The 71238-nt window shown below is 39.5% G+C and overlaps 1 non-coding gene and 1 pseudogene across 1 annotated transcript; one reads left to right on the forward strand and one right to left on the reverse strand.

Annotated features, from left to right (window-relative positions):
- Nucleotides 1-31989: 31989 nt before the first annotated feature.
- On the forward strand, nucleotides 31990-41644 carry LOC120882115 (annotated as a pseudogene).
- Nucleotides 41645-57576: 15932 nt separating this feature from the next.
- On the reverse strand, nucleotides 57577-57648 carry TRNAS-GGA. The gene has a single exon. It is a non-coding gene; the product is annotated as a tRNA-Ser (tRNA).
- Between the last annotated feature and the right edge of the window lie 13590 nt (nucleotides 57649-71238).

Consider the following 71238-nt stretch of genomic DNA (forward strand, 5'->3'; position numbering starts at 1 on the left):
AAAATAGGTTCTATTTCTTCATGTTTACAATGTGCTGTCGTCATTTATTTCGACCCACTGTTTAAATATAGGAACATGTACTCTCACAGGTATTAGAGGAGAAACCGCTCCCAAAGAAAACTCAAATGCGACTCACCTGCTGCAAACTTAAAGTACAAGAATGAAATTGTATACCTGAGTTTGTGTGTGTGTGTGTGTGTGTGTGTGTGTGTGTACTCATCTGTGTGAGAGGAGGCAACTATATCCAGAGAATTTTGCAAAGTTACTTCCATTTAGAATATGATGCTCATTAAAGGGTAACTAAAAACACGCCAATTTGAAGCTCTCGTACAAGTTGTTAAAACACAAATATTACCACAGCAATTGCTTAGAATTTAGACCAAGGGATCCTTTTCTAGCAGGAGTATTTTAGCACTGACATTGTTTGGAGAGGCTAGTGCCTGGTGATAATAAAAAACAGACTGTCTTTAGTTGGTTTTATTATTGTTTCTTTTCAATCTCCCCATGCAAGGCACTTCTTCATCCCCATTCTGTACTTGTTTTTCCACTGCCTGAAACCTATTATCCTTAACTGAGATAATGAACATGAATGTACTGAGCACCAGGCCTCAACACGTAATATTACAGTGGTGATTTCAGTGATGAGTGTTAATCATTGGCAGAGTTTATCCATTAAAAACTACACAAGGGCTTCTTTTTAAACCACTTTCAAGTTTAGTATGTCAAATTGGGATTTTTGTTTGGGGTGTTACTGTACATAAATTTGATGTTTTTCCTAATGATACTATGGATTTCTTTTCTTTTCATGCTCAAATGCATACAAGGTTTCAGTTGTCCAACTTAACTAAATAAAAGGACCCTCTCCTCACTTTTCACTCACCATGATAGCAACATGCCAAGAAGACATTAGGAATGCAGGTCTAGAACAGAGTTTATAACTAGCTCTTCAGCCAAAGCTATTGCTTCTTTCCCCCAAGTTCATGAACGATGAGCAGCTTGAATTTGGGCAAATTTCTTAACATCAACAAGCCTATAAAACGTTTATAGGAATAGTACTTGCTTTCATCAAGTTGGTGTCATGATTAAATTAGATATGTAATTCATATACAGTAATTCACACAGTATCTGGGAAACTTAGTAACAAAGCATTCAAAACGCTTAGCTAGTAGTATTATTAACATCACAATAATTAGGCCATTATTAAACCAAAGCAGTCTCTTGTCTTTCCTTCCTTCTATCTCTCTCTACATTTTACATTGCTGACACAACAAAAGGAATTACAAGTTAAACACATTACACTATCTCAAGATATAGATACCGCTGTTACTGTATGCAACTGACTCAATAACATGATATGTATAAAACATGCTAGCTTAATGTGTGTTTGTGTGTGTGTGTGTGTGTGTGTGTGTGTGTGTGTGTGTGTGTGTTGGTCTCTAAGTAGTGTCCAACTGGAGAAGGAAATAGCAACCCACTCCAGTACTCTTGCCTGGAAAATCCCATGGATGGAGGAGCCTGGTAGGCTGCAGTCCATGGGGTCGTGAAGAGTCGTACACAACTGAGCGACTTCACTTTCACTTTTCACTTTCATGCATTAGAGAAGGAAATGGCAACCCACTCCAGGGTTCTTGTCTGGAGAATCCCAAGGACAGGGGAGCTTGGTGGGCTGCCGTCTATGGGATCACCCAGAGTCAGACACGACTGAAGTGACTTAGCAGCAGCAGTAGTGTCCAACTCTTTGTGACCCCATGGACTGTAGCTGGCCAGGCTCCTCTATCCATGAAATTATCTAGGCCAAAATTCTAGAGTGGGTTGCCATTTCTTTCTCCTGGGGATCTTTCCCAACCCAGGGATCAAACTCAGGTCTCCTGCACTGCAGGCAGATTCTTTACCATCTGAGCCACCAGGAAAGCCCCAGATTAAAGTATGAAGTGAAGTGAAGTGTTAGTCACTCAGCTGTGTCCGGCTCCTTGCGATCCCATGGACTGTAGCCTGCCAGGCTCTTCTGTCCATGGGATTCTCCAGGCAAGAATACTGGAGTGGGTTGCCATTCCTTTCTCCAGGGGATCTTCTTGACTCAGGAATCAAACCCAGTTTTCCTGCATTTCCTACATCTTACCATCTGAGCTACAGGGGAACCGGATTAAAGTATAATGATCCGCATTTTTTTTTCCCATATTAACCTTTTTTCCTTGCTTTTTAAATTCTGTTCTATCATTTTCAGTACACTTCAGACACAGTTTTCCAGACAAATTTAAATGTGTCCTAAACATTTACTTATCTCTACACAAGAAGTCAAGGCTATGGTTTTTCCAGTAGTCATGTATGGATGTAAGAGTTGGACTGTGAAGGAGGCTGAGCGCTTACGAATTGATGTTTTTGAACTGTGGTGCTGGAGGAGACTCTTGAGAGTCCCTTGGACTGCAAGGAGATCCAACCAGTCCATTCTGAAGGAGATCAGCCCTGGGATTTCTTTGGAAGGAATGATGCTACAGCTGAAACTCCAGTACTTTGGCCACCTCATGCCAAGAGTTGACTCACTGGAAAAGACTCTGATGCTGGGAGGGATTGGGGGCAGGAGGAGAAGGGGACGACAGAGGATGAGATGGCTGGATGGCATCACGAACTTGATGGACGTGAGTCTGAGTGAACTCTGGGAGTTGGCGATGGACAGGGAGGCCTGGTGTGCTGGGATTCATGGGGTCGCAGAGAGTCGGACACGACTGAGCGACGGAACTGAACTGAACTGACACAAGAAGTCAATCAAATATCTGGTTTTCTTTTTACTTTGTAAATGAAAATATGCTCTAATATATTAATGCTGAAGGAAACAAAGGATTCCACGGAATGTTTTTGATGTCACCTTGAAGAAATTGTCACACACCATCTGCTGGTTTATTGAGTATACAGAATGGCAACGTTGATGCATTCTTCTTTAATAAATGATACAAATTGACATAGCCACCAGACACACCCTAATGCCCAGAAGCACAGCACAGTACTTTGAAATACATTCAGCTTAGTTTATCTATAGGTCTTTTTTATTTGTGAAGAAATGGATATTCTAAATAATCTATTTCACTTTGTGCTGGTAAGTATGTCTTTCAGTCCAGCTCACAAATGACAAGGCTAATAGTCTTCCCTGTCTTCATTGTCCTTGTGGATTGTCATCTGAGAATTCTCTGCCTCTTAAGAATGTACAGGCTGAGAAAAGATCATTCTGATTGGATGTCAAAAATTATTTCAGAAACCATCCTCTCTGTTTTATACCTTGGATGTAATAACACGAATGGGGGATGGTTTCAACTTCAGCCTAGAAATGAGAATTATTTAATAAATCATTAAACCAATCAGTGACTCCCAAGCAAAACTGAAATTCAGTGAAACTTCTTAAGTGCCCCAAATTGGGAGTCCCAATGTGAGTGATAAGGAGGGAGACAGATGGCTGATATAGACAATAAATAACTAATTTTTTAAAATAAAGAAAGGAGACATTAATAATTATGTGGGAAAAAAAATCATGGACTATTTAAGGATCTCAATTCTATAGCTTAGTTTATGGATGTCTTTGTTTAGTTACTAAGTCGTGTCAGACTCTTTTGTAGCCCACCAGACTTCTTAGTCCATGGGATTTCCCAGGCAAGACTATTGGAGGAGGCTGTCATTTCCACCTCCAGGTGATCTACTTGACCCAGGGATTGAACCTGCATCTTCTGCACTGACCGGCGGGTTCTTTATTACTGAGCCACCAGGGAATCTCACAACTTAGTTCATGTTTACCCAGAGATAGATTCGAGAGAAAATAGATCCAGACCATCACTGGATCGCTAGCGTTTTGGTATTCCTTATAATTGATGATATTAGTCAGGATTCAATTTAGCAACTGGAATCACTCTGGATAATTTAAGCAGGAAAGCAATCAAATCAAGAGATTATATAAATTGGTCAGAAGAACTGAAAGTGGAGATTGAAGATCGGGTCTCCAGATCCAACTTGCCACAGTCAGGAAAGCAGGGAAGCAGAAATCACTGATGAAACCACTGAGTTATAAAAAATAATCATGGTTATTTTGCTCCAATGATTAAAAAAAAAAAAAAAAACCACTGCCAGAGTAACTCTTACAGCTCCGGGAAACTGGTGTTAAAACAGTGGCCCCCAGAGACCAGCTGCCTTCTCCAGTGCACTTTCCTCCTGACAACTTTAACTCTACTCCTCAAGTATGTCCAACAGTAGAACAAAATGTAAAGCAAGCAGGAGAGGTCTGCAGCTCACTCCCACTCCCTAGGATCTGGCATCTATGTTCTCTCTCATAGATGAGAGAACTATAGATACCAGGAGCTACCCCACATCCAAGGTAAGGAGCAGCAGCTGCACTTTGCTGGAGCAGCTGTGAAGAGATACCCCATGTCCAAGGTAAGAGAAACCCAAGTAAGATGGTAGGCACTGAGAGAGGGCATCAGAGGGCAGACAGACTGAGATCACAATCACAGACAACTAGCCACTCTGATCACATGGACGATAGCCTTGTCTAACTCAATAAAACTAAGCCATGCCATATGGTGCCGGGAGCCAGCACGAGGATTCTCGCCCATGGCAAAGGTCAGGAGGTTAAGGGGCCCGACAGGTAAAGGCGAGTCAGGCCTTAAGGGAGCCTTGCTGGATCTGCTTGTGCATCTGTCTCAAAACGAGTCTGCCTGATTTACTGCATTATGCTTTCACCTACTCTTCTGACATTAACAGGGGCTATCCTCGACCACCTTTCTCTGGAAAATTAACTTAGAGCTCCAGATAATAGCCTCCTGCATATAAAAGGAGTGTCTCAGGTCAAACCTCTCTGCTGGCAGACTAGCTTGTGTGACAGGATTATCCACACTCTTACTACTATGTACATGATTGTTTACAACCTCTCAATCATAAACAGCACAGAGAGTTTTGAAAGTCTTAGTTAGCATAGGGTTCTTCTAAAGATAAAAATCATGTTGGTGAAGGGGTTCATTGCTGAATTAATGATTGCCGCCAGGCCTCCATATCCTTAGGCACCTGGGAGTATGTTAACCAATGTAAATGAAATGTAGGAAAAGAAATATAGTAGTTTTGATGATAGCAATACTAGACTTTGAGTTAATGAATTTTCTCTTTGTTACAGGTCATTGTATTCCTCTTTATTTGTTATAAATCATTGTGTCCTTGCTATGTAAGAATGTAACTCCTTATTACCAAATTCAGACTCAAATTGAAGAAAGTAGGGAAAACCGCTAGACCATTCAGGTATGACCTAAATCAACTCCCTTATGATTATACGGTGGAAGTGAGAAATAGATTTAAGGGCCTAGATCTGATAGATAGAGTGCCTGATGAACTATGGAATGAGGTTCATGACATTGTACAGGAGACAGGGATCAAGACCATCCCCATGGAAAATAAATGCAAAAAAAAGCAAAATGGCTGTCTGGGGAGGCCTTACAAATAGCAGTGAAAAGAAGAGAGGCAAAAAGCAAAGGAGAAAAGGAATGATATAAGCATCTGAATGCAGAGTTCCAAAGAATAGCAAGAAGAGATAAGAAAGCCTTCTGCAGGGATCAATGCAAAGAAATGCAGGAAAAGAACAGAATGGGAAAGACTAGAGACCTCTTTAAGAAAATTAGAGATACCAATGGAACATTTCATGCAAAGATGGGCTCGATAAAGCACAATAATGGTATGGACCTAACAGAAGCAGAAGATATTAAGAAGAGGAGGCAAGAATACACAGAAGAACTGTACAAAAAAGATCTTCATGACCCAGATAATCATGAGGGTGTGATCACTAAGCTAGAGCCAGACATCCTGGAATGTGAAGTCAAGTGGGCCCTGGAAAGCATCGCTACGAACAAAGCTAGTGGAGGTGATGGAATTCCAGTGGAGCTGTTTCAAATCCTGAAAGATGATGTTGTGAAAGTGCTGCACTCAATATGCCACAAAATTTGGAAAACTCAGCAGTGGCCACAGGACCAGAAAAGGTCCGTTTTCATTCCAACTCCAAAGAAAGGCAACATGAAAGAATGCTCAAACTGCTGCACAATTGCACTCATCTCACACGCCACTAAAGTAATGCTCAAAATTCTCCAAGCCAGGCTTCAGCAATACATGAACCGTGAACTTCCAGATGTTCAAGCTGGTTTTAGAAAAGGCAGAGGAACCAGAGATCAAAATGCCAACATCCGCTGGATCATGGAAAAAGCAAGAGAGTTCCAGAAAAACATCTATTTCTGCTTTATTGACTATGCCAAAGCCTTTGACTGTGTGGATCACAACAAAATGTGGAAAATTCTGAAAGAGATGGGAATACCAGACCACCTGACCTGCCTCTTGAAAAAATCTGTATGCACGTCAGGAAGCAACAGTTAGAAATGGACATGGAACAACAGACTGGTTCCAAATAAGAAAAGGAGTACATCAAGGCTGTATATTGTCACCCTGCTTATTTAACTTAAATGCAGAGAACATCATGAGAAACGCTGGACTAGAAGAAACAATAGCTGGAATCAAGATTGCCGGGAGAAATATCAATAACCTCAGATATGCAGATGACACCACCCTTATGGCAGAAAGTGAAGAGGAACTAAAAAGCCTCTTGATGAAAGTGAAAGAGGAGAGTGAAAAAGTTGGCTTAAAGCTCAACATTCAGAAAATGAAGATCACGGCATCTGGTCCCATCACTTCATGGGAAATAGATGGGGAAACAGTGGAAACAGTGTCAGACTTAATTTTTTTGTCTCCAAAATCACTGCAGATGGTGATTGCAGCCATGAAATTAAAAGACACTTACTCCTTGGAAGAAAAGTTATGACCAACCTGGATAGCATATTCAAAAGCAGAGACATTACTTTTCCGACTAAGGTCCGTCTAGTCAAGGCTATGGTTTTTCCAGTAGTCATGTATGGATGTGAGAGTTGGACTGTGAAGATAGCTGAGCACCGAAGAATTGATGCTTTTGAAGTGTGGTGTTGGAGAAGACTCTTGAGGGTCCCTTGGACTGCAAGGAGATCCAACCCATCCATTCTGATGGAGATCAGCCCTGGGATTTCTTTGGAAGGAATGATGCTACAGCTGAAACTCCAGTACTTTGGCCCCCTCATGCGAAGAGTTGACTCATTGGAAAAGACTCTGATGCTGGGAGGGATTAGGGGCAGGAGGAGAAGGGGACGACAGAGGATGAGATGGCTGGATGGCATCATGGACTCGATGGACGTGAGTCTGAGTGAACTCCGGGAGTTGGTGATGGACAGGGAGGCCTGGCGTGCTGCGATTCATGGGGTCACAAAGAGTTGGACACGACTGAGTGACTGAACTGAACTGAACTGAACTGAACTGAACTTTATCACTATCTTAAGACTTAGTAGATCTTAAGGAGAAACAAGTTTTCTGATCTACTAACCTTTATCAATAGAAAGTAAGGTGGGGACATAAAATGTTAATCAGTCTCCAGACCAGAAGATATTGTGAACAAATGTAAGACCTTGTAAGAACAAAGATATGCTGAGGATACTGTCTTTAGATAAGGGTCAGAAGCAGCTGACCCTATGTGACTCCGTTTCTTACATTTATCTCCAGGTATAACTAAAAGTATAAAAGTGGACCTGGAAAATAAAGAAATGAGACCAGTTCCTGGAAAAACTGGTTTTCCCCGTGTGGTCTTTTCTCATTCTCTTTTCTGGCTGAATTCCCATCTGGAGCATGGAGTCTCGCCATGTCTACTTACTTGCCCTGGCTTCTAAGACCCACGTGAGAGGGAGCCCAAGGTGGGGCACCCTCCGCTATTCAAGAGGGCACCGTTGGCCTATGTAGGTGGTGCAAACTCCTTGTCTTAGAGTTTTATTAAACAAAGTTATTCAGCCTCTTTTTCTCCACTAATTTTCCTAGTACACTATTCTTTTCTAATCTCTCTTTATATCTGTAATTAAATAAGTTCTTTCCTAGGATGCCGACTCCGTCCCCTCTTCTAATTACTCTGGATCTACTGGGGCAGGACCCCACCAATATGGGGCCACCCAAGACGGACAACAGGTCATGGTGGAGAGGTCTGACAGAATGTGGTCCACGGGAGAAGGGACTGGCAAACCACTTCAGTATTCTTGCCTTGAGAACCCCAAGAACAGTATGAAAAGGCAAAAAAGATTAGAGACTGAAAGAGGAACTCCCCAGGTTGGTAAGTGCCCAATATGCTACTGGAGATCAGTGGAGAAATAACTCCAAAAAGAATGAAAGGATGGAGCCAAAGCAAAAACAACACTCACTTGTGGATGGGACTGGGGATAGAAGCAAGGTCTAATGCTGTAAAGAGCAATACTGCATAGGAACCTGGAATGTTAGGTCTGTGAATCAAGGCAAATTGGAAGTCATCAAACAGGAGATGGCAAGGGTGAACGTCGACATTCTAGGAATCAGCAAACTAATATAGACTGGAATGGGTGAATTTAACTCAGATGACCATTATATCTACTACTATGGGCAGGAATCTCTTAGAAGAAATAGAGTAGCCATCATAGTCAACAAGAGTCTGAAATGCAGTACTTGGATGCAATCTCAAAAACGACAGAATGATTTCTGTTCGTTTCCAAGGCAAACCATTCAATATCATGGTAATCCAAATCTATGCCCAACCAGTAACGCTGAAGAAGCTGAAGTTGAACAGTTTTATGAAGACCTACAAGACCTACAAGACTTCCTTGGTGGCTCAGACAGTAAAGCATCTGTCCACAATGCAGGAGACCTGGGTTTGATCCCTAGGTTGGGAAGATCCCCTGGAGAAGGAAATGGAAGTTCCCTCCACTACTATCGCCTGGAAAATCCCATGGACAGAGGAGCCTGGTAGGCTACAGTCCATGGGGGTCGCAAAGAGTCGGACACGACTGAGCGACTTCACTTTCACAAGACCTTTTAGAACTAACACCCCCAAAAGATGTCCTTTTCATTATAGGGGACTGGAATGAAAAGTAGAAAGTCAAGAAACACCTGGGGTAACAGGCAACTTTGGCCTTGGAGTACAGAATGAAGCAGGGCAAAAGCTAATAGAGTTTTGCCAAGAGAATGCACTGGTCGTAACAAACACCCTCTTCCAACAATACAAGAGAAGACTCTACACATGGACATCACCCAGATGGTCAACACTGAAATCAGACTAATTATATTCTTTGCAGCTAAAGATGGAAAAACTCTATACAGTCAGCAAAAACAAGACCAGGAGCTGACTGTGGCTCAGATCATGAACTCCTTATTGCCAAATTCAGATTGAACTGAAGAAAGTGGGGAAAACCACTAGACCATTCAGGTATGACCTAAATCAAATCCCTTATGACTATACAGTGGAATTGAAAAATAAATTTAAGGAACTAGATCTGATAGACAGAGTCCCTGATTAACTATGATGGAGGTTCATGACATTGTACAGGAGATACGAATCAAGATCATCCCAAGAAAAAGAAATGCAAAAAAGCAAAATGGCTGTCTGGGGAGGCCTTACAAATAGCTGTGAAAGGAAGAGAAGTGAAAAGCAAAGGAGAAAAGAAAAGATATACCCATTTGAATGCAGAGTTCCAAAGAATAGCAAGGAGAGATAAAGCAATCAGTGCAAAGAAATAGAGGAAAACAACAGGATGGGAAAGACTAGAGATCTCTTCAAGAAAATTAGAGATACTAAGGGAACATTTCATGCAAAGATGGGGTCAACAAAGGACAGAAATGGTATGGACCTAACAGAAGCAGAAGATATTAAGAAGAGGTAGCAAAAATACACAGAATTGTACAAAAAAGATATTCACAACCCAGATAATCATGATGGTGTGATCACTCATACTCACTTAGAGCCAGACATCCTGGAATTTGAAGTCAAGTGGGCCTTAGGAAGCATCACTACGAACAAAGCTAGTGGAGGTGATGGAATTCCAGTTGAGCTCTTTCAAATCCTAAAAGATGATGCTGTGAAAGTGCTACACTCAATATGTCAGCAAATTTGGAAAACTCGGCAGTGACCACAGGACTGGAAAAGTTCAGTTTTCATTCCAATACCAAAGAAAGGCAATGCCAAAGAATGCTCAAACTACTGCACAATTGTACTCATCTCACACACTAGTAAAGTAATGCTCAAAATTCTCCAAGCCAGGCTCAACAATACGTGATACGTGAACTTCCAGATGTTCAAGCTGGTTTTAGAAAAGGCAGAGGAGCCAGAGATCAAATTGCCAACATTCGCTGGATCATTGACAAAGCAAGAGAGTTCCAGAAAAACATCTATTTCTGCTTTACTGACTATGCCAAAGCCTTTGACTGTGTGGATCACAATAAACTGTGGAAAATTCTGAAAGAGATGGGAATACCAGACCACCTGACCTGCCTCTTGAGAAACCTGTATGCAGGTCAGGAAGCAACAGTTAGAACTGGACATGGAACAACAGACTGGCTCCAAATAGGACAAGGAGTACATCAAGGCTGTATATGTCACTCTGCTCATTTAACTTATATGCAGAGTACATCATGAGAAATGCTGGGCTAGAGGAAGCACCAGCTGGAATTAAGATTGCCGGGAGAAATATCAATAACCTCAGATATGCAGATGACACCATTCTTATGGCAGAAAGTGAAGAAGAACTAAAGAGCTTCTTGATGAAAGTGAAAGAGGAGAGTGAAAAAGTTATCTTAAAAGCTCAACATTCATAAAACGAAGATCATGGCATCTGGTCCCATCACTTCATGGGAAATAGATGGGGAAACAGTGGAAACAGTGGCTGACTTTATTTTTCTGGGCTCCAAAATCACTGCAGATGGTGATTGCAGCCATGAAATTAAAAGACGCTTACTCCTTGGAAGGAAAGTTAGGACCCACCTAGAAAACATATTAAAAAGCAGAGACATTGCTTTGTCAATAAAGGTCCGTCTAGTCAAAGCTATGGTTTTTCCAGTGGTCATGTATGGATGTGAGAGTTGGCCTATAAAGAAAGCTGTGCACCAAAGAATTGATGCATTTGAACCGTGGTGTTGGAGAAGACTCTTGAGAGTCCCCGGACTGCAAGGAGATCCAACAAGTCCATCCTAAAGGAGATCAGTCCTGGATGTTCATTGGAAGGACTGATGTTGAAGCTGAAACTCCAGTACTTTGGCCAGCTCTTGTGAAGAGCTGACTCATTTGAAAAGACCCCGATGTTGGGAAAGATTGAGGGCAGGAGGAGAAGGGGATGACAGAGGTGGGATGGTTGGATGGCATCACTAACTCAATGGACATGGGTTTTGGTAGACTCCGGGAGTTGGTGATGGACAGGGAGGCCTGGTGTTCATGGGTTCGCAGTGAGTCAGACACGACTGAGAGACTGAACTGAACTGAATTGGTAGATACCAAAGGGACTGGGTATGATGGGTTTGGATCTTTCAGGCTCTGCAGTGCAGAAAGGGCTACTAGAAGAAAATCAGATGGATAATTCATCCCAATAAAGCATATTCAATGTATTTACAAAGTGATTCCACTCTCATAGTGATATGAACTCCTCATAAAAACCTACTGAGATAAGTAATGCTATGCCCAGTTAACAGAAGAGGAAAACTGCAGTTTGAAGTTATTCCATGTCTAATATTACACATGAACTAATATACTAGGAGGAGTAAGTTGATATCACAGGTTAGCTTTTGAAATTCTCCCCATACTGCCTCTATAAGGGTTTCCTGCACAAAGACATTATTCGTATTTTGGTTATCAAACATCCATAAAAGATTTATCCAGTTAAAACTTACAAGATAAAGCCCATCTAGTGAAAAGTAACATATGCCTATAATAAAGGTGAGGAAGTTATGTCCTGAAATTGATCCTGTTAATCATTTATTGAATCAAAGAAATGGAATGTCTCAAACTGTTGACCTGGAGCAATAGTGATATACCAAGCATCCTGATATTTTTGGAAATGTTCACTTTTTAATAATTTTAAATGACTATTTTATCTAAATGATTATTTATTTTACTTAAAATGACTGTTTCATAACAAGAAGTTACAAAATACTATACAATATTATCTCAATTTGAAAAATATATAGTGAAGGAAAGGAAAGCCTGGCATTCTGCAGTCCTTGGAGTCCCAAATAGTCAGACAAAACTTAGCGACTGAACAACAACAATATATGAAAACTACGTCGGAAATCAAATGGCTGTCTCTGGATAAGGGTCATTTGAGTGTCTTTATTTCCTGGGGATTTTTTTCCTTTTCCAAATTCACATTTTAAGCTAACAGAGAAATAAATATTCCTCTTAAGATAAAACAAACACTTTCAAAAGAACTAAAGCATTAATAAATAATACACAAAGGGCAAGGGTAGATGGAAGGATGATAGACAGGCAAAACTGTTAAAATGAAAATAGTTAAAAGTAAGTTTTAAACCGTGTGCTTCCTATTAAGAAGGAAAAGAGAAAATCTTCTCAACTTGTTCTGTGTATTTTTTAAAACAAACTCATAGGAACATTACAAATTCTGATACTCAAGGCCAGATTATGTTCTAAATGGATTTATTTCCTTTTTAAATCATACAATATCACTCACATACATTATTTTTTAAATCTTTTTTTGTAAATGCAAATTTTTATAATAAAACTAAAGCTATAAATTAGCACCAGAGTTTGTTCTTAGTATCATCTCTGAATATCTTATGTGATATTCTTATTCCCTTAACTCATTTGATGTATATTCATTCAGACAGGGTTTAAATCTTATTCACTACTTTATATTACTCAACATAGCATTGATTCAAATGAATTTTATTTTTCTATAAATTGAAACTTTAAAGAATGAGTACTGTGCAAATCTCATAGCAACTGTGCGTATAAGGTTTTGACTACCTCAATCTCTAAAAAGAACAATAGAAAATAATCTTCAAGCTTATCAAGTCATCTAACTAAAAGAGAGTTTAATTAGATGATGGGGCTTAGCAGACCTGAAGTCTAGTGTTTACAGTGTCTTATTTATACTCAAAGAGATAATGTGAGGCTAAAATAATATATAAAGAAAAATGAGCTTTCAAATTATAGAAAGCAATGTATACATATATGTTATATGATGGACTGATTGAGTTCTTTATTTTAAAGATAAGTAAATAATTAGAAAAAATTATTCCTAACCCAACATTTTAACAGCAGACCATAATCTATACTTCTACACGTCAACCAATGGAATGAAAAAACAAGTGGAAAGGCTTTTTTCTAAATACTCTTCATAGCTGAGTAATTTTAAAAATATCTGCCAGGAGTGGGAGGACTATAATTCAGCTTCTCTTTGTCCCTAAGCTCACTGAAATTTAGTTTTTGAAATAAAAAGAAGACTTCAAAATAAATCTGAGCAAGTAATTGGTATTGTTTAACAGAAAAATGATTGATCAAAATTAGTTATTGAACAAGTCTTCTTTTTTGTCCTTTTTGTTTGTCTAGGGTTTCACTCCCTGGATGAGATTATTTGGTAAAGCACATATGATTTTGAAGTTTTTACAATGGTTGGTGATTCACTGCCTTTTTAGAATTACAAGTTCTCACTTAATTTGTGTTTGCTGTTAGAATGTGTTCAAAGATGACTCACTGACAATGACTTCTTCACTTGTGCTTTAATTTCTAAAAAATGATAATTATGTAACTTAGATGAATCTAAAAATAATTATTATTGAATTAATATGCCTCTACATTGCCAATGATTATGATTCATGTATAGTCTAGTTAAAAGTAAAGCTCCCTTTTTCTCATCTCATTTCAAATATTATTGTTGAAATAAAACCTTAAATGCTAAAGCTCATTAGTAAATGAAAGTAAAATCCTATAGATTTGAAACAGAAATTTATCTTAAATTCTTAGAAATTGATGACTTTATTTTTATGCCAATAAACTTCTGAGACCTTGAAGCACTGCACACACACATATACACATGCATATCTATAACTCTGATTCAGATAATGTGATTTTTAAAAGCATGTCAACTTAGTTGTGAATTATTACCCCAGTAAGATATAATTAGCCAATCATTTATTTCTCTCATGAGTGTTCTGAAAATTAATAATGCCATTCCTGAAGTGACCTTTCAGGCTTCACCACTGGACCATAGCATACCATGCTCTGCTTCACATTATGAATCCCCACTTACTAAATTAACTCTGGTTTATGGGATCAAGACATCCTGAGGAAATCAGCAAACACTGTACACACATACAAACCTGAATCTTCATGGATAATTTATAGCTTCCTACGTCAAATGTTGATGGAAAGCATTTGAGAGTAGGTTGTGGATTATACAGAGATGAAATTTCAAGGGGATTGAATGGGGATTAGCTGCTACTGTTCTGGAATCTGAGGCCTATGCAATGCTGGACCGCTAGGCCTCTAGACTCAGATATTCTGGCACAACACTAACATTTCATAGTTAGTGCCCTCCTGCCCCTAGTGGCCTGTGTCATCTCCTGGAGCATCGTGTCTGTTCTCTAATACTCACTTTTTCTTCCTGAAATATATTTTGATCCTTTTGGGGAAGAATTCTTGTTCCCTCCCAAGCCTGGCAGTGTCCTCTCTGACCTCTCTATTTCAAAATGGGTATCAGCCAAGACATTTTCAGGATATGATTGTTACTCCATTGCTACTCTACTGGCAGCATTGAAAACTCAGATGGGGTCAGAAGGGGCTCCAATGCAATGATCATACTCTAGTCAACATTGCATCCATATCCATGTGGTTCATTCATTTCGTTTAACTGTGAAGGCTCATTTTTTCTACCCACCCACTCCACTGGCTGTGTTATGAACTGGCTGTGTTTCAAGTAATCCTTGTGTGTTTAGATAATGCAAACAGATTGAACTATCAGTTCCCCAAAAATAATTATAATGTTAATCTATAGAGTCCTGTCATGACCTTACCAGAGAACTCAGGGATTTATCCATTCCATTAGTTGGGGGGAAACTTCTGCTTACTTGGAATCATGAAATTTTCAAATTGGGAAAATGTTTCTCCTTATGTCGTAATAAGTACAAGATAAGAGAATTTAGGGGCTGAACGCAGGAAGTGGAATCAGATGAGGAGAGTGGATGGATGTGTGCTGAAGAATCTTATTTCAATAAAACGTGAAGCCAGAGTTACATGCTTTCATAGATCTGCTAAGCACGTCTTCCTCACTTTTCCCTTGTTTTTTCTCCCATTCACTGAACTCCTGCTGTCTTAACAGTCTGGGTAGGGAATGGTGAGATGGAGGAAGATCAGGAGAGAGAGTGAAGTAGGACAGAATGGAGGATTTGAGGGGCAGTGGAAGGACTGGAGTTTTCGCTGTCACTGGCAATGTCAGACTGGAGGAGCAGCAGCAGCTCCTGCTGTGAGCTGAGTAGCTGGTGATTTCATTCCCAAAGCAGCCATAACAGAGCTCTTTCCAAAGAGGGAATCAGTAACTGTTTATGTAAAGAGCAGAATTGCCCAACTGCAATCCTGAGAGAGTTACTTTACCTGTTTGTGCGATGAGTGTTGGAATGTTTTGGGACGCCTGCCATTAATCTGCTTTATAGGGAACAGGTTAGCATTGTTGGGGAGGTTTAGGGAGAGGTGCTTGACCTCCATCTACCCACACCTTTCAGAGACGGACAAAATAATTTTTACACCAGTAATGTGGAAGAGCTGTCAAAGAACAAGAGATCAGCTAAGTCAAATATGTCTGAAGTAGGAATTGTATTTGTGTGAACTTTGCATTGAAAACAAACCAGGGTAGCCTATACCAAACCTACAAATGCTATTGGCACTTTCATTCAGGAATGGTGTAAAAATATTTAATAACTGGTACACCATAGGGGCTTTCTAGGTGGCGCAGTGGTAAAGAATCCGCCTGCCAATGCAGGAGATGGGTATGGGTTCTATCCCTGGGTCAGGACGATCCTCTGGAGGAGGGAATCGCAACCCGCTCCAGTATTCTTGCCTGAAAAATTCCATGGACAGGGGAGCCTGGCAGGCTACAGTCCATGGGGTTGCAAAGGGTTGGACAAGACCGAACTACTGAGCACACACACGTATGAAAAATAACCAGTTAAAATGGATAAAGGCCAAAGCATTGAAAAAGAGCACTAGAAGATATGGCAGACCAGGGGAAAGGCTGAGGTGACCAAGACATTACCGTGTATCTCATAACTTAGGTGAGGTGTACCAGCAAAACAATGTACCACCTGAATTTCAGCCCCACCTTGATGTAATCAAGTTGTTGATGACATACCATTGACAGATGTTCTTCTGCCAAACAACTAGAAGGAACTTGCTAGTTCACAGTAGCACATACTCTGCACCCTTTCTGATATATACATGTGTTCCTCTTTTAAGTGTCTTAACACTGGCTGGTTATGACTTTCTTACCAGAAATTTGAGTCACTTGAAAATAATGTCAAAACAAATTCTGTTGCTTTTCACAAAAAAATGAGTTTTGTTACTATATTAATCAAGGATAATAATGTGTGAAATAGTGTATTATTTCATCCAGTGTTCAGTCAGTATTTAGCTAATATAGGATAAATATAAATAATATTATATAAGTTTAGATTATAAAATAAATTTATATAATCTATATTATAAAATGTCACATCAGGAGTTGGAAGCAAAATTTACCAGTAAAGGACAAAAGTTCAAAATAATGCTTGAACTTTTAAAAACTACTGGTATCCATTTCTTAGATTATTTGATGTATGGCTTATTCTACAAAGGTAAAATGTTTAGATATGTTTTCTCAAGTTCAGTTAGGCATGATTTTATGTGATTACTTCAGCTAACTTCCTGTTAAACATAACGATCATGATTAAAAAATATATCTATTAGTTTATCAAACTGCTTTTTCAAGTTTCCAGAAATCCTTGGGACACCTGGGCTTGGAGCTGCACCACCTCCATCTCTGCCTTCGTCAGCCAGCACATGACTTTTCCTCTGTGCCTGTGTCCAGATTTCATTCTTTTTCTAAGGACACTGTTGGATTCAGGGCTCTCCCTGATCCAGTATGACTTCATCTTAACTACATCTGCATAGACTCTGTTTCCAAAATAAGGCCTCATTCTGGAGTCAATGGGATATGGATTTGGGGGTTCACAGCTGAACCCACAGCAGTAGGTAAAGTGTTGAAGAAGGAGGGAACAAGAAGTGCCCACCAAACAGGAGATACTTTCAGACAGAAAAGTGAGGCAGGCAGCTCTGTATAATTAATGGATGGTTTATCAAAAAAACAAGTGAGTAAATATTTATAAGAATTATGCTTACTTTCTAATGCTTACTGAATCTTTTTGCCATTAAGTCTGAAATTCCACACATTGCTGTATTAAACTTCTTCAATTCTTCTGAATTTAAGAAAGTGCATAAAGTAGTTGAGAGTTGAATGCCTTTGTAAGCATTTTATGTAATCTAAATTTTAAAAATAAAATAATTTAAAAAAAGAAATAATGATGAACTGTTTGGAGGGAACACTGAGATGAAATCTAAGTAAAATAGTAAAAGATAAATCAAATGGACTAAAGCTCAGGAGAAAATTCTTTCCCATCTAAGATGGAAATAGAACTCTGAAGGAAGCAGAGAGCATTTGAACATCACAACTCAGTTATCACAGAAGTAGAAATATAACAAATATAATAAAAAAGACACATTCCTACCAAGAGTACTAATATCAGTTAACATAGCTGGCTCACAAGTAATAGTTTCCCAGGTGGTGCAGCAGTAAAGAAGCCGCCTGCCAACGCAGGAGCCACAGGAGGTACGGGTTCGATCCCTGGGTCAGGAACATCCCCTGGAAAAAGAAATGGCAACCTACTCCAGTATTCTTGCCTGGGAAATCCCATGAACAGAGTAGCCTGATGGGCTACAGTCCACAGGGTCGCAAAGAGTCAGACACGATGACTGAGCCATAGTTTTTCTCAGTGAGGTGAAGAAGTCGCTCAGTCGTGTCCGACTCTTTGCGACCCCGTGGACTGTAACCTACCAGGCTTCTCCATCCATGGGATTCTCCAAGCAAGAATACTGGAGTGGATTGCCATTTCCTTCTCAGGGGATCTTCCCGACCCAGGGATTGAACCTGGGTCTCCCGCATTGGAGGCAAACGCTTTAACCTCTGAGCCACCAGGGAAGCCCTTTCTCAGTGAGATTAGGCTCCAAAAGGAAAAAAAAAAAAGGCAAGAAGAAAGGAAGGGAGGAAAAGAGAGAGAGGGAGAGGGAAGGAGAAAAAAGCCTGGCTTCTTTAAATTCTAAATCCTTGAAAATAAGTTTCCTTCAGAATTTATAAAAAGGCTTCATCCATTTTTGCTCACTTAAATGTAGTCCTCAAATAATAGAATATCAAAAAAAAAAGAAAAGAAAAATATTTTCCCATTCATGCTTTATAATAATCACAGAAATTATAAAAGTGTTTTCATCAGTATATTTATTACAAGCATAATATCTTGACATAACCTTATATTAAACAGGCTTTGTAGGCCAGTCTGGAAACTAGAATGTTTACAATAAAGCAATAATTTCTCTGTTCCAAATTATCAATTTGGAAGTCTGCTTTTGAAACACAGCTAATTGATATGCTAACTGCCTAAGTCAATATATAGTTGTAGAGGGATACATTTATTACTGCAGTTATAGTGCTTAGTAACATTGATCATTCTGTGACAAATTAAATTCAATTCAGACTTTGTTGACTAGTTGTAGATATTTTTAGGTGATCTAGTGTTACTTTGCTTTTTCTAGATTAAGTTAAATCAAAGGCACAACAAAATATTTTGAAAAATATGTTTTATTTATATTGCATAAAAATATTTTTCCCTTTAGCGTATCCATTGATGTCTCCCACTGCCATTTAGCCCATTCTTTTATCTCAAAAACATTGAAACATTCACAAAGGAGTGATTCTCTATCATTCATGTTACAGTTTCCCTTAGAGGTACCAGCTAAAGAAGTCAAATTTGAGTCCATTCCTAGTTTTAGTAAATTAAGCTGAGTCATGTTTTACTCATGATCCATTCCTGTTCAAAGACAACAACTCAGGCAACTAAAGGCATTTCTAACACTCATAAATACATTTTCTCAACTGTAGGAAGCATTTTTCCTTCTGTATTCATCTGTAGTTAGATTTAACCACAGGTATCAGGCTGTCTTGAACACATTGAATAAAATCCTTTCAGAAACCAAGTAATCCTTCAAAACTTATTTGTTCTTCACTTCAATTAAGAAGAGATAAAAGGGAGTAACAGAATCATACAGGATTGAAAGAAAGTTTGTGTCTCCAGACTTTAATTTGTATCCTAGTACTTACCAGACCATACCATCTATAGTTGGCAATTAGTTGGGTTTTTTTTAATAGATTCTGAAGTTAACTTGTAGATAGAAAAATTATATTTTCTTCCTGAAAGGGTTAATTTGTTTACTATAAATGAGAAAGCAAGACTATAATTTTATTAACTGTTTTAGATAGCTTTATTTCTCAGATGTGTGTGCGTGTTCAGTCACTTCAGTCATGTCCGACTCTTTGACCCTATGGACCGTAGCCCACCAGGCTCCTCTGTTCATGGGATTCTCCAGGCAAGAGTATTGGAGTGGGTTGCCATGCCCTCCTCCAGATTTCTCATGTGTAGGAAGGGTCAAACAACAAAAAGTAAAGGACTGTGCCTCTTCTCTTACTCATCTCTGTAACCCCTGTGATGAGTGGAGCAGGGGCTGAGGCTTCCCATGAGGCTACATCCTAGTCATCAGCTTAACTAGAGTCTCACTCATGAGGAACCTTGACCTAAAGAGGCACCCAGATGAGGGGACAAACAGCAAGGTATCTTCAACTTATCCTCATAAAGTTCAGAAAAGACTGATAGATAGAGAGATAGGTAGATATACAGAATGTAAATGGTGCTGATTGTAAGCAGTTGTTCAATCGAGGTCAAGAACATACAGGAGCTATTCATATGAGTCTTATAGTTTTCTACTTTTTGCAATTATATAAAAATATAATTTGCCAAAAAAAGCAATGTTTAGGATTCCGTTCCCATAATATCAGTAACTGATGTCCATTAAAACTGAACATTTTCCCCAAAGCACTTGGCTATAGTCCTCTCTCTCTCTTAGTTACTGAGTTCAACACAAACTCCACCTTTAATTCTCTAAGGAAATTGGGAGCTTTTTCCCAGAATTAAATTTGCATTTCCTACTATGATTACCACGAAACCTACCGCTTCTAGGTTTCAAATTGCTGGAAAACACAAAGCAACAAAAAGTCAGTTGAAAAGTGTTCAGAATCAGACTAGGCTAATAGTCTAGAGGCATGAGTTCTCTTTAGACTTTAAATGATGTATATTAGCCCTGTTTCACTCATAAGTACTGTGACTCTTACTGTTCATGGAATATTTTATATACTATTATTTTTAATTAAAATTATTACTGCATATGTTGAGTTTTAATAGAGAAAAGAGAACAAGACACCTCCGGAAGGTAATTATACACTCCTCTGGGAAGTATATATATGCTTAGGAATATTTTTAATTATAAGAACAACAGAAGAGAACTGCCCTTACTATTCCACCCACCTTCTAGCCTTCATTGAAAACTCTTTGCTTTTATAGGTAGTAAAGCTCAGAAAACAACTGGGGAGAAGTAATTCTTTTTTTTTTTTTTTTTTGAAAATATTAGTTTCACTTTTCACTCCTGGTTCAAATGTGGAAAGATTAAACCAGAAATATTTTTCATTCAATACTGTTAATAAAAACATTCTGTGTCTGTGAGTTACTTTCTCTGTGTTGCAGTTTCAGAGACCAAAAATAACAATGGATAAAGAGTATATATTTTCAGGAATGCAGAGTTTGTTATTTAAAAATGAAGAAGAGAAAGTTCAACATACTTTTGAAAATGGATAGATCATACTATTTGATACTGTATGGTTATGACTCTGAATATAAATATAATTTCTTACATATAGAAAATAGTTATTTCATGAGAATTGCACTTATTGGAAAACATTATTTGGAAATTACTACTCTTTAAACATCATTTACTTCTACTAAAGTTACTTGCAATTTTCTTTAATAGTCTTATAAACTCAGCCCCATCAAGCTACTACCAGCTCTGCCTTGGTCTAATGCCAAAACCAAATTGATCGCTCTCCTTCCTCTCTGGTAAAATTATACTTTATTTTCTATTAGCACCAAAATAACTTTTTAAACTTTTGTATTGTGTTAAAAGTCACATAGTATAAAACATACTATTTTAGCCATATTTAACTGTACAGTTAACACAAAGTACATTCACATTGTTGTGCAACTCTCCATCATCCATCTCCCCAAATTTTCACCTTCCCAAACTGAAACTGTGTCCTCATTAAACAGTAATTTCCCATTTTTCCTCTCCACCTCCCACCTCCCAGTCCCTGGCAAGAGCTTAATCTCCAAAAGATACAAACAGCTCATGCAGCTCAATACAAAAAAAAAAAAAACAGAAACAAAACAAAACAAACAAAAAAAACACTCAAAAAATGAGCAGATCTAAATAGACATTTCTGCAAAGAAGACATATGGATAGCAAAGAGGCATGGGAAAAGATTGGAACATCACTAATTATTAGAGAACTGTGAATAAAAGCTACAATGAGGTATCACCTCACACTGGTCAGAATGGCCTTCATCAAAATGTCTATAAACAATAAATGCTGAAGAGGGTGGGAGAAAAAGGAACCCTCCTACACTATTGGTGAGAATGTATACTGGAAGAGTCACTACAGAGAACAGTATAGAGGGTCCTTAAAAACTAAGCATAGAACTAGATATGACACAGCAATTCCACTCCTGGACATATACCCAGAGAAATATACCACATACCATACATATACCATAATTCAGAAAGACACATGTATCCCAGTGTTCACTGAAGCACTATTTACAATAATCAGAACACGGAAGCAACCTAAATGTCCATCAACAGACATTTGTCACTCAGCTGTGTCCGACTCTTTGTGACCCCAGAGACTGGCCCCCACCAGACTCCTCTGTCCTTGGGGATTCTCCAGGCAAGAATACTGAAGTGGGTTGCCATGCCCTCCTCCAGGGGTTCTTCCCAACCCAGGGATCAAACCCAGGTCTCCCGAATTGCAGGTGGATTCTTTACCATCTGAGCCACCCAGGGAAGCTTCCATAATAGAGGAATAGATAAAGAAGACATGGTACATATATACAATGGAATACTATGCAGAGTAATTTTTAAAACTTTACATCATTCCTACTTAATATTCTCCTATGATTTCCAGTTGTAATTAGAAATTGAACTTGCATAATCTGGGAATAATCTTCCTCTTCAACTGTGGGCCATCTGACTCTTTCTCAAAGGATGGCATCCTCTGAGATGCCATCATGTTTTCTGTTTTAAGTCATCTGCACCCTTGTCTCTCTGTCCTTCCTTCAGCACTTTGTAAGGCATTCTTCTTCCCAGGATTCAAGTCTTAGCTCAAATATTCCCTTTTTGGATCAATCTTCTCCTTAACTCTATCCTGATACTTTCTGCATTTCTTCATAATATTTATTACTATCTAGCATTATCTCAGGCTTCCCTCATGGCTCAGTTGGTAAAGAATCCACCGGCAATGCAGGAGACCTGGGTTTGATCCCTGGGTGGGGATGATCCCCTGGGGAAGGAAACGGCAACCCACTCCAGTATTTTAGTTTCCGCTATGAAAACATTAGTTCCATGAGTATAAGGACATTTGTCATATGAAGATGCCTGGAGTAAAATCAGAACTGAATAAATATTTGTTTTCTGAATGAATCTTCAAAATTAGTATCCTTTTTTTTTTTTTTTTCCTTTCTGGCTAGAAACTATTGCTTTGTGTGAAGCCTTTTCTGTGAAGTCTCATAGACTGCCTCTTAGCTCTACATAAACAAAAAATTTCTTTAAAACTAAGATGGAAATCATCAGTTTTTATGTCACTATTTTTATTTCTTTTAAAATTAAACAAATAAAATTCTATTTGGGAGTTTAGAGAAAACATCAAAATGTCTGCTTTGTGTTCAAGTCCAGCTACAATGGAAATGCTATTGCTCTAGCGTTATGAAGTGTGTAGTGTTATTTTTCTTTGAGTATTTACATAACACAGATTCTGATCATTGTTGAATTTGCAAACAACATTTAGTAGAGAAGAGGAGATGGCAAAAGGCTATGTCTTGCTTGACTGCAGTAGAATAATATTTAATCAGGGTATTGTTTAAAACACAGAGCAGGCAGTCCACACAGGTCTCCATCTGAGAAATGACAAGTCACATTCTAACCACTCCCTGACTGCATAGTCTCCATTGTAATCATAGGTTCAACAGAACTGAAAACTGTGCACAAGCCTCTCTCAGGTCACTGAAGCATTGCACAGTCAACAAGAAATATGTGCTAAGTTCAGCTGCCCAAGGAGAGGGGCCAGCTGGATACATGTTCCCAAATCATGCATAGTCCCTGGTGATGGATAAATAAATAGATCAGGTAGGTAAACACAGGCTTCCCTGAGTGGCTCAAAGAGTAAAGAATCCTCCTGCAATGCAGGAGACCCAGATTCCAGCCCAAGGTCAGGAAGATTCCTTGGAGAAGGAAATGGCACCCCACTCCAGTATTCTTGCCTGGAGGATGCCATGGACAGAGGAGCCTGGCAGGCTGTAGTCCATGGGGTCACAAGAGTCAGACCTGACTGAACAACTAACACATAGGTAAGAACTGATCAGCTTAACATATTATCTGTCATCAGTGAATGAAAAGATGTTCCAAAATTTCATTTCTAAATCAACCATTTTTCTGTTAGAAAATACATCCTTGATTCTAATGTTAGCTAAGTTAGCCCATTAAAAAAAAGGAGATTTTATACTTATTCTTTCATTAATATTTTTTTCTACTGTGTTAGGCAGTGTGAGTTCAATGGAGGAGGGTAGGGAACAGATAGACCTGCCCTCATGGAACGTATAGTCATCTAGGGAGAAAAAATGTGATCAACAATCACCCACATACATAATTATGAACTGTGATAAGTGCATTTAAAGAAGCTTATGACAGTGTGTGGCAAGGACATGTGACTTAGTCTAAAAGGTCAAAGAAGGCTTTGACAATAAGGTGACTTTTGAACTGAGATTGGAAAAACAGTTAAGAATCTAAGTGAGGAGTTTGGGGAGAGGTGTATTTATGGGGAGAGAAGATCATGACTACAGGCCTGAGGTGGAAGGAAAATGGAATATTGAAAGGAATGACACAATAACAGTGTGGCTGCAGATGACACAATGAGGGAGAGAGCCTGGAATAAGATAGGACTGAAGAGCAGGGCAGGAGGTGGAGCGTGGGGGAGGTGGGATTAGAAGGCATTGTTAATGGGAGTTGATAAGTTTTACATCTAGATAACAGGATCAGATTTGTGGTACTGTTTTTCTTGCAACATGTTGAAAGTGGGGCCCAACACAAGGCTTCTGCTGGAGACTTGGAACATCTCTCAGGCAATGACGGTGGTGGCAAAGGGAACTAGCTAGTGGCATCTGACCTCTTAACTCTACCATTTCCTGGTACACAGAAGAACAAGCTCTTACAATAAGCCAGCAGAAACCTATTTTGAAATCTATGGTTAATACACTCCACTGGGTCTGGGGTTAGTAGGCAGAGGTGGAACAGAGATTTTGCCATGATTATGCCATTGTTGAAAAAGAATCATTGAATGATGCTATAAAGAGTTGCAAATGAAATTAATAATCTTAAGGTCTTGTCATAAAATGATTTTCAATTCAAATAATAATTTTAGAGAATTTTTTCCTTGCTGTAATATGTAAGCTGAGATTTAGTGAGTATGTGCTTTTGATATATTTAGCTTATAGAAACATAGAATTCAAGCATTTAATTTTATTGTGCCTCTCAAGGTCCCCTATGACTTTGCTTCTTGAAACGTGGTCCAGGGAACAACAAAATTGTCATCATCTAGGATTATATTAGTAAGTCAGAATCTCAAGTCTGTTCTCTATATCTACATCTCTATGCCTGTCTTGCAAATAGGTTCATCAGTACTATATTTTTAGATTTTAGATATATGCATTAATTTAAAATATTCATTTTTCTCTTTTTGACTTACTTCATTCTGTATAACAGGCTCTGGCTTTATCCACCTCAGCTCAACTGACTCAAATTTGTTCCTTTTACAGCTAAGTAATATTCCATTGTATATATGTACATCTACTTCTTTATCCATTCATCTGTCAACAGACATCTAGGTTGCTTCCATGTCCTGGCTATTGTAAATAGTGCTGCAGTGAGTTGTTCTAAGTTAAAAATAAAATAAACCTAAAAAAAAGAAAACCAGAACCTCAGAATCTCAGCCCCCTCCGAAATACTGAGTTAGAGTCTGCCTTTTAACTAGATCTCCATGTGATTTGTTTACTCATTAAAGTTTGAGAAGGATTGCTTTAGAATACCATTCATGTCCCGTGTAGGAAGCTCTATTTGAATAATTGAAAGGGGTAAATTGTGTGATTTTTTGTTCAAGTTCATTAAACATTAATATTCTGCTCTTTCAATAAGTGGCTATTTAACATTGAGTTGTAAGAGTTAGCTTAGAAGAGTTTGGCAAATCAAAAATTTAAAAGTCCTATTTTTCATGTTTTTCTTCTCCCTTCCCTTCAAAAAACACTTCACTTTTACATCTCTATTTAAAATGAACAGTGAAATATACACGAACATATTTTAATGCCTTCCTGGTAGAGGAATAATATTATTTCTGGAGTCATGCATTAAACAGTGTATTTGTGGTAGAAATTAAAATGTCGTAAATATGATAAGAGGCCTTGAGCATGAGAGGGCTCTTTTTCATACATCTTAGGGATAGACAGCTATTTTGTGAAGCAAAGTTTGTTAGTGCCCTCTTTAATTTGGCAAAGTAAAATTCCAGAGCTTGGGCTGGAGCAGATTTTGAGTCAAAAGAATTAAGATGTTTCACATCAAGATGAATTTGAATTTTTCTATCTTGGTCCTTGTATCTGTGCTCTATTTGTTGCTTCAAAAATTATTATAAATAATGGTTGACAACAACACAATTTTATTATCTTAAAGTTCTGTAACTTGGAAAACCAGCACAGGTCAGGATGTCAGGAGGTTCCAGGGAAGAAGGTATCTTCTTGCCCTTTCCAGCATCTAGGGGCCTCCAGCGTTCTTTGGTTGCGGCCCCTTTCATTTTCAAAGACAGTAATGATCAGTGGAGTCTTACTGACATTGCTGCCTCCTCTTCCCTTTTAATGAGACTTGGAGGGGCAGGGAGGGTTCCCTAGAGGCTAGGTGGTAAAGAATTGCCTGCTAATGCAGGAGACACAGGTTCAATCCTTGCTCAGGAAGATCCCACATGCTGCGGGGGAACTAAGCCCATGCACCACAACTATTAAGCCTGTGCTTCTAGGGCATGGGAGCCGCAACTCCTGAGCCCATGTGCCTCAAGTAATGAAGCCCTTGCACCCTGGAGTCTGTGCTCTGCAACAAGGGAAACCACTGCAATATAAGACCGCTCACCACAACTAGAAAGTAGCCTCTCCGCTTGCCACAACTTGAGAAAAGCCCTCATAGCAACAAAGACCCAGCACAGTACCCTCAAACTATAAAAAAATAAATATTAAATAAAATTATTAACAAAATAAAGATAAAGAGACTTGTGGTTACGCTGGATTCACCTGAATAATCCAGGCTAGTCTATTTGAAGGTCAGCTGATTTGAAACTTTAATTCCCCTTTGCCACATTACATATTCACAGGTCCTGAGGATTAAGACATGGACACCTTGGAAGGAACATCGTTCTGCCTCCCTTAATCCTTATAGGGGGCAGTGAGTGCACAGCCTGGGGAGAAAAGTCGAGAAGGAATTCCAGAGAGAGATAAGGACTGGGCAGTTCCTGGGAAGGGTGGCAGGCTATATTCTCATGAGAAAGATATCCAGTCAGAGTTCCCCTATAGTCAGAATTAATTATAAATGAGACTTTCAACTGCTTTTCATGATTGTTTTCAATACCTCACATGGCATGGATTCCTTTCCAGCATATTTTTGCATTTTTCCATTAAACCCTACACGGAATGAAAAATGTATTGCTTAGGGTGACTATTTAGAATGGAGAAAGAGAGAGGGGAGGCCATAGTCATGGGGCCTGGAGTAAAGCCAAGCTCAGAATGATAACTACAGGGAGGAGATGATAAGAAAGAATAGTGAGTCAAGCCAGGAGCACAAATTCACAGCAAGAGAGTACAGGGAACTCACCTCTTTTCTCACGCCCTGCCTCTCATAGTGTTCAGAGGAAGTACATTCATGACAATAAATTCCATCTAAATGTAAGTGGTCATTGTTGCACAAATACAAAGTTCCTCAAATGCCTTAGGCTCTGAGAAACAAAGGCAAATAAAATATGCCTCTACCTTCAAAGTGTGTATGTAGTCCAGTGGTGAAGACTGACAAATAAATGCCTATTAGAAGGCAGAGTAAGCCTAGAGCAATGCACAGGGAGCATCTGGGAGTATGAGGAGAAACTTCCAAAGCAGATTGCACTTGCCAGGGAAGGCTTTCCAGAAATGATGTCTGAGCTGTGTGTGGCAATATGGCTAGGAAACATGTGTATATGGAGGGAGGAAGTTGGGCCTTTCAGAAACAGCAAGTAGGCATGTGTACAAATGTTCCCTCCTAATATAGATACAAGGGATAGACTCCAATTTTATCTTTGTCACCCAATGATTCTTCCTCACTTCTGTCGCAATGGTGTAGAATTGCTCTCCTTATAGAAATGAAGCCCATCCGGTCCTATCCACTCCTGCCATCTAAGGGTCTATGGGTTATCCTTTTTCTCACTTGAATCTTCATTCTTTCTCTGGATCTTTCCTTTACGTTCTTAAACAACTTCTGTAGTGTCTCCCAGGTTAGGTAATTTTGTAAATCTCTGTCCCAGCCCACATCTCCATTCTGTTACTTCTTAGTTTCTCTTTCCTTCCTTGTCAAATTTCATGAAAGGACTCTCTACACTAGATTTTCTAACATCTTATTGCTTTCTAACATCCTGTTTACCTCCAACTCTTAGCTATCTGAGTTCCAAATGTTCCCTGCAAACCTGCCTAAAACTGCTTTCATTGAAGGTATCAAAAAAAATTTTAATCAAATCATCCTTTTGGTCACTAATTTTCTGAACTCTGACACATCTAATACTGTGACAAACTTCTTTCTAGAAAGCCTCTCTTTCTTTCTTTTCAGGCATGACAAGATTCTGATTCCTTGCTTCTCTGGTCAAACCTCCATCTCCTTTTAGCTTCCTTTTCTTTCACTTCTCTGCTAATAATAGGTGCTTTAATATACATTTATATATATATATTAAAAGTTTATTCAATGAAATAGATTCCTTGTTGAAAAAATACATAAGTATGTCTTAGAATTCACTTCACTAGGATTCAACTCTAAAAGTTTGCTTCCAATATTCAAGTATTGCTTCAGAAAGTTGACATTGTAATCAGAAAAATAAGTCTACGAAGATTACAAATAGCTTTGTTATAAGGAACAGAGTGTGGGAAATATGATGGCTTGTGCTTGTCCCCAGACACATTTTTTCCCAGACATTTCTGTTACTGCTGTTGTAGGAAAGCAAATATGCCAACTTGACTTGAAAAATTCTGTGCAATAATGTAGGACAGTGCAGTGGAGAAAAGAGGATAGAAAATAATTGTGGTTAGGAACTTCATGCTTTTTAAAAATCGGAGCAATTTTACAGAAGGAAAAATGAAATTATCAACCTCAAATAAACTGCCATCGCATTTCCTCTCCAATGACTGAAGCTAATTTTTCTTAATTGAAACATCCTTTAAAAAAGTCAAGCATATTTTTCTGATATTGAGAAACATTTAACTACTTACAAGGCTCTACCACAGCCGTCTAATCACACAAAGAGTGGTTTTGAAATTAGTTTATTTTCTTAAGAAAAATAAGTGTTTATACAGATCTGGCCAAAGCATAGTCTCTATAGGTTGAAAAAATTAAATAGTAGGAGCTATTAGAACTGCAGAGTGTCTTGCATAAGGAATGGAATGGGAATAAATGGAGACCCTGGGCTTGGAGCAGCAATACTCTGATGGTTAGAGAGTTATTCCACATAAGCTATAGAAACTTGCTTGTATAGACATGTCCTTGTTGATGGAGACACAATAGTCAAGTGGTATATCAGTGTTTATAATCTGACTTAAATTCGACAGAAGTGCAGCAATCGCATTAAAGATAAATGGTATTTTGCCTAATCAAATTATTCCCCATAATGTGTTGGTACTTTACAACTATTTTGTAAAAAGTCATCATTTTTAAATGTTCCAGATAAATTCAATATGTTCCAAAAACACTGACTCTCTTGAAATTGAATAATTATATCCTAACTTATCTTGTATGAATTTTTGTTTATGTCTGGTTCAAACTAAGTCTTTTCTCCATGATTTATTGTGGAATCAAATCTTAGGGGAGGGCTTAGTTCTGAGAAATCATTTATAACATATATGTGACAAAGGGTTAGTAAAGTGCTTTCATAAATCAGTTAGAGTACGTATTACTAGTGCTACCATTTACTGATGTGAAAAAACACTGGACATAATTTGGTTTAGGAAGAAAACTAAGAATTTTATTCAGGGAGTGCTAGATTTGAGCTGCTTGTACCATATCCAAGAGGTAATATGTAGATAATTAGGTATCATATTTACATACCTGAAAGGACATTCAGAGGGGAAATTTTTTGCTTAGTAAGATTTTACTTTTAATATGTCATGAAAATCTTTTTTAATTTTTTTTATTTTTCAAAATATGTTCCCAGGCATCATTCAGGTCCCCAAAGAGTTCTCCTATCTTTTTGAGGCAATAAAAGATGCTGGATACATAACAGATTTCTGTGCAGTTACTTAAATTACCTAGGTAATTTATAATGATACAGGAAATACATGTGAAAAGCAAGATATGTTTTATATATGGTATGATCACAACTAAGTAAAAAAAGTTGTATAGATATAAATATTTGGAAATAAATATACCAGAATGCTAATAATTTTAAAAAAAAGATGCTGGATACAGTTCTCTGTCTCTTTTTCAAAGTTACTATAATATCAATGACTTTATTTGTCACACATATTTATCTAATAAAGGAAAAAAGCTTATGAATGTCAGAAACCTGGTTTTGAAACATTTCCATTGATTGTTTTTAATTCAACCAGCATTCTGTGGGCTTAAAAAAGAAAGACAACTGTTTGAACCCACATCTTGCTGGTAAACACACTTCTGCTGAGGGAAAGTTGAGAGGAAACGTGGCCTTTGTATGTCTCCATTGGTCTCAAAAGTTACATTACCCCAAAGGACACATCAAAATCAAATCCATAGTGATTACTTTGCAACCCAAACTACCAAAAACAAGCAAAAAATGTGAACCAGAAACCGTGTTTGTGTATGGTAACTATACCCTCTAATCGCACTGCTTCTCAATCTAAGCAGGGTCTTAACATTCAATGGTCAAGAAATTTATTTAACTGGTAGTTATTTTCATGTAAAGAGTGTGTTTTCTTTCTCCATAAATACCGATACTGTATGAGTGAATACGTTTTTACTCGGACTCTTCTCACGTGCTGTCAGTTGGTATTGGGCTGGTGGGCATGCGTGGTCCTCTTGTAGCTGTGCAGGTTTCTCTTTTTAGTTGCAGTCTTAAGTGCGAGTTCAGAAGAGGCCGGGCTCAATGCTGGAGCAACGGGTACCGGTTCGGAAGTGGGAGCCAAAGCAGGGACAGAAGCTGGCGCTTGAGCCACAGTTGCTGCTGTGGATGAACCGTTAGCAGTGGAGGCTTGATTTGATCGCTGGGCTTATGTTTCACTGCTTCACGTTTTGTGGCCGTTACCATCTTGAACCTTTTCTTATTATGATTATATTCTTTGTGGATAGTGTCATTGTTAAAGGTTTTGTCCGCAGAAATTAAGTTTTGTCCCACCACCCAAAATGCATCTTTTACTACAAAGATGCAGCCAATTCCAAAGGCTCTACTGGGCTGAACTAACCTGAATTCTGGAAGCCAAGCCTTAACAGAGCGTGGAGCCCACAGCTCTGATCATACCTCCAGGGACAGACTTCTGCCCCTCCCCCAACTCCCTGTGTCACAGGGCACTTTTTTTTTTTTCCTCTAGAAAGCTCTCCTTCCCTCAGACCTACTGTCACTCATGATCCAACTCATCTTTTAAATGATTAAATAGAATCAGTGTTTCTTGGTTTAAAAAGAAAAGGAAGAAAACAGTCCTATACTAGTTAGTTCTCATTACCTTAAAGTAAGCTAAAATCACCCTATGTTTCAAAAATCAAATTTTAACTCTAAAAATTATTTTAAAACCACATTTCTGTTTTTGGCATTTAGCACCTGGCAAACAAAAACACTAGTGTATACAATAAAGAGACTTAAGGTGGAAAAGATTTAATTAAGAGCTCAATTTTGGAGAGTCTCTGTGTGAGGAACTTGTGAATATCCATGTGGAATTGTTTGTTGAGTAGGCAGATATTAAGTTTATAATTTTTACAGAGATAGCACAAAAGTTATGGGACTAAATGTCATTATCTGAAAAGTGAATATACATAGAAAAAAAGTTCTCTGGGGTAGAGTGACTTAGAGACTATCAAAGTAAAGCAGAAATGAGTTCCTAAAAGGAGACTGGGAAGGAAGGTCTTGACATGGAGTGAAGAAAAGTCTTTCAGGAAGGAACGGATGATCATTTGTAACAAAAGCTGTTCTCGGGACAAAAGCTGCTTACAGGTAAGGCTATATCAGCACTGAGAATTGCCTGTTGAATTTGGCTGCATAGAGGTAACTGGTGACCTTGAACAAACAGTTCTTGTGGAGAAAAAGAGATAAGAAGGAGAATGGAGTAGGTTCAAGGGAGTGAGGCAAACCAGGAATTATAGACAATGGGTACAAACAATTGTTTTTAAAAGATTTGGCTGTAAGAAGGAGCAGAGAAATGGAAAATGTCGCTGAAGGAGATGTGGAATCAAGGTGAGCTTGTTGTCCTTTTTTCCCCCTTCTTCTTCTTTTTTAATGGAAGAGAGAGGGGACAATCATAGGAGTGAAGGCTTTGAACAGGTGAGAGGTGATAAAGAGACATCATGTTTAACTACAGGAGGGAATACAGGATACATGATTACAGATGAAGGTTGGCAGATTGGTATTTTTTTTCCATAAAATAAGTAATAACTTCATCAGTTAAAAGTGAGAAGAAGGGGGGAGTTGTTGGCAGCTTTGGTAGAAAGGAGAATATGCTTGAAATAGTTATGTGAGAGCAGGAGATTGAACTGACTTGGAGAAATTTCACAAACTCTCTTCCTAGACAAGTCAGATACCTATACAGGGAATTCAGACTGATAAAAAAAAAAAAAATGGCGCTTTTTTTTTTTTGTAAATTTTACTCCACTGAAAAAGTGAGAAATCCCAACTAGTTTCCTAGTTTCCATTCTTCAGGAGCTGCATCCAGAAGTACTAGACTTCAAATTTTACCTTCTTCATTGTCCCATAGAATTTCAGGGTTTCAGGTTACTTCAACTAAGATTGTGTATGTGGAGGCTCAGTTGCATCAGTCATGTCCAACTCTTTGAGAACCTGTAAACTGAATCCCACCAGGCTCCTCCATCCCTGGGATTATCCAGGCAAGAACAGTGGCTTGGGTTGCCATGCCCTCCTCCAGGGGATCTTACAACTCAGGGATGGAACTCAGGTCTCCTACATTGCAGGCGGATTCTTTACCAGTTAGCCACCTGGGAAGCCCAACTAAGAATATCAGTTCAGTTCAATTCAGTTCAGTCGCTCAGTCGTGTCCTACTCTTTGCGACCCCATGAATCGCAGCACGCCAGGCCTCCCTGTCCATCACCAACTCCCGGAGTTCACTCAGACTCACGTCCATCAAGTCAGTGATGCCATCCAGCCATCTCGTCCTCTATCATCCCCTTCTCCTCCTGCCCCCAATCCCTCTCAGCATCAGAGTCTTTTCCAATCAGTCAACTCTTTGCATGAGATGGCAAAAGTACTGGAGTTTCAGCTTTAGCATCAGTCCTTCCAAAAAAATCCCAGGGCTGATCTTCAGAATGGACTGGTTGGATCTCCCCGCAGTCCAAGGGACTCCAAGAGTCTTCTCTAACACCATAGTTCAAAAGCATCAATTCTTTGGTGCTCAGCTTTCTTCACAATCCAACTCTCACATCCATATGTGACCACTGGAAAAACCATAGCCTTGACTAGATGGACCTTTGTTGGCAAAGTAATGTCTCTGCTTTTGAATATGCTATCTAGGTTGGTCATAACTTTCTTCCAAGGAGTAAGAGTCTGTTAATTTCATTGCTGGAATCACCATCTGCAGTGATTTTGGAGCCGAAAAAAATAAAGTCTGACACTGTTTCCACTGTTTCCCTATCTATTTGCCATGAAGTGATGGGACCAGATGCCATGATCTTCGTTTTCTGAATGTGGAGCTTTAAGCCAACTTTTAAACTCTCCTCTTTCACTTTCATCGAGAGGCTTTTTAGTTCCTCTTCACTTTCTGCCATAAGGGTGGTGTCATCTGCATATCTGAGGCTATTTATATTTCTCCCAGCAATCTTGATTCCAGCTTGTGCTTCTTTGATGCTGTGAAGGTGCTGCACTCAATGTGCCAGCAAATTTGGAAAACTCAGCAGTGGCCACAGGACTGGAAAGGGTCAGTTTTCATTCCAAAACCAAAGAAAAACAATGCCAAAGAATGCTCAAACTACCGCACAATTGCACTCATCTCACACACTAGTAAAGTAATGCTCAAAATTCTCCAAGCCAGGCTTCAGCAGTACATGAACCGTGAACTTCCAGATGTTCAAGCTGGTTTTAGAAATGACAGAGGAACCAGAGATCAAATTGCCAACACCCGCTGGATCATGGAAAAAGCAAGAGAGTTCCAGAAAAACATCCATTTCTTCTTTATTGACTGTGCCAAAGCTTTTGACTGTGTGGATCACAATAAACTGTGGAAAATTCTGAAAGAGATGGGAATACCAGACCACCTGACTTGCCTCTTCAGGTCAGGAAGCTACAGTTAGAACTGGACATGGAACAACAGACTGGTTCCAAATAAGAAAAGGAGTATGTCAAGGCTGTATATTGTCACCCTGCTTATTTAACTTATATGCAGAGTACATCATGAGAACTAAGAATATAGCCCCATTTAAATTTATGTCTATTTAAGACTATACTTACAGAGCAAGTCAAGAAACCACCAATGTGATTGAGTTACAGAGAGGCAACACTGCTTCCCAGGACTGGCCAATTGAAACCACAACCTTAAACAAAGAGTAGAGGTAAAGAACCTTCCTGCCAGTGCAAGAGACATAGGAGGCATGGGTTCAATCCCTGGGTTAGGAAGATTCCCTGGAGGAGGGCATGGCAACACATTCCAGTATTCTTGCCTGGAAAATCTCCATTGGACAAAGAGGATCTTGGTGGGCTACAGTCCACAGGACTGTAAAGAGTCTAACACAGCTGAAGCAACTTAGCACACACACACACCCATCTCTGACCCACAGTTGGTCTGACGGGTGAGACAAGATATCAAATTAACATAGAGTCACTCAAATGAGGAAACCCTTCATTACAATATGCCAAAATAACAATCATTTAAACTTGGATAATGTTAATGATTTGTTACAACATCTGTCAGTGAGTACCTCAAACTAAAAGAAAACAAAAGACAAAAATAAAACTTTCTTTGTAATGTCTGGAAGAAAAAATATCATTTTCCTTCTACCCTTCCAGGTTCTTGGCTGGATCTCTGTAACAAAAGGCAGGTTAATTAGAGGAAAGCATACAAATGTATTTAGCTTAAAAAGGTAAGTTTTATGTGACACAAGAGCCCTCCTAAGGAAGTGAAGATCCAAAGAAACAGATAAATCTGCATGTTTTTATGCTGAATTTGATGAAGAGTGACAAGTTGTGGAAATATGTCATAAGACGAGAAAGATATGAGCTCAATGTAGGAAACTGGGAGAATCTTAGCAAGACCTATTCATTCACATTCAAAAAGAAGGATACTCCTTACCTCCTGGTATAGAGAGGGCACCTTTAGGACTTCCCTGGTAGTCCAGTAGTTAAGAATACACCTGCCAATGCAGGGGACATGGGTTCAGTCCCTGGTCCAGGAAGATTCCACATGCCATGGAGCAACTAAGCCTGTATACCTCAACTACTGAGCCTGCACTCCACAAGGCAAACCACCACGATGAGAAGCCTGAACCTCACAGTTAGAGTAGCTCTCACTCGCCACAACTAGGGAAAGCCTGTGTGCAGCAACAAAGACACAGGGCAGCCAAAAATTAGTTGATTAATTAATTATTTTTTTAAAAAAAGAGAGGGCACCTCTCACTTGAGGTCATTGTGACCTGCTTCAGAGGAGAAGAGCAAAGAGTCTTTCTAGCACATTTCATTTCTCAAATTCCTTCAACTTAAACTATTCAAGGGTGCATCCATATTTGGAGGTAACATATTCTAAACCCCATCAGTAACAGTACATTCCCTTTATTCCCCAAAAGCTTCAATAATCAAAATAATCCTGAGATTGTGACAGTAAATGTGATTTTAAAAGTAGTTTAGGTTAAGAAACAAAAGCAAGTAGTTTCATAAATAAAGTTTCACTGTATAGTGAAATGCTGAACTTGATCAAAGTATCCAGATACCGTGAGTTATTCAAATAAACATATTAATCCTCCAAATAAATCTACAGAATAAAATAAGAACAAACATTATTCTCGATTAATGTGAGTAGAAGTAATATAACTTCAGAGGAAGATTTCATGAAATTGGCAGTGATTGCTATTGCTGTGTTTATTAATTGAGAAGCAGCAGTTTCATAAATGAAATTACTAAAGACAACATTCACTGTGTCAACAGTGAAAACTGACAAAAATCAAAACATTAACCTTCAACAAATATTAAATACTGACAATTTTCCTAATGTTTTAAAATATTTTTCAATGATAAGATATTTAGTTCCAGTAGAACATTTTTAAATCTTGTGTTTAATTATTATGGGTGCCTACAAGTTTAGAAATCTACAATTCTGTATAACTTGGTTAGGCTTCTCGGTTCATTCTGACAGATGAAAACCTTGGAAGTTGCCACTGCTGTCCCTACAAGAAAAAGCTGACCCAGCTGAAAAGCCATGTCTTCTCTTGAATCCATCAGAGAACTGAGGTTTCAGGAAAAATTGCCAGGCAAAAGTCTGAAGAGGCAAATTCATCCAGAGAGACACAGGTAAGACTTGCTGACCTGGACCAAAAGCTTCTGGAGCCGTAAACTGGTCAGTTCAGTTCAGTTCAGTCGCTCAGTCATGTCCGACTCTTTGCGACCTCATGAATCACAGCACGCCAGGCCTCCCTGTCCATCACCAACTCCCGGAGTTCACTCAAACTCATGTCCATCGAGTCCGTGATGCCATCCAGCCGTCTCATCCTCTGTCATCCCCTTCTCCTCCTGCCCCCAATCCCTTCCAGCATCAGAGTCTTTTCCAATGAGTCAACTCTTCGCATGAGGTGGCCAAAGTACTGGCGTTTCAGCTTCAGCATCATTCCCTCCAAAGAAATCCCAGGGCTGATCTCCTTCAGAATGGACTGGTTGGGTCTCCTTGCAGTCCAAGGGACCCTCAAGAGTCTTCTCCAACACCACAGTTCAAAAGCATCACTTCTTCGGCGCTCAGCTTTCTTCACAGTCTAACTCACACATCCATACATGACCACTGGAAAAATCATAGCCTTGACTAGACAGACCTTTGTTGGCAAAGTAATATCTCTGCTTTTAATATGCTGTCTATGTTGTTGATAGCTTTTCTTCCAAAAAGCAAGTCTCTTTTAATTTCATGCCTGCAGTCACCATCTGCAGTGATTTTGGAGTCCAAAATAATAAAGTCTCTCACTATTTCCATGGTTTCCCCATCTATTTGCCATGAAGTGCTGGGACCAGATGCCGTGCTCTTAGTTTTCTGAATATTGGGTTTTAAGCTAACTTTTTCACTCTCCTCTTTCACTTTCATCAAGAGGCTTCTTAGCTCCTCTTCACTTTCTGCCATAAGGGTGTTGTCATCCGCATATAGGAACACTGAAATGTTAATTTTGTTAAACAGCTGGAAACTGAATATAGACTAGCGTTAAGAGTGAGAAACTCCTGGGGCTGCACTTTTACGAGGGCCCCCACATTTTCAAGGGATTTGAGTTTTTTAATCTAAACTAGGTTTTCACTGTGAAGATCCAAGAAAGATCCCTGTGTCTCTGGCAGGGAAAGAAAGAGTAATCACTGTGAAATAAACCAACAGTCTAACCATAACAAGAGATATTCTCCTGGCAAAAGGACTTTTTTCTGAACCATATCCCAGTTGAAGGTTTTTCCAGTAGTCAAGTATGGATGTGAAAGTTGGACCATAAAAAAGGCTGAGCACCAAAGAATTGGTGCTTTTGAACTGTGGTATTGGAGAAGACTCTTGAGAGTCCCTTGGACTGCAAGGAGATCCAACCAGTCAATCCCAAAGGAAATCAGTCCTGAATATTCATTGGATGGACTGATGTTAAAGCTGAAGCTCCAGTACTTTGGCTATTTGATCTAAAGAGTTGCCTCAATAGAAAAGACCCTGATGCTGGGAAGGATTGAAGGCAGGAGAAGGAGCAGACAGAGGATGAGATGGTTGGATGGCTTCACGGACTCAATGGACATGAGTTTGAGCAAGCTCTGGGAGATGGTGAAGGTCAGGGAAGCCTGGCATGTAGCAGTGCACGAGGTCACAAAGAGTCAGACACAACTGAACAACTGAACAACAATAATTCCTGTTGGTGGAAGGGAATCCCTTCCCACTCCAACCACTCCCCCCACCCCACTGGCTTCCTGTTTCACCTTTTTTGTTTGTTTGTTTTTCAGTGACCAAGTGGTATCTGACTCTTCATGACTCCATGGACTGCAGCACACAATGCTTCCCTGTACTTCACCATCTCCTGGAGTTTGCCCAAGTTCATGTTCATTGCATCAGTGATGCCATCCAACCATCTCATCCTCTGTTGCCCTCTTCTCCTTCTGCCTTCAATCTTTCCCAGCATCAGGGTATTTTTCAATGAGTCAGCTGTTCACCTAGAGAGAGAAAACAAAAACAAAAACATAGTCAACAGGGATCAGAGGTTCAAGGAAATAGGTTGGAAAGGCTGCAGCCAGGGAAGGGAGTACATGGAGGTGAGCAGATGGGTGAAGCTGTATCACAGAGAAACACCTGTGAAGGTCACTGTTCAAGGACAAGGCTGATTAAAACACTGAAATTTAATTGAAGGATTATAGAATGCTCCCCTTGCCCACGCCATACTACCACACCAACAAGGCTCCAGTAAAACAGTGGATTACATCTCTTAGTTCTACAAGAAGAAACTTCCTCTGAAGAGGCATTCTCAGGGAAGCCCAATGTCCGGAGGAAAACCAAAACAAGGAGGTTTGATGAATATGAATCTTCTAGAAACTATTGCCCCAGCAAAAATTAACATAAATCTTCATCCTAAAGCCCTCTTTAGTTCAGTTCAGTTCAGTCGCTCAGTCGTGTCCGACTCTTTGCGACCCCATGAATCGCAGCACACCAGGCCTCCCTGTCCATCACCAACTCCCGGAGTTCACTCAGACTCACGTCCATTGAATCAGTGATGCCATCCAGCCATCTCATCCTCTGTCGTCCCCTTCTCCTCCTGCCCCCAATCCCTCCCAGCATCAGGGGCTTTTCCAATGAGTCAACTCTTCACACGAGGTGGCCACAGTACTGGAGTTTCAGCTTTAGCATCATTCCTTCCAAAGAAATCCCAGGGTTGATCTCCTTCAGAATGGACTGGTTGGATCTCCTTGAAGTCCAAGGGACTCTCAAGAGTCTTCTCCAACATCACAGTTCAAAAGCATCAATTCTTTGGCACTCAGCCTTCTTCACAGTCCAACTCTCACATCCATACATGACCACAGGAAAAACCATAGCCTTGACTAGACGGACCTTAGTCGGTAAAGTAATGTCTCTGCTTCTGAATATGCTATCTAGGTTGGTCATAACTTTTCTTCCAAGGAGTAAGCATCTTTTAATTTCATGGCTGCAGTCACCATCTGCAGTGATTTTGCAGCCCAGAAAAATAAAATTTGACACTGTTTCTACTGTTTCCACATCTATTTCCCATGAAGTGATGGGACCGGATGCCATGATCTTCGTCTTCTGAATGTGGAGCTTTAAGCCAACTTTTCACTCTCCTCTTTCACTTTCATCAAGAGGCTTTTTAATTTCTCTTCCCTTTCTGCCATAAGGGTGGTGTCATCTGCATATCTGAGATTATTGTTATTTCTCCGGGCAATCTTGATTCCAGCTTGTGTTTCTTCCAGTCCAGCGTTTCTCATGATGTACTCTGCATATAAGTTAAATAAGCAGGGTGACAATATACAGCCTTGACATACTCCTTTTCCTATTTGGAACCAGTCTGTTGTTCCATGTCCAGTTCTAACTGTTGCTTCCTGACCTGCATACAGATTTCTCAAGAGGCAGGTCAGGTGGTCTGGTATTTCCATCTCTTTCAGAATTTTCCACAGTTTATTGTTTATCCACACAGTCAAATGCTTTGGCATAGTCAATGAAGCAGATATAGATGTTTTTCTGGAACTCTCTTGCTTTTTCCATGATCCAGTGAATGTTGGCAATTTGATCTCTGGTTCCTCTGCCTTTTCTAAAACCAGCTTGAACATCAGGAAGTTCACGGTTCACATATTGTTGAAGCCTGGCTTGGAGAATTGAACAATACGAACAGTATGAAAAGCCCTCTTTACCTCATTCTAATTATTCATGCACATCATATTTACCTCTCAACAAAAAATTACAAGGCCTTAAGGCCTGGTGTGCTGCAGTTCATGGGCTCGCAAAGAGTCAGACAAGACTGAGCTAATGAGCTGCACTGAACCACATTACAAAAAAAAGTCAGAATCAGGAGTGACTTGTGTTGTGTTCTTATTTGGCTTACATTTTTTCAGTGGTTCCTTGGATAATTTCTGCTTCCCTTAAGGAAGGATAGATTATGAAGGAATAAAAGCATTACAAGGTTTTCTGAGAACACATGTTTCGACATATACTATATGTAAATTGTCTGGCACAATGCTGGAACTCAATAAACATTAATTCCCATGCATTTCCTTAAAATGTGCTTCCCACACAATATAGCAAATCAACTATTCTTCAATTTAAAAAATTGAAAGAAAAGAAAAAGAAATAAAATAGAAAGTGAAGACAGAACAAGCATTAGAACTCAACTCAGATGTGACACAGATTTGGGGATTACCAGACAGAACTGAAAATAACTGTGATTAGTCTTTCTTTATATGCTGCCTGATGTGAAGAGCTGACTCGTTAGAAAAGACCCTGATAAAAGGCAGGACAAGAAGGGGATGACAGAGGACGAGATGGTCGGATGACATTACTGTCTCAATGGACATGTGTTTGAGCAAGCTCTGGGAGATGGTGAAGGACAGGGAAGCCTGGAGTACTGCAGGCCATGGGGTCACAAAGAGTCGGGCACAACTGAGCAACTGAACAACAACAAATGCTGCCCAGAGAGGAGTCCACACAACACTGTTCTGGGTTCTGTTGTAACTTAGAGGAAAACTTTCACAATGTTCAGAGCCCTTGGTTTCCTGCAAATAATAGCGGAAGATGTCCTCAAATTCCTCTCAGCAGAAACCCACTTAGGTGACACCAGTCCTGCCTTCTAAATGGAATAGTCACAAAAGGCAAGGGATGGCAAGCATGAGCACTCAGTTGGGGCCAACTCTGTGGACCCTGTTGGCTGTAGCCCACCAGGCTTCTCTCCCCATGGGTACTCCAGGCCAGAATACTAGAGTGGGTTGCCATTTCCTCCTCCATGGGGGTCTCCCAGACCCAGGGATCAAACCCACATCTCCTGTATCTCCTGCATTAAAAGTAGATTCTTTACTCACTGAGCCAGCATTTACATCACAAATCTGAAGAAAACCTGAGAGAAGCTGGCAGCTGGTGCCATTGTTGCCTTTGAAAACCCAGCTGACATCAGTGGTATATCATTCAAGAATCCTGACCCACGAGTGGAGCTGAAGTTTGTTGCTGCCACAGAGTGACTTCCATTGCTAACTGCTTCACTCCTGGAACTTGGTACCAGATCCAGGCGGTGTGGAGCTGACACTTCTGGTGGTTACTGATCCCAATACTAACAACTAGCCTCTCATAGAGGCACCTCCTGCCTTCTCTTGCTCTGTGAGACACAGACTCTCCTCTGTGCTATGTGGATGTGGCCGCCCATGCACCAACAATGGAGATCACTCAGCAAGTCTGATGTGGTGACACTGCCCTGGAAGTTCTGTGTATGGATGGCACCATCTCCCAGGTACACTCATGGGAAGTCATGCCTAATCTCTGCTTCTCCAGAAATCCTAAAGAGATTGAAGAAGATGAGCAGGGTGCTGCTGAAAAGGCTGGGACCAAAGAGACATTTCAGAATAAATGCACTGTCCCAGTTTCTGAGTTGACTGCTACTCAGCCTGAGGTTGCAGGTTGGTCTGCAGGTGTGCCTTTTCAGCAGTTTTCTATCGATGACTAGTCTGCAGTTCCCACTGCTCACCACTGAACATGTAGGAACAGCCACTGAGTGACCTTAAACTGATTTTGTCCACAGACTCTTATACAGAAAATGGAAATAAGATTGAGGGAAAATAAGCAATTTCTAAAAGGTTTTTTTTTTAATGAAACAAAATAACTGACTAATATGATAAGGGCCCTAATGGGAAAAAGTGGACAACATGCAAGAGAGTTGGAAAATCTAAGAAAAAATGGAAAGGAAATACAAGAAGTCAAAAAACATTGCAACTGAAACAAAAAATGTGTCTATCAGAAGATGTGACGTGGCAAGGAGAGAATCGGTGAGCTTGAAGACAGATAGATAGAAATAGTATAGTGAAAGATTCTAAAGGTTGGAAGAGACATTAAAAGTTATCTCATGTATCTTCTCAATTTCCTTTTGAAAAATTGGATTAAAAATACCTTCTCTTTTCTAATGGTATATCAATGTTATAAGTAATTACCTAACTCTTGCCATTAAGACTATTGCAAATACATAGAAGCATATAATTTTGACATAACTAACAGAGATGAAGCAACTTTAGGCATTTAAATATCATTTGCCTGTAGAGAGCAATGCAACACACAAGTTATAAACATTTATGACTTAATTTGGAGAATTAGAACAGGATTTATCCCACTACTGTATATTATCCTGATCAATTTTTTAAACACCTTTGCATTACCATTTTTTTCTAATATACCTATAACTTTATTTATTTTAATCTTTATTGGAGTATAGTTGCTTTACAATAATTTGTTTCTGCAGTGCAGCGAAGTGAATCAGTTATATGTATATATATATACCCACTCTTTTCTAGATTTCCTTCCCATTTAGGTAATCACAGAGCATTGAGTAGAGTTCCCTGTGCTACACAGTAAGTTCTCATTTATTATCTATTATTATACACCGTGTCAATAGTGTATATATGTCAATACCAATCTCCCAACTTACCCTCCCACTTCCCCCCTTGGTAACCATAAATCTGTTTTCTACATCTGTGATTCTTTTTACTAAATGCCCTACATTCTTCATGCTGTATTTTTTATACTTGTCTACTGCTACTTTGAGCCTTTCTGGCATTAAGGATCAGTCGTCAAACGTTGGAACTAATGTTTGAACTTATTTATGGTCTTGCCTCCTTGGACTCCAGTACTTACCGTCACTCAGTCAGTGTTCAATTTCAGTCCAGCTGTTCATGTGTGCATATTAAGGTAATCTGCTTCCAAATATTCATGACACTGAACTATTGAAGGTCAAGTTACTGCTAAGAGGACTTCTTTATATATTATAATGTCAGAAGAAGAATAGTGCAACAGTTTTTTTAAGATTATTAGCTTCTCCTGGTTGCATTGAATGAAACTGATATTTAAGCTCATATTCACATAGTTCACGTACTCAGATGTGAAATTCTGTACTAGTGTAGAGGAATTTAAGAAGAGGTGGCCCCTGTCTTCAAGGCATGATCATGCTAGAATTGTGCTATTAGAATTGCCTTAGAAGGTTTTCTTAAATCCTGTCATTCAGGTTTGTTTGAGTAGAAGCCCAGAAAAATAACATTGGGTTGGCCAAAAAGTTCGTTTGGGGAAAAAGCACATGAACTTTTTTGGTCAACCCAGTATTTCTTAAGAACTCCACAGATAATTTTAATGTGTTACCAGGATTAGAATTACTGAACTATATTGATAAAGATATCAGAGTGAAGTAAATCAGAAAGAAAAACACCAATACAGTATATTAATGCATATATATGGAATTTGGAAGGATGGTAATGATGATCCTATATGCAAGACAGCAAAAGAAACACAGATGTAAAGAACAGTCTTTTGGACTCTGTGGGAGAAGGCGAGGGTGGGGTGATTTGAGAGAATAGCACTGAAACATGTATATTATCATATGTGAAACAGACCGCCAGTCCAGGTTCCATGCATGAGACAGGGTGCTCAGGGCTGGTGCACTGGGATGACCCAGAGGGTTGGGATGGGGAGGGAGGTGAGAGGGGGGGTTCAGGATGGGGAACACATGTACACCCATGGCTGATTCATGTCAATGTATGACAAAACCACTATAATATTGTAAAGTAATCAGCCTCCAATTAAAATAAATAAATTAATTAAAAATCATGCAAATAGATTTGAAAGTGATAGATAAAGGATGTCTCTCCCTCCCTCTCTCTCTCTCCCCACCTTCTCTCTCGCACACACACACATACACACTCTCTCAAGAGATTTCAGAAGGTGGGAAGTTTATGTCCAATGGAGAAATCCACAACAATGTTTTCTGAGCTAAAAGGACTGGAAAGAGTTTGGAAAGGAATATTCATCTGAGTGGAGATGAAGTCCTGACAGGAGGACACTAATACTGAAAGAAGGTAAAGTAATGCACTAGACATTGACCTTTTTGAATGATATAGAGAGGAGCTAGACTCAGAAGAGAACATTGCGAAGAACTGTGGGAAGTAAGGTGAGACAGGGAATAAGAAGATCTCAAAGTGAGAGCTTAGAAACTTGAATATCAGGGTGATGTCATTATAAAGCATTTCTTAAATAGTTTTTTTTTTTTGTATTACTTAAATATCAGGACACTTAAATCTATGATCCTTTACCAACTTAAGTACTGAACATTATTTATGCAGCTGAAATTGCTCCCTTCCTGAATCATAACAGTCCCACCCGCTGCAGAGGTAATCCTTATTCTAAACTTGATATTTATTATTCTTACACATTTCTTGATATTTAAATACATAGGGACCCCTATGTATTTTCTTTCTAAACAAAACGAATCTTTCAAGTTAAAAATGTAAAGTATTGAAGGGAATAGATATGGTACCAGGCTTACAGAGAAAGGAAGGAATATCAAGGAATGGGAAGGAAATCTTAGTGCCTTAAATATAGAAAATGAGGAAGCAGGATGAGTCAAAGAAAGATGCTGAACTTTGACACTGGGAGACTGGAATCATGATGTGGTGTTGACAGAGTCAGTGAATCACTGAGGCAGAACCGGTTTCTGGTGGTGTACATGTTGTTTTGTGGAATTTGGCTCTATTGAACATTCCCTCACGGTGAAGCACGCCTCTCTTGGCTTTCTGCCAGAGCTCTCTTTCGGCTTTGCTTCTTCTTCCGTCCTTCCTTCTCAGTTTCCTTCATGGTCCCCATTTTGTATTTACCTCTTCCTACATCTCATACTTCCCTGGATAGACTCATTCACTTCAGGAGCCTTAACAGACAAATGCTGTTGACTTACCAATCTGTCTGGTCAACCTGTATGTCTCCTCAACCCCAGACCTAGATTTCCAATTTCCTGTGGTTATCTAGCTCCGCAGTCACTTTCCATGTGTCCAAAGTTAGTCCTGTTATCATCTTATTCCCTTTCTGCTTTATTCATACCCTTTGTGACATATGCCTTCTCCCTTCACAAATCTTTGCAAATCATCCCCAAGATTTATCTTCTTACCCAAGCTAGAAAACAAAACACCTTCCCATACTTTTCCCTAAACAACAGCTGCAGCCACTATTTAATGCCATGTCTTGTCAAGTCAGCCTCCTTAATGGTGTTTGTATTGACCCCCCCTTCTTTGCAACTCTCTCAACTACACTAGTCGCAGGTTCATTTTTTCTCTTACCTGGCCAATTATAATAGCCTGTAACTGTCTTTCCCCAGCCCTAGGTTTGTCCAGCTCCTATTATCTGTCTCCCACATGCTCTCAGAGTGATTTTCTTCAATATAAATCTGATCGTTTCCTGCCCTTAGGTGGTAAAGAAAAGAATCCATTACATTCTTCAGAGGCTCCCCATTTTCCTCCTTTGAGCCCTAATTAGGATTCTGCAGAGTTGACTCAAAGACAACCGAGGGTACAAAGTTAGACGCTGAAAGGGCAGATGACTCTTTTGAGGAAACATGAAAGAGTTTTGGATATGTCTGCTAAGCCAAAAGAAACAAATGCAAAAGTTGATAAATGGCACCCAGTTAAACCTTCCTTTTGCACACAAAAGGAAACCTTTGACAAAACAAAAAATAAACAACTACTGGAATGGGAAGATATATTTGTGAATGATATGACCAACAAAAGGTTAATATCCAAAATACATAAACAGCTTATGCAACTCAATATCAAACAATTTAAAGAATCCAATCAAAAAATGGCTGAAGACCTGACTAGAAATTTTTCCAAAGAAGACATACAGATGGCCAACAGGCATGTGAAAAGATGTTCAACATTACTAATTATTAGAAAAATACATCTTATGGATGAGGGGCCTGGTGCCATTCTGAATTTTAAGACATTCTTTTCTTTCATTAACAGACTGCTAGGCAATGGCAACCCACTCCAGTACTCTTGCCGGGAAGGTCCCATGGATGGAGGAGCCTGGTAGGCTGCAGTCCACAGGACCGCTAGGAGCCGGACACGACTTCACTTTCACTTTTCACTTTCATGCATGGGAGAAGGAAATGGCAACCCACTCCACTATTCTTGCCTGGAGAATCCCAGGGACGGGAGAGCTGGGTGGGCTGCTGTCTATGGGGTCACACAGAGTCGGACATGACTGAAGCGACTTAGAGAAATTAGATCAATGAAGTATCACCTCACACATGTCAGAATGGATATCATCAAAAAGAACACAAATAGCAAATGTAGGAGAGAACGTGGAGAAAGGAGAACTTTTGTACCCTGTTGTAGGGAATATAAATTGATGCAGCCGCTATAAAAAGCAAAAGGAAGGTTTCTTTAAAAATTGAAAATAAAACTGTCATATGTTTCAGTTTTTCCACTCCTGGGTATATATCCAGTAAAAATGAAAACACTAATATGAAAGATACATGCATCTAATGTTCCTAGTAGCATTATTTACAATAGCCAAGATATGGAAGCAACCCAAATACCTATTAATGGATAAATGCAAAAAGAAATGTAATATACATATTGGACTCAATTGTGACACATATAAACAGATTTACAGATAGAGAAAACAGACTAGTGGTTATCAAAGGAGAGAAGGGTAAATTAGGGATATTAGATTAAGCAGTACAAGTCACTATGTATAAAATAGATAAGTAACAAGTACGTGTATGTAGCACAGGGAATTATAGCCATTATCTTGTAATAACTTTTAATAGAGTATAATCTGGAAAAACACAGAATCACTATACTATATACCTGAAACTAATATAATCTTGTAAATCAATTATACTTCAATAAAAACTTTTTAATGTGATTTTTACTATCACTATTTTATAGGAAAAAAAAAAAAAAGAATTGGGGGAACTCCCTGTTGGTCCAGTGGTTAGGACTCTGTGTTCTCACTGCCAAGGGCCTGGGTTCAATCCCTGGTGGAGGAACAAAAACTTCCACAAATTGTACAGCCTGGCCAAATTAAAAAGAAGACAGATTTGGGTTCAAAAGCACGGGCTCTTCCCCTACTTTTATCCTACTGCTAAGTAATTGATTCACCAAGAATTTAATTTATTGAGCAACTACCAAAGGCCAGATAGTCTTCTCAGTGCTACTACACATAAAGTCTTTTAACTTTCACAACAACTCATATATGTAAGTAATATCATTATTCCCACTTTACAAAGGAGGAAATTAAGTCATATAGATGATAAATTATCAAGGTTATTCAGCTTGGTGAAGTCAAGAATCGGGACTTGAACTCATGTAATTTGACTCTAGAGTTTTGCTACTCAAAGTGGGATGTGTGCATGTGGGTTAAGTCCTTTCAGTCGTGCCCAACTCTTTGCCACCCCTGGCAAGACTAGAGCTTGCCAGACTCCTCTGCCCATGAGAGTCTCCAGGCAAGAATACTAGAGTGGGTTGCCATACCCTCCCCTAGCAGGTCTTCCTGACCCAGGGATCAAATCTGCATCATCTCCTGCATTGGCAGGTGGGTTCTTTGCCACTACCACCACCTGGGAAGCTCTCAAAGTGTGATACATAGGTATTAGTAGCAGAATCATATCACTGGTGATATTATTTAAAATGCAGACCCTCTGCACTCTTCCCAGACCTGCTCATTCAGAATTTGACTTTATACAGGATTTCTGAGTGATGTGTGTTTTCTTTCAACATTGCTTTGGATTTGGATTCTTAGCTATCAGGCTTCCCAAGTGGCACACATATCAATAATACACTTTCATTTTCTTTTTTAGACATATGGTCTGACTATTTTTTTTATGGGCTTGTAAAAAACAACAGCAAAAAACCCCTGCAAATCTTGCTCCTTTACATTTTACCAAAAGAATGATAACAAGAGGACCTCAGAACTCTCTGAAGGTGAGTTCCCAGGAGTGAGCTGAGCCTTCCTGAACACTCATATTTCTATGACTACCTCATCACTTGTCTTGAATCTGGTATCTGATACTCTCAGTATATTTAAGACAGGAAATTAAGAAGCTAACTTTTCTGGTCAGGAGAAGTATAAAATGGTTATGTTAACAGTACTATTCTAATCATTTCTTGATGTAGGAGAATTTTATAGCTCCTGAAATGAAATTAAAAGACGCTTACCTTTACAGACAAGCAAAAGCTGAGAGAATTCAGCACCACCAAACCAGCTCTCCAACAAATGCTAAAGGATATTCTCTAGACAGGAAACACAAAAAGGGCATATAAATCCAAACCCAAAACAATAAAGTAAATGGCAACGGGATCATACTTATCAATAATTACCTTAAACGTAAATGGGTTGAATGCCCCAACCAAAAGGCAAAGACTGGCTGAATGGATACAAAAACAAGACCCCTCTATATGCTGCTTACAAGAGACCCACCTCAAAACAAGGGACACATACAGACTGAAAGTGAAGGGCTGGGAAAAGATATTCCACGCAAATAGAGACCAAAAGAAAGCAGGAGTGGCAATACTCATATCTGATAAAATAGACTTTAAAACAGAGGCTGTGAAAAGAGACAAAGAAGGCCACTACATAATGATTAAAGGATCAATCCAAGAAGAAGATATAACAATTATAAATATATATGCATCCAACATAGGAGCACTGCAATATGTAAGACAAATGCTAACAAGTATGAAAGGGGAGATTAACAATAACACAATAATAGTGAGAGACTTTGATACTCCACTCACACCTATGGACAGATCAACTAAACAGAAAATTAACAAGGAAACACAAACTTTAAATGATACAATTGAGCAGTTAGACCTAAGTGATATCTATAGGACATTTCACCCCAAAACAATGAATTTCACCTTTTTCTCAAGTGCTCATGGAACCTTCTCCAGGAGAGATCACATCCTGGGCCATAAATCTAACCTTGATAAATTTAAAAAAATTGAAATCATTCCAAGCATCTTCTCTGACCATAATGCATTAAGATTAGATCTCAATTACAGGAGAAAAACTATAAAAAATTCCAACATATGGAGGCTGAACAACACGCTTCTGAATAACCAACAAATCACAGAAGAAATCAAAAATGAAATCAAAATATGCATAGAAATGAATGAAAATTAAAACTCAACACCCCAAAACCTGTGGGACACTATAAAAGCAGTGCTAAGAGGAAAGTTCATAGCAATACAGGCATACCTCAAGAAACAAGAAAAAAGTCAAATAAATAACCTAACTCTACACCTAAAGCAACTAGAAAAGAATGAAATGGAGAACCTCAGAGTTAGTAGAAGGAAAGAAATCTTAAAAATTAGGGCAGAAATAAATGCAAAAGAAACAAAAGAGACCATAGCAAAAATCAACAAAGCCAAAAGCTGGTTCTTTGAAAGGATAAATAAAATTGACAAACCATTAGCCAGACTCATCAAGAAAGAAAGGGAGAAAAATCAAATCAATAAAATTAGAAATGAAAATGGAGAGATCACAACAGACAACACAGAAATACAAAGGATCATAAGAGACTACTATCAGCAATTATATGCCACTAAAATGGACAATGTGGAAGAAATGGACAAATTCTTAGAAAAGTACAACTTTCCAAAACTGAACCAGGAAGAAATAGAAAATCTTAACAAATCCATCACAAGCACGGAAATTGAAACTGTCATCATAAATCGTCCAGCAAACAAAAGCCCAGGTCCAGATGGTTTCACAGCTGAATTCTACCAAAAACTTAGAGAAGACCTAACACCTATCCTACTCAAACTCTTCCAGAAAATTACAGAGGAAGGTAAACTTCCAAACTCATTCTGCAAGGCCACCATCACCCTAATACCAAAACCTGACAAAGATGCCACAAAAAAAGAAAACTACAGGCCAATATCACTGATGAACATATATGCAAAAATCCTTAACAAAATCCTAGCAATCAGAATCCAACAACACATTAAAAAGATCATACACCATGACCAAGTGGGCTTTATCCCAGGGATACAAGGATTCTTCAGTATCCACAAATCAATCAATGTAATTCACCACATTAACAAATTAAAAAATAAAAGCCATATGATTATCTCAGTAGATGCAGAGAAGGCCTTTGACAAAATTCAACATCCATTTATGATTAAAACTCTCCTGAAAGCAGGAATAGAAGGAACATACCTCAACATAATAAAAGCTATATATGACAAACCCACAGCAAACATTATCCTCAATGGTGAAAAATTGAAAGCATTTCCCCTAAAGTCAGGAACAAGACAAGAGTGCCCACTTTCACTGCTACTATTCAACATAGTTCTGGAAGTTTTGGCCACAGCAATCAGAGCAGAAAAAGAAATAAAAAGAATCCAAATTGGAAAAGAAGAAGTAAAACTCTCACTGTTTGCAGATGACATGATCCTCTCCATAGAAAACCCTAAAGACTCCACCAGAAAATTACTAGAGCTAATCAATGAATATAGTAAAGTTTCAGGATATAAAATCAACACACAGAAATCCCTTGCATTCCTATACACTAATAATGAGAAAGTAGAAAAAGAAATTAAGAAAACAATTCCATTCACCATTGCAGTGAAAAGAATAAAATACTTAGGAATATATCTACCTAAAGAAACTAAAGACCTATATATAGAAAATTATAAAACACTGATGAAAGAAATCAAACAGGACACTAATAGATGGAGAAATATACCATGTTCATGGATTGGAAGAATCAATATAGTGAAAATGCGTCTACTACCCAAAGCAATCTACAGATTCAATGCAATCCCTATCAAGTTACCAGCGGTATTTTTCACAGAGCTAGAACAAATAATTTCACAATTTGTATGGAAATACAAAAAACCTCGAATAGCCAAAGTAATCTTGAGAAAGAAGAATGGAACTGGAGGAATCAACCTGCCTGACTTCAGGCTCTGCTACAAAGCCACAGTCATCAAGACAGTATGGTACTGGCACAAAGACAGAAATATAGATCAATGGAACAAAATAGAAAGCCCAGAGATAAATCCACACACCTATGGACACCTTATCTTCAACAAAGGAGGCAAGAATATACAATGGATTAAAGACAATCTCTTTAACAAGTGGTGCTGGGAAAACTGGTCAATCACTTGTAAAAGAATGAAACTAGATCACTTTCTAACACCACACACAAAAATAAACTCAAAATGGATTAAAGATCTAAACGTAAGACCAGAAACTATAAAACTCCTAGAGGAAAATATAGGCAAAACACTTTCCGACATAAATCACAGCAGGATCCTCTATGATCCACCTCCCAGGATACTGGAAATTAAAGCAAAAATAAACAAATGGGATCTAATTAAAATTAAAAGCTTCTGCACAACAAAGGAAACTATAAGCAAGGTGAAAAGACAGCCTTCAGAATGGGAGAAAATAATAGCAAATGAAGCAACTGACAAACAACTAATCTCAAAAATATGCAAGCAACTTATGCAGCTCAATTCCAGAAAAATAAACGACCCAATCAAAAAATGGGCCAAAGAACTAAATAGACACTTCTCCAAAGAAGACATACAGATGGCTAACAAACACATGAAAAGATGCTCAACATCACTCATTATCAGAGAAATGCAAATCAAGACCACAGTGAGGTACCATTTCACAACAGTCAGAATGGCAGCGATCAAAAAGTCTACAAGCAATAAATGCTGGAGACGGTGTGGAGAAAAGGGAACCCTCTTACACTGTTGGTGGGAATGCAAATTAGTACAGCCACTATGGAGAACAGTGTGGAGATTCCTTAAAAACTTGCAAATAGACCCGCCTTATGACCCAGCAATCCCAGTGCTGGGCATACACACCGAGGAAACCAGAATTGAAAGAGACACGTGTACCCCAATGTTCATCGCAGCACCATTTATAATAGCCAGGATATGGAAACAACCTAGATGTCCATCAGCAGATGAATGGATAAGAAAGCTGTGGTACATATACACAATGGAGTACTATTCAGCCATTAAAAAGAATACATTTGAATCAGTTCTAATGAGGTGGATGAAACTGGAACCTATTATACAGAGTGAAGTAAGCCAGAAAGAAAAACACCAATACAGTATACTAACACATATATATGGAATTTAGAAAGATGGTAACAATAACCCTGTATGCAAGACAGCAAAAGAGATACAGATGTTTAGAATGGACTTTTGGACTCTGAGGGAGAGGGAGAGGGCGGGGTAATCTGGGAGAATGGCATTGAAACATGTATACTATCATGTAAGAAACGAATCGCCAGTCTATATTTGATACAGTATACAGGATGCTTGGGGCTGGTGCACGGGGATGATCCAGAGAGATGATATGGGGTGGGAGGTGGGAGGGGGGTTCAGGATTGGGAACTCATGTACACCCGTGGCTGATTCATGTCAATGTATGGCAAAACCAATACAGTATTGTAAAGCAAAATAAAGTAAAAATAAAAGTTTTTTTTTAAAAAAGGTGCTTACTCCTTGGAAGAAAAACTGTGATGAACCTAGACAGCATATTAAAAAGCAGAGACATTACTTTGACAACAAAGGTCTGTCTAGTCAAGGGTACGGTTTTTCCAGTGGTCATATATGGACATGAGAGTTGGACTATAAAGAAAGCTGAGCACCAAGGAATTGATACTTTTGAACTGTGGTGTTAGAGAAGACTCTTGGAGTCCCTTGGACTGCAAGGAGATCCAACCAGTCCATCCTAAAGGAAATCAGTCCTGAATATTCACTGGAAGGACTGATGCTGAAGCTGAAACTTCAATACTTTGGCCACCTGATGCAAAGGACTGACTCATTTGCAAAGACCCTGATGCTGGGAAAGATTGAGGGCAGGAGAAGAAGGGGACAACAGAGGATGAGATGGTTGGATGACATCATCAACTCTATGGACATGAGTTTGAGTAAACTCTGGGAGCTGGTGATGGACAGGGAGGCCTAGCGTGCTGCAGTCCATGAGGTTCAAAGAGTCAGACATGACTGAGGCAACTGAACTGAAGTGAACTGAAGAGGAAGTAGGAGACTGATGTTCAGAATAACCCCCAGTGGTCCAAACTTGGTATTAATTTAGTACCACAGGTAGATAAGCAGGAGGAAGGGATGGAAGCAGCTATGACTTACAGATCAAGTATGATAGCAGGGAAAGTTGGGCATTACATGTCAGCACAACCCTAGTTGACATCACAATCACACATTCCAATCTTAACAGTGAGTTTAGGTGACACGTACCTTCTATGTTAACATGGGAGAAACAGATTTAAGGATAAATTGTAAATCTTTCACATTTATGAAATTCACTCATAAAGACTTCTTGAGGCAGCCTCAGCCTTGGCTCTTAAATCACCTGGAAGCTATTTCCAGCACTTTTCTCTCATAGAGAGCTCAAAACTCAGCCAAGCAGTAATAACAAAATGGATGGTTTATAGAGATGGTGCAAACAGGGGAAGAATATGTTACGTAACACACCACGTGGCAGAAACTTAAGCAAAATCCTCATTAGACATGAGGATTCTTCATGTGTCTCTTTCTCAAATGCTTTCTTCCCAATGTAGCTTTCCTTTACTTTTCCTTCTATCCTCCATTCTTCTTCATAGTATCCAACTGCTCTATTGTTACTAGCATGAACTCAAAATTTAAATAACCTAAGCAAAACATAGACTGGAGTGTTCAAAAAAGAGTAATACATTTTCTAGCTGGTTTTACTATCTACAGCATCCAATCTCATTCTCCAGACCCTGCCAAACAAAAACAGGTCTATTCCTAGCCAGGGGCAAGGATGTCTCTTGTTAAGAAAATAACAATAGTTTCTCCCCAGTGCTGCATTCTCCTCTGTTGTAGTACTAATTAATTCTTTTTATATAAATAAGTATAAAATTCTTATCCTACTGACAAAGAAATGAGTGGACATGCCATCTGCATCTTCACAAGACAAGGTGCTTGCTCTTTGGAAGGATGCATCTATGTGACAAGCATTTGAAACAGGTGTTTGTATACTTCAGTGACTCTGGATACCACACATACACTTAATCAAGAGGCCTCAGTTCAGTTCGTTCAGTCACTCAGTCGTGTCCGACACTTTGCAACCCGTCGGACTGCAGTACGCCAGGCTTCCCTGTCCATCATCAACTCCCAGAGAGTACTAAAATTCATCTCCATCTAGTAGGTGATGCCATGCAACCATCTCATCCCCTGTCATCCCCTTCTTCTCCCACCTTCGGTCTTTCCAAGCATGAGGGTTTTTTCAAATGAGTCAGTTCTTTACATCAGGTGGCCAAAGTATTGGAGTTTCAGCTTCAGCATCAGTCCTTCCAATGAATATTCAGGACTGATTTCCTTTAGGATGGACTGGTTGGATCTCCTTGCAGACCAAGGGACTCTCAAGAGTCTTCTCCAACACCACAGTTCAAAAGCATCAGTTCTTTGGCTCTCAACTTTCTTTATGGTCCAATTCTCATATCCATACATGACTACTGGAAAAACTATAGCTTTGACTAGACAGACTTTTGTTGGCAAAGTAATGTCTCTGCTTTTTAATATGCTGTCTAGGTTGGTCATAACTTTTCTTCCAAGGAGTAAGCGTCTTTTAATTTAATGGCTGCAGTCACCATCTGCAGTGATTTTGGAGCCCTCCAAAATTAAGTCTCTCACTGTTTCCATTGTTTCCACATGTATTTGCCATGAAGTGATGGGACCGGATGCCATGATCTTAGTTTTCTGAATGTTGAGTCTGAAGCCAACTTTTTCACTCTCCTCTTTCACTTTCATCAAGAAGCTCTTTAGTTCTTCACTTTCTGCCATAAGTGTGATGTCATCTGCAAATATGAGGTTATTGATATTTCTCTCAGCAATCTTGATTCCAGCTTGTTTTACGTCCAGTCCAGCATTTCTCATGAAGTGCTCGGCATATAATTTAAATAAACAGGGTGACAATATATACCCTTGATATACTCCTTTCCCTATTCGGAACCTGTCTGTTCCATGTTCAGTTCTAACTGTTGCTTCTTGACCTGCAAACAGATTTCTCAAGAGGCAGGTCAGGTGGTCTGGTATTCCCATCTCTTTAAGAATTTTCGGCAGTTTATTGTGATCCACACAGTCAAATGCTTTGGCATAGTCAATAAAGCAGAAATAGATGTTTTTCTGGAAATCTTTTGCTTTTTCAATGATCCAACAGATGTTGGTAATTTGATCTCTGGTTCCTGTGCCTTTTCTAAATACAGCTTGAACATATTGAAGTTCACAGTTCATGTACTGTTGAAGTCTGGCTTCAAGAATTTTGAGCATTACTTCACTAGCATGTGAGATGAGTGCAATTGTGTGGTAGTTTGAGCATTCTTTGGCATTGCCTTTCTTTGGGATTGGAATGAAAACTGACCTTTTCCAGTCTTGTGGCCACTGCTGAGTTTTCCAAATTTGCTGGCATATTGAGTGCAGCCCTTTCACAGCATCATCTTTTAGGATTTGAAATAGCTCAACTGGAATTCCATCACCTCCACTAGCTTTGTTTGTAGTGATGCTTCCTAAGGCTCACTTTCACATTCCAGGATGTCTGACTTTAAGTGAGTGATCACACAATATTGGTTATCTGGGTCATGAAGATTTTTTTGAAAAGTTCTTCTGTGTATTCTTGCCCCCTATTCTTAATATCTTCTGCTTCTGTTAGGTCCATACAATTTATATCTTTTATTGTTCCCATCTTTCCATGAAATTTTCCCTTGTATCTCTAATTTTCTTGAAGAGATCTCTAATCATTCCATTTCTATTGTTTTCCTCTATTTCTTTGTGTTGATCACTAAGGAAGTCTTTCTATCTCTCCTTGCTATTCTTTGGAACTCTGCATTCAAATGGGTTTATATTTCCTTTTCTCCTTTGTCTTTCACTTTTCTTTTCACAGCTGTTTGTAAGCCCTCCTCAGACAACCATTTTGCCTTTTTAAATTTCTTTTTCTTGAGGATGGTCTTGATCACTGTCTCCGGTACAATGTCATGAACCTCTGCCCCTAGTTCTTCAGGCACTCTGTCTATCAGATCTAATCCTTTGAATCTATTTGTCACTTCTACTGTATAACTGTAAGGGATTTGATTTATGTCATACCTGAATGGTCTAGCGATTTTCCCTACTTTCTTCAATTTAAGTCTGAATTTGGCAATAAAGAGTTCATGATCTGAGCCACAGTCAGCTCCCAGTCTTTTTTTGCTGACTGTATAGAGCTTCTCTATCTTTGGCTGCAAAGAATATAATCAGTCTGATTTTGGTGTTGGCCATCTGGTGATGTCCATGTGTAGAGTCTTCTCTCGTGTTGTTGGAAGAGGATTTTGCTATGACCAGTGCATTCCATCGGAGAAGGCAATGGCACCCCACCTCAGCACTCTTGCCTGGAAAATCCCATGGATGGAGGAGCCTGGTGTGCTGCAGACCATGGGGTCATGAAGAGTTGGACATGACTGAGAAACTTCACTTTCACTTTTCACTTTCATGCATTGGAAAAGGAAATAGCAACCCAGTCCAGTGTTCTTGCCTGGAGAATTCCAGGGATGGGGGAGCCTGGTGGGCTACCGTCTATGGGGTTGTGCAGAGTCAGACACGACTGAAGCGACTTAGCAGCAGCAGCAGCAGCAGCAGTGCATTCCACTGGCAAAACTATGAGCCTTTGCCCCACTTTATTCTGTACTCCAAGGTCAAACTTGCCTGTTACTCCAGGCATCTCTTGACTTCCTACTTTTGCATTCCAGTCCCCTATAATGAAAAGGGCATCTATTTTGGGTGTTAGTTCTAGAAGGTCTTGTAGGTCTTCATAGAACCATTCAACTTCAGCTTCTTCAGCATTACTGGTTGTGGCATAGACTTGGATTACTGTGAGATTGAATGTTTTGCCTTGGAAACGAACAGAGATCACTCTGTCATTTTTGAGATTGCATCCATTGTATGTATTTGGACTCTTTTGTTAACTATGATGGCAACTCTATTTCTTCTAAGGGATTCCTGCCCACAGTAGTAGATATAATGGTCATCTGAGTTAAAGTCACCCGTTCCATTCCATCTCAGTTCACTGATTCCTCAAATGTCAATGTTCACTCTTGCCATCTCCTGTTTGACCACTTCCACCTTGATTCATGGACCTAACGTTCCAGGTTCCTATACAATATTGCTCTTTACAGCATCGGGCTTTACTTCCATTAACAGTCACATCCACAACTCGGTTTCTTTTTGTGTTGGCTCCATCTCTTCATTCTTTCTGGAGTTATTTCTCCACTGATCTCCAGCAGCATATTTGGCACCTACCGACTTGCGAGTTCATCTTTCAGTGTCCTATTTTTTGTCTTGTTGTACTGTTCATGGGGGTCTCAAGGCAAGAATACTGAGGTGGTTTGCCATTCCCTTCTCCAGTGGACCACATTTTGTCAGAACTCTCCACCATGACCGGTCCAGCATGGCTCATGAAAGTGAAAGAAAGTGAAGTCACTCAGTCGTGTCCGACTCTCTGAGACCCCACGAACTGTAGCCTACCAGGCTCCTCCCTCCATGGGATTCTCCAGGCAAGAGTACTGGAGTGGGTTGCCAGGGGATCTTCCCGACCCAGGGATCGAACCTGGGTCTCCTGCATTCCAGGCAAACACTTTAACCTCTGAGCCACCAGGGAAGTTCATAGTTCCATTGGATTAAACAAGGCTTTGGTCCATGTGATCAGATTGGTTAGTTTTCTGTGACTGTGGTCTTCATTTTTGTCAGCCCTCTGATGGAAAAGAATAAGAGGCTTATGGAACCTTCCTGAGGGGAGAGGCTGACTCAGGAGGAAACTGGGTCTGATGGGTGGGGCCATGCTCAGTAAATCTGTAATCCAATTTTCTGTTGATGGGCAGGGCTATGTTCCCTCCCTGTTTTTTGACCTGAAGTCAAACTATGGTAGAGGTAATGATGATAATGACCTCCTTCAAAAGGTCCCATGCATGCACTGCTGCACTCAGTGCCCCCAATCCTGCAGCAGGCCACTGCTGACCCACACCTCCGCCGGAGACTCCTGGACACTCACAGACAAGTCTGGGTCAAGATCAAGAGGAGTATATTATATGTATATTATATGTATATATATATTTATATATTGGGTTTCCACATGATATTTCTAAGAAAGGAGGTCCAATTCAAGAAGCAGTTTTATTTTTATTTTTTTATTGGAGTATAATTGCTTTACAATGTTGTGTTAATTTCTGCTATACAGTAAAGTGAATCAGTTATATGTATGCATATATCCCCTTCCTCTTGGACCTCCCTCCCACCCCACCTCTATTCCACTCATATAGATCATCACAGAGCACAGAGTTGAGCTCCCTGTGTTATACAGCATCTTCCCATTAGCTTTCTATCTATTTTACATGTGGTAGTGTATATTTGTGTGTGTGTGTATGCAGTCCCTCAGTCGTATTGGATTCTTAATGACACTATGGATTGTAGCCCTCCAGACTCCTCTGTCCATGAGACTTTCCAGGCAAGCATACTGAAGTGGGTTGCCATTTTCTCCTCCAGGGGATCTTCCCAACCCAGGGATCAAAGATGCATCTCCTGTGTCTCTTGAATTGTCAAGTAGATTCTTTACCACTGAGTCACATGGGAAGCCCCAGTAGTGCATATTTGTCAATCCTAATCTTTCAATTTGTCCCACCCTAATTGCAATAGCCAGGACATGAAACAACTTAAATGTCCAATGACAAATGAATGAGTGGAATATATACTGGAATATCACTCAGCCATAAAAAGGAATGAAATTGAGTCATTTGTAGAGATGTGAATGGACCTAGAGTCTGTCATACAGAGTGAAGTAAGTCAGAAAGATAGAAACAAACATCATATAGTAACACAAATATGTGAAATCTATAGATGAAATAGATGAACCTGTTTCCAGGGCAGGGATAGACATGCAGACATAGAGAAGGGACAAAAAGCAGTTTAAAAAATATCAAAAACAAGTGGCAAACAACATAAAGTCTTGTTTTAAAAAATTTTTTTTTAATTGGAAGATAGTTGCTTTACAATATTGTGCTGGCTCCTGCCATACATCAACATTAATCAGCCACAGGTATACATCTGTCCCCTCCCTCCTGAACTATCCTCCTGAACCCCTCTCCCATCTCCCATCCAATTGCACCCTCTAGGATGTCACAGAGCACTGGGTTGAGTTCCCTATGTCACACAACAAATTCCCACTTGCTATCAAGTTTACATATGGTAATGTATATGTTTCCAGACTGTTCTCTCAATGTGCCCTACTCTCTTCTTGCCCCTCTGTAGTCCACAAGTCTGTTTATATCTGTGTTCCCATTGCTGCCCTGCAAATAGGTTCATCAGTACCATCTAAACGCAAACTTCTTTGCATAGCACAGCAATCTACCTGGCCTTGGCCAGCATTCCCAGCCCTGGAGAAGGGAATGGCAACCCACTCCAGTACTCTTGCCTGGAGAATCCCAGGGATGGAGGAACTTGGTAGGCTGCCATCTATGGGGTCGCACAGAGTAAGACATGACAGAAGCAACTTAGCAGCAGCAGCAGCAGCAGCATTTCCAGCTTCAACTCCCACTGCTCCCTTCTTGCCCTGCCCAGCCCCAGTGCTGTCAGCCAGCACTCTTGGGGATCCCCAAAGGCATGCAGTGCTTCAAGCTTCTGCCTTTGCTTGTGCTGCCTTGTTCATTTACCTAGGGAGCACTTATATCCATTTTGAAACACAATTTTTGTGTTACTCCTGCTATGAAGTCATCACTATGTTAGTTCTGGCTGCTGAAACAAAGCACCATAGACAGAGTGCCATAAACAACCTAATGCTTTATTTGCTCACAGTCCCAGAGGCTGAAATTCCAAGATCAGAGTGACAGCATGGTTGAATTTTGATGATAGCCCTCGCCTAGGTTACAGACTGCTGACTTCTTATTGCGTCCTCCTATGGTGGAAATTATATGCAGAGTACATCATGAGAAATGCTGGGCTGGAAGAAGCACAAGCTGGAATCAAGATTGCCTGGAGAAATATCAATAACCTCAGATATGCAGATGACACCACCCTTATGGCAGAAAGTGTAGAAGAACTAAAGAGCCTCTTGATGAAAGTGAAAGAGGAGAGTGAAAAAGTTGGCTTAAAGCTCAACATTCAGAAAACTAAGATTATGACATCTGGTCCTATCACTTCATGGCAAATAGATGGGGAAACAGTGGAAACGGTGGATGATTTTATTTTTGTGGGCTCCAAAATCACTGTGGATGATGATTGCAGCCATGAACGCTTACTCCTTGGAAGGAAAGTTATGACCAACCTAGACAGCATATTAAAAAGCAGAGACATTACTTTGACGACAAAGGTCCATCTAGTCAAGGCCATGGTTTTTCCAGTGATCATGTATGGATGTGAGAATTGGACTATAAAGAAAGCTGAGTGCTGAAGAATTGATGCTTTTGAGCCGTGGTGTTGGAGAAGACTCTTGAGAGTCCCTTGGACTGCAAAGAAATCCAACCAATCCATCCTAAAGGAGATCAGTCCTGAATATTCACTGGAAGGACTGATGCTAAAGTTGAAACTCCAATACTTTGGCCACCTGATGCGGAGAGCTGACTCATTTGGAAAAATCCTGATGCTGGGAAAAGTTGAGGGCAGGAGAAGGGGACGACAGAGGATCAGATGGTTGGATGGCATCACTGACACAATGGACATGGGTTTGGGTAGTCTCCAGCAGTTGGTGATGGACAGGGAGGCCTGGCGTGCTGCGGTTCATGGGATCGCCAAGGAGTTGGACACGATTGAGCGACTGAACTGAACTGAACTGAACTGGTGGTGGAAATAGGGCAAGGGAGCACTCTGGTCTCTTTTATAAGGACATAGATCCATACATGAGGATTAGTTAGTTTATGAGGGCTCTGCCCTGAAGACTTAGCCACTTCCCAAAGTCCCCAGCTTCCTAAAATCATTACATAGAGATTAGGATTTCAACATATGGATTTTGTTTTTGTTGGGGGACACAAACAGGGCTTCCCACGTGGCACTAGTACTAAAGAATTTACCTGCCAATGTGCCAATGCAGAAGACAAAAGAGATGCAGGTTTGATCCCTGGGTCCAGAGCATCCCCTGGAGGAGGAAATGGTAACCCATTCCAGTACTCTTCCCTGGAAAATTCCATGGACAGAGGAGCCTGGTGGGGTACAGTCCATGGGGCTGCAAAGAGTAAGACATGACTAAGCACACACACACACACACACACACACACACACATTCAGTCTACTGCATTGGCCTTCCACATTAGAAGTGATCTCATCTGTCTTTGTTACCCTAAACATACTCCTATCATCGAACCAATATCACTTGTATTTACCTGTGTTTTAGCTTTCAGGATAATAAGCTTTTTGAGAATAAGGACTCTTTTTATTTACAGTTGACCATCAGCCACTGCCTGACTAATATTAATATCCTTTGAATCTTTGAATGGGAACTCACTTGTATGCATTTTTCCAAGCTTCCCTGGTGGCTCAGAGGTTAAAGTGTCTGCCTGGAATGCATGAGACACAGGTCCAATCCCTGGGTTGGGAAGATCCCCTGGAGAAGAAAATGGCAACCCACTCCAGTACTCTTGCCTGGAGAATCCCATGGAGGGAGGAGCCTGGTAGGCTACAGTCCATGGGGTTGCAAGGAGTCAGACACGACTGAGCGACTTCACTCACTCAAATAACAACAGACTGATGAAAGAAAAATTGCCTAGATGTAGTCTGCATTAGGGCATAACGTTGCTTGAGAAGAATTAATATGCCATAAATCTTCTTTTTACTTGTATTTTACTTTTAAAGTGTCTCAGGTAAGTATACATATTGCTAATTTAGTCAGAACCAGTATCCTAGCACATTATAGGATAAAGGTGTAATTTTCAACCACTTCATAAACTGTGAGAAAGCTCTCTGAGGTCTCAAAAGAAAAAAAAAAAAAAAAACAACAACAACTGTAAATAAATCTTAATTTAAAAAAATTTAAGGCTTTATTCTGTTGAAAAACAGGATTTCCTTAATTAAGAATAATTCCATAATTTCATATATTCCCAGCTGCCATGCCCTCATTAGGAAAATAAACTTTAAGAAATATATGCCAGTGGTTGTCTTCTAGAATTGTTATTAGTGATTATTTCTCATTTAGTTTCAAATAGCTGAGCATTATTTCCCCCATGTTACAAAAATCCATTTATTTGTAAAAGTATGGTTCGGATGCCTGGAAATCTGAAAAGCAATAATAAAGTTTTACACATTAATTTCCTTTCTAAGAAATAGAGCACACATTTATGTTTGAACATGTGTCAATGAGATGGGCTGCCTGACAGAACAAGAATTTTGTGAAAACTATCAGTATGTTGTGAAAATGAGAAGTCAGAGATAGAGCAAGAAAGTGATGAAGACCAGGTCACTTATACCCTGGAATTAGCATGTGTGCTTAGTCACCCAGTCGTGTTCAGCTCTTTGCACACCCATGGACTGTAGCCCACCAGGCTCCTCTGTACATGGAATTCTCCAGGCAAGAATACTGGAGTGGGTTGGCATTCCCTCCTCCAGGGGATCTTCCCAAGGGATCAAACCCAGGTCTCCCACGTTGCAGGCAGATTCTTTACCATCTGAGCTACCAGGGAATTGGCATATCTTGATTTAAAACTGAGATTGTTAGTGTTCTTTTTCAATTGTACTTTAATAGAAAAAATCTATTTCTAGCCCTGTTATTTATTCATATTCATTCTATGACTCACATTTCTGATTAAATTTGGATGCTGGCTGGAAATTCATCTAGATATAAATGAAAGAAAAGATCTGTTTATCATTTTAAGAATAGAATTAATAAAAATAAAAACAAATCAAGGTGTGGAAAAATGAGCAACTATTAGTTGCTATTTTATCCAAAATATGAAAGTCAGCTACTTAACTTTGCAAATTCAATGAATCCTGTTATATAGGCAAAATATACTCTTTCAAATGCCAACTTTATGTTTCAGTCAGTGAGTCATTTCAGTCGCTCAGTCGTGTCCAACTCTTTGCGACTCCATGAGTTGTATCACACCAGGCCTCCCTATCCATCACCAACTCCCAGAGTTCACTCAAATTCACATCCATCAAGTTGGTGATGCCATCCAGCCATATCAAACTCTGTCATCCCCTTCTCCTCCTGCCCCCAATCCCTCTCAGCATCAGAGTCTTTTCCAATGAGTCAACTCTTTGCATGAGGTGGCCAAAGTATTGGAGTTTCAGCTTTACATCAGTCCTTCCAAAGAACACCCAGGACTGATTTCCTTTAGAATGGACTGGTTGGATCTCCTTGCAGTCCAAGGGACTCTCAAGACTCTTCTCCAACACCAACAACATTGTACAGGAGACAGGGATCAAGACCATCCCCATGGAAAAGAAATGCAAAAAAGCAAAATGTCTGTCTGGTGAGGCCTTACAAATAACTGTGAAAAGAATAGAGGCAAAAAGCAAAGGAGGAAAGGAAAGATATTAGCATCTGAATGCAGAGTTCTAAAGAATAGCAACGAGAGATAAGAAAGCCTTCCTCAGCGATCAATGCAAAGAAATAGAAGAAAACAACAGAATGGGAAAGACTAGAGATCTCTTCAAGAAAATTAGAGATACCAATGGAACATTTCATGCAAAGATGGGCTCGATAAAGGACAGAAATGGTATGGACCTAACAGAAGCAGAAGATATTAAGAAGAGGTAGGGCAAGAATACACAGAAGAACTGTACAAAAAAGATCTTCATGACCCAGATAATCACGATGGTGTGATCACTCACCTAGAGCCAGACATCCTGGAATTTGAAGTCAAGTGGTCCTTACAAAGCATCACTATGAACAAAGCTAGTGGAGGTGATGGGATTCCAGTTGAGCTATTTCAAATCCTAAAAGATGATGCTGTGAAAGTGCTGCACTCAATATGTCAGCAAATTTGGAAAACTCAGCAGTGGCCACAGGACTGGAAAAGGTCAGTTTTCATTCCAATCCCAAAGAAAGGCAATGCCAAAGAATGCTCAAACTGCCACACAATTGCATTCATCTCACATGCTAGTAAACTAATGCTCAAAATCCTCCAAGCCAGGCTTCAGCAATACGTGAACCGTGAACTTCCAGATGTTCAAGCTGGTTTTAGAAAAGGCAGAGGAACCAGGGATCAGATTGCCAACATCTGCCGGATCATGGAAAAAGCAAGAGTTCCAGAAAAACATCTATTTCTGCTTTATTGACTATGCCAAAGCCTTTGACTGTGTGGATCACAATAAACTGTGGAAAATTCTGAAAGAGATGGGAATACCAGACCACCTGACCTGCCTCTGGAGAAATTTTATGTTTAGGGAATATCAAATACCAAAAAAAAAAAAACACCCAAATTTCTGAAAAATCTTGCTTTTTATCCCCCCAAAAAGAAGCAATAATATTCAACTGTGTACATAGTTGTGTTTCCTAATCATGCAGTCTAAGAATAAGGAAGTATCTTGGGTTTTTCTTTAGCTGAACTGAGGAATAAGAATATATAAAATTCCCTAGATTTTGAGTTATTAATAAAAGTGTATAAATATATTTTTTGGCTTTGAGGGTGTCCCTGAGTACAAGTTTTTTGTCATTTTCATTTTCTCAGTTGTTCCCAAAGAGAATATCAATATTGAAACTTAGAAGTAAATTTCAATTTGTTTTAGTGCAGGTCTAGTATCAGAGAGGTTTTCCATTTAATATTTAAACACTTTGATAAATATTTAAACAGCAACGTACTTGTGCTGGGTAAATTCTAACCAAAGTAGGATGGAAACTATTTTACTGTTCCCATGTTACTAACCTTAAGTTGGTAATTCTCAGATATGAGGCTTTTTGATGTGTGTGTGTGTGTGTATTCACTTTCAGGCTATTCAATGTAATTTTCAGATTAATTTTGGGCCAAGTCAAATAAGTGATAAAATTAGTTGGAAGATGTAGATGACTCTTCTTCAACTTCTAATTATATGCTTAGTATATGCTTTTGAACAAAGTGAAAATTTGAAGAGGAAAGCAAGATTCTTTTCACATTCAAATTCTTAGTTATTAATATATGTCTGCTTTTACTTTTTTTTTTGCTTATCTTTGATAATAGAGTTCTATATTGCCCTTAAACATACAGTTTAGACTCTCTAGAGTATAAATATTGACTAAAAAACTTTGCAACTCAGTTCACTATCTTCATGATAAACATCAAAAGTAAAATAATAAGACTTGATGTTATGAGGGATAAATATTTCCTGTATCCTTTAAGACGAAGGGTCCAGTGTACTAGCCAGTCTTGGACCGTAGCCTGCCAGGCTCCTCTGTCCATGAGATTTTCCAGGCAAGAATCCTGAACTGGGTTGCCATTTCCTACTCCAGGGAACCTTCTCCCAACCCAGGGATTAAACTCTTGCATCTGTTGCCCTGGCAGGTTGGTTATTTACCACTAGCACCACTAGGTAAGACTAGCCAGTCCATAAGAGCTTTATATTTTAAATGACAAAAAATTATGGCAAACTTAGAGCGACAGGTAAATTTGGGTTGGTAGATAAGAATAAAGAGAAAGTGAATTAAATGGCATCTTTTGATCTGTGTGGTTCTAGCACAGAACTGCCCCCACAGACTATTAGAAGAACCTCCTCTTCAATGAAGATTTTTATCAGTGTTTTCAACCTATTGAAAAACTTTGAGAATATGTGTTTTTAAGGACATAAAATGATCTCCAATATATATTATTAAATGAAAACCATCAAGGTAAAGAATCAATTGTGTGCAATGCTTTTTTCCTCTGGTTTTGCGTATGTACAAAGTATAGGGGGAAAGACAGTAAAAACAATTGTCTCCACAGAAAATTTATCCCCATAAAACGATTGGATGAAGTAAATATGTTATATGTGTATCCTTTTGTATTTAAAATTTAGGTTCTATGCATGTATTGGTTAAAAATCTACACAGATGCTGGCTACTTACCTCTCCTGAATCAGAATCTCTGTGGTCTGGCTGAGGTATCTGAATTTGCAGAAGCTGTAACTCTCATTTGGTACTTCCTGCCTGAAGAGATGCTCACATAAGAATATAACTTTTGCGCTCCTAACGGGAACATGAGGTAGGAGTGGGGAAATCTTAAGCTTTCTGTAGACAAGAGCAATGCAGGAGTATAACTGCCTTTCTTCCATCACCTTACATTATAATGAGGAAGAGTTTTACGAATAAATTTGATGTGACAGAACTATGAGGTCATTAACAGTTTTGATTTTGCAAGATCAACTGTCAGTAAGTGCCAACAATGTGATATTCTCACCAACATTTTTGGAAGGCTATAATAACGAATTGAGCCCTGTGTGCTTATTCGCTCAGTTGTGTCCAGCTCTTTGCAGTTGCATGGACCATAGCCCACCAGGTTCCTCTGTCCATGGGGATTCTCCAGGCAAGAATACTGGAGTGGGTTACCATGCCTTCCTCCAGGAGATCTTCCCAACCGAGGGATCAAACCCAGATCTCCCACACTGCAGGCAGATTCTTTACTGTCTGAGCCATCAGGGAAGCCCAAGAATACTAGAGTAGGTAGTCTATCCCTTCTCCAGGGGATCTTCTAGACCCAGGAATTGAACTGGGGTCTCATGCATTGCCAGCAGATAAGCTGAGCTGCCAGGGAAGCCCGAATTGAGCCTTAGACACCTACAAAAGGAACCTGTGAAGTCCAGAGTTAAGACTGTAGGTCTTGTGGCTGTGTGGTTACCAGATCAGAACAGAGAGGTTCTCCATCTCTAGAATGATGGATGTGGGGCAGTCCCATGGTTCTTTGTCTTCCTCTGTTGGTATGTCCCCAGCAGATGCATTTGTTCAGGTTATAAAAGGCCTCCACAATGAAAATCTGTTGTCCCACCATATTATTCTTTTGGACACAGTGCCTCAAGTCCAGCCCCTTCCAGCCTCCAAACAACCTCAGACCACTGATTAGCACTTTGGTGAAAGGGGTATTCTTCAAAACTTCCCAGCATCCATTATTGTCTGCACCCTTAGTATTATCTTCTGGTTTTGTTTATCAACCTCTTTGGGTGATAGGAAGATGGTCCTCATGCAGGATGATCCAAGATGCTCAGAAAGAAGCTTTAAAAGTCCACCCTCCCCACAACAACATACTATACCTGCCCAAGATGAAGTAGCCCATGGTATCTGATGAGGACAAGGGCAGTGGCTACCCTCACCCTCTCACATGGGAGCAAAATTGAAGCAATCAACTGTTCTGAAAGAACTGTTTTATTTTTATTTATTTTTTGCCCCCCTCACCAGTGGCATGAGGGATCTTAATTCCCACACCACCAGGGATTGAACCCATGTCCCCTTCATTCAAAGTGCAGAGTCTTAACCACTGGACTACCAGGGAAGTCCCCTGAATGAATCATTTTTTTTAATTACAGCAAACTTATAGCCCTCATTCAGGAGATATAGACTCTCCCATCTCCTTTCAGTATCAGCCAGGTGTATCATCTGGTCTTATCATTGATGAAAACAAGAACTGCATGAAGGAATTAGAAGGTTGCTCCATTCTTCATCTCATACACGTAGAAACCCATTAATATTAGTTACATTGAAGTTGGGCTCAATCTTCCCACTTACACAGAAGTTGGGCTCAATCTTCCCACTAAATTATAAGTTGGGCTCAATCTTCCCCATCCTGTCTCTGGAAAGAAACATATATATGTATATAGAGAAATGTAAGGGCTTGGGAAAGAGGATAAATTTATTAGCTATAAAAGAGATGTGCAATGCTTACTATTTGGTAACAACCAAAATGGGAAAGGGATTTGAAAAAGAATAGATACATGTATACGCATAACTAAATAACTTTGCTATACACCTGAAACTAACAAAATATTGAAAATTTATATACTCCTATATAAAGTAAACATTAAAAACTAAAAGAGAGGAAGTGTTACTGAATCACGGTTAATCTGAATACTCGTTAGTGCAAGTTGGTTAGAAGGCATGTCCTTTTCTATCTCTTCTTCAGACTATAAATCCAGTAAAGATAGGAGGATTCCTTGGACTAGAATGTAGAGAACAACACTTTCTTAAGAAGATCCGAAAATGCCTTTGATAATCTCCTCCCTGGATTGGGGGGTGGGATCTAGGGCTGGCTTCTAACCAACAGAATATGACTAATGTTTTGGTACTTCTGCTTGATTGACTATGTCAAACCTTTTGACTGTATGGATCAGAACAAGCTATGGAAAATTCTTAAAGAGATGAGAATACCAGAATACGTTACCTGCCTCCTGAGAAATCTGAATACTGGTCAAGAAGCAACAGTTAGAACTGGAGATGGAACAATAGACTGGTTCCAAATCAGGAAAGGAGAACACCAAAGCTGTATATTGTCACCCTGCTTATTTAACTTATATGCAGAGTACATCATGTGAAATGCCAGGCTGGATGAAGCACAAGCTGGAATCAAGATTGCTGGAAGAAATATCTATAACCTCATATACACAGATGATACCAACCTTATGGCAGAAAGTGAAGAACTAAAGAGCCTCCTGATGAAAGTGAAAGAGAGACACAAAACCGGTTTAAAACTCAACATTTAGAAAACTAAGATCATGGCATCCAGCCCCATCAGTTCAGTTCAGTTCAGTCACTCAGTCGTGTCCGACTCTTTGCAACCCCATGAATTGCAGCACGCCAGGCCTCCCTGTCAATCACCATCTCCCAGAGTTTACTCAGACTCACGTCCATCGAGTCAGTGATGCCATCCAGCCATCTCATCCCCTGTCTTCCCCTTCTCCTCCTGCCCCCAATCCCTCCCAACATCAGAGTCTTTTCCAATGAGTCAACTCTTCGCATGAGGTGGCCAGAGTACTGGAGTTTCAGCTTTAGCATCATTCCTTCCAAAGAAATCCCAGGGCTGATCTCCTTCAGAATGGACTGGTTGGATCTCCTTGCAGTCCAAAGGACTCTCAAGAGTCTTCTCCAGCACCACAGTTCAAACGCATCAATTCTTCGGCACTCAGCCTTCTTCGCAGTCCAACTCTCACATCCATACATGACTAGTGGAAAAACCATAGCCTTGACTGATGGACCTTAGTCGGCAAAGTAATGTCTCTGCTTTTGAATATACTATCTAGGTTGGTCATAACTTTCCTTCAAAGGAGTAAGCATCTTTTAATTTCATGGCTGAAATCACCATCTGCAGTGATTTTGGAGTCCCCCAAAATAAAGTCTTACACTGTTTCCACTGTTTCCCTATCTATTTCCCATGAAGTGATGGGACTGGATGCCATGATCTTAGTTTTCTGAATGTTGAGCTTTCACTCTCCTCTTTCACTTTCATCAGGAGGCTTTTTAGTTCCTCTTCACTTTCTGCTATAAGGGTAGTGTCATCTGCATATCTGAGATTATTGATATTTCTCCAGGCAATCTTGATTCCAGCTTGTGTTTTTTCCAGTCCAGCGTTTCTCATGATGTACACTGCATAGAAGTTAAATAAGCAGGGTGACAATATACAGCCTTGACATACTCCTTTTCCTATTTGGAACCAGTCTGTTGTTTCATGTCCAGTTCTGACTGTTGCTTCCTGACTTGCATACAGATTTCTCAAGAGGCAGGTTAGGTGGTCTGGTATTCCCATCTCTTTCAGAATTTTCCACAGTTGATTGTGATCCACACAGTCAAAGGCTTTGGCATAGTCAATAAAGCAGAAATAGATGTTTTTCTGAAACTGTCTTGCTTTTTCAATGATCCAGCAGATGTTGGCAATTTGATCTCTGGTTCCTCTGCCTTTTTTAAAACCAGCTTGAACATCTGGAAGTTCACGGTTCACGTATTGCTGAAGCCTGGCTTGGAGAATTCTGAGCATTACTTTACTAGCACGTGAGATGAGTGCAATTGTGCAGTAGTTTGAGCATTCTTTGGCATTGTCTTTCTTTGGGATTGGAATGAAAACTGACCTTTTCCAGTCCTGTGGCCACTGCTGAGTTTTCCAAATTTGCTGGCATATTGAGTGCAGCACTTTCACAACATCATCTTTCAGGATTTGAAACAGCTCAACTGGAATTCCATCACCTCCACTAGCTTTGTTCATAGTGATGTTTTCTAAGGCCCACTTGACTTCACATTCCAGGATGTCTGGCTCTAAATGAATGATCATACCATCGTGATTATCCGGGTCATGAAGATTTTTTTCTACAGTTCTTCTGTGTATTCTTGCCCCCTCTTCTTAATATCTTCTGCTTTTGTCAGGTCCAGACCATTTCTGTCCTTTATCAAGCTCATCTTTGCATGAAATGTTCCGTTGGTAGCTCTAATTTTCTTGAAGAGATCTCTAGTCTTTCCCATTCTGTTCTTTTCCTCTATTTCTTTGCATTGATAGCTGAGGAAGGCATTCTTATCTCTCCTAGCTATTCTCTGGAACTCTGCATTCAGATGCTTATATCTTTCCCTTTCTCCTTTGATTTTTGCCTCTCTTCTTTTCACAGCTATTTGTAAGGCCTCCCCAGACAGCCATTTTGCTTTTTTGCATTTATTTTCCACGGGGATGGTCTTGATCCCTGTCTCCTGTACAATGTCACGAACCTCATTCCATAGTTCATCAGGCACTCTATCCAGCAGATCTAGGCCCTTAAATCTATTTCTCACTTCCACTGTATAATCATAAGGGATTTGATTTAGGTCATACTTGAATGGTCTAGCAGTTTTCCCTACTTTCTTCAATTTAAGTCTGAATTTGGTAATAAGGAGTTCATGATCCTAGCCACAGTCAGCTCCCGGTCTTGTTTTTGCTGACTGTATAGAGCTTCTCCATCTTTGGCTGCATAGAATATAATCAATCTGATTTTGGTTTGACCATCTGGTGATGTCCATGTGTAGAGTATTCTCTTGTGTTGTTGGAAGAGGGTGTTAAATGGACTGAAATGGGTGAATTTAACTCAGATGACCATTATATATCTACTCCTGCAGGCAGGAATCCCTCAAAAGAAATGGAGTAGCCATCATGGTCAACAGAAGAGTCTGAAATGCAGTACTTGGATGCAATCTCAAAAACGACAGAATGATCTCTGTTCATCTCCAAGGCAAACCATTCATTATCACAGTTATCTAAGTCTATGCCCCAACCAGCAATGCTGAAGAAGCTGAAGTTGAACGGTTCTATGAAGACCTTTTAGAACTAACACCCAAAGGATGTCCTCTTCTTTATAGGGGACTGGAATGCAAAAGTAGGAA

The sequence above is a fragment of the Oryx dammah genome, unplaced genomic scaffold (assembly GCF_014754425.2).
Source record: "Oryx dammah isolate SB20612 unplaced genomic scaffold, SCBI_Odam_1.1 HiC_scaffold_2, whole genome shotgun sequence".
In the NCBI taxonomy this organism is placed as follows: Eukaryota; Metazoa; Chordata; class Mammalia; order Artiodactyla; family Bovidae; genus Oryx; species Oryx dammah.